General features: G+C 36.6%; 6 protein-coding genes and 1 pseudogene across 9 annotated transcripts; 3 read left to right on the top strand and 4 right to left on the bottom strand.

The window, feature by feature from the left end:
• Positions 1 to 5,236: 5,236 nt before the first annotated feature.
• On the bottom strand, positions 5,237 to 6,470 carry LOC137715732 (E3 ubiquitin-protein ligase RDUF1-like). Its single transcript, XM_068455075.1, has one exon. The coding sequence runs from the start codon at positions 6,396 to 6,398 to the stop codon at positions 5,298 to 5,300; it is 1,101 nt and encodes a 366-aa protein (XP_068311176.1). The 5' UTR covers positions 6,399 to 6,470; the 3' UTR covers positions 5,237 to 5,297.
• A 15,898-nt stretch (positions 6,471 to 22,368) lies between these two features.
• Positions 22,369 to 30,140, top strand: LOC137714850 (pumilio homolog 1-like). The gene is made up of 9 exons (XM_068453978.1): positions 22,369 to 23,609; positions 24,387 to 25,921; positions 26,012 to 26,153; positions 26,241 to 26,348; positions 26,644 to 26,856; positions 26,959 to 27,069; positions 28,120 to 28,314; positions 28,920 to 29,094; positions 29,603 to 30,140. The coding sequence occupies exons 1-9, from the start codon at positions 22,950 to 22,952 to the stop codon at positions 29,638 to 29,640; spliced, it is 3,177 nt and encodes a 1,058-aa protein (XP_068310079.1). The 5' UTR covers positions 22,369 to 22,949; the 3' UTR covers positions 29,641 to 30,140.
• A 246-nt stretch (positions 30,141 to 30,386) lies between these two features.
• On the bottom strand, positions 30,387 to 31,568 carry LOC137714852 (uncharacterized). The gene is made up of 2 exons (XM_068453979.1): positions 31,188 to 31,568; positions 30,387 to 30,701 (listed from the first exon to the last, which is right to left on the bottom strand). Exons 1-2 carry the CDS (start codon positions 31,545 to 31,547, stop codon positions 30,531 to 30,533), a joined length of 531 nt encoding a protein of 176 aa, XP_068310080.1. The 5' UTR covers positions 31,548 to 31,568; the 3' UTR covers positions 30,387 to 30,530.
• A 1,544-nt stretch (positions 31,569 to 33,112) lies between these two features.
• LOC137716269 (transcription factor PCL1-like) lies at positions 33,113 to 36,414 on the top strand. Of its 3 annotated transcripts, none has more exons than XM_068455695.1 (2): positions 33,113 to 34,413; positions 35,934 to 36,414. In XM_068455695.1, the coding sequence occupies exon 1, from the start codon at positions 33,402 to 33,404 to the stop codon at positions 34,386 to 34,388; it is 987 nt and encodes a 328-aa protein (XP_068311796.1). In that variant the 5' UTR covers positions 33,113 to 33,401; the 3' UTR covers positions 34,389 to 34,413; positions 35,934 to 36,414. The 3 variants fall into 3 exon arrangements, with proteins under 3 accessions (XP_068311796.1, XP_068311795.1, XP_068311797.1); XM_068455694.1 differs by lacking the exon at positions 35,934 to 36,414 and adding an exon at positions 35,229 to 35,597; XM_068455696.1 differs by lacking the exon at positions 35,934 to 36,414 and adding an exon at positions 34,556 to 35,217.
• On the bottom strand, positions 36,410 to 37,930 carry LOC137716268 (pentatricopeptide repeat-containing protein At5g59600-like; annotated as a pseudogene).
• Positions 37,931 to 38,766: 836 nt separating this feature from the next.
• Positions 38,767 to 41,832, top strand: LOC137716194 (uncharacterized). 2 transcript variants are annotated; one of them, XM_068455605.1, is made up of 5 exons: positions 38,767 to 39,242; positions 40,313 to 40,481; positions 40,769 to 40,801; positions 40,944 to 41,038; positions 41,196 to 41,832. In XM_068455605.1, the coding sequence occupies exons 1-5, from the start codon at positions 38,946 to 38,948 to the stop codon at positions 41,418 to 41,420; spliced, it is 819 nt and encodes a 272-aa protein (XP_068311706.1). In that variant the 5' UTR covers positions 38,767 to 38,945; the 3' UTR covers positions 41,421 to 41,832. The 2 variants fall into 2 exon arrangements, with proteins under 2 accessions (XP_068311706.1, XP_068311708.1); XM_068455607.1 differs by lacking the exon at positions 40,769 to 40,801 and having other exon boundaries at positions 38,782 to 39,242.
• A 478-nt stretch (positions 41,833 to 42,310) lies between these two features.
• LOC137715196 (protein TOC75-3, chloroplastic-like) lies at positions 42,311 to 45,856 on the bottom strand. Its single transcript, XM_068454437.1, has 7 exons — positions 44,598 to 45,856; positions 44,190 to 44,411; positions 43,979 to 44,086; positions 43,677 to 43,868; positions 43,305 to 43,553; positions 42,861 to 43,115; positions 42,311 to 42,734 (listed from the first exon to the last, which is right to left on the bottom strand). Exons 1-7 carry the CDS (start codon positions 45,765 to 45,767, stop codon positions 42,495 to 42,497), a joined length of 2,436 nt encoding a protein of 811 aa, XP_068310538.1. The 5' UTR covers positions 45,768 to 45,856; the 3' UTR covers positions 42,311 to 42,494.
• Between the last annotated feature and the right edge of the window lie 18,023 nt (positions 45,857 to 63,879).

Raw genomic sequence — 63,879 nt, 5'->3', positions numbered from 1 at the left:
ATGCGCCACACAAGCAGTCCAGTTGGGATCTCATTGTCATTCAAACAAGGTTTTACATAGCCATCACCATCTAAGTTAGCGCCAAACTCCATGTTCTACCTTCAACTTGGAGAAAATGGAGCCATCATCCATTTCCTTGGCAGCTAAAAAGGCCTGAGTATTAAAAAATGGAATGTGCTAATAAACTTCTCATACGAATTCAAGGTTCGTAGTTCCTTTCCCAAGTCTCTTTGGAGATAGAATGCAGCTCGCAAATATATAATTACAATGTAATACCTGCAAGTGAGAAACTAGCTGTTTAAATCAAGAAAAAGTAACAATCACCGGCCAATATCTGCTCTAGTCTCTCAGAAAACAAAACTCATGGTTGCCAAACTTCAACGAATTCCCCTAGGCCCTAGTCAAGAAATTACTCAAATTAGTATAAAGATAAGTATAGGGAAGCACTCAGGTATTCAACTGTCACAGTTTGTATATCTTTCAAACTTGCAACGTCTGCCAAAGTTCCATAGTAAATCGGTTACTACACAAACAAAATGCAATATGTAAATATACAAACGTTCCCCGTTTGGTATGCCTGGCTTGAAAGTATCGAACCAGACTTTGAGTGATGGGTGAGGCAGGCTATGGTGTGGGACGGAGCTTGTTCGACCCATGTATGAGCTTGGATCAAAAGTCTCCTATTTTTCGGATTTATGTCCAAGATTTGAGTCTTGGGTGGAAATTCAATTAGAGACATCAAACACAGTTAAGACTCTTTTTCGATATAACTGATCACGTAATTAACATATAAAATATGATATTATGAACAAGCAATTATATACAATCGAACAAGAATTTTTCTAATTGTGGGGTGACAAAAGTTTGATTAGAAGAAGAAATAATGCAAGAGCTCCCACAGCTCAGCGGGGGCACGTTGTTAGTGCCAATCAGCCAGCTATGCCACGAAAAATGTGAAGAAAAATGAATGAAACGTTATTTTTGCTACAAATGATGACACAACTCACAAGATACGGCACTGTAGATAGCTCAATTATTTGAGCCAGCACATATTTATTACAAGTGGCATATTTCTTACATAAAATAAAGATATTTGCAGACTGCACACGGATCAGGATCCTCTCTTGAGTTAAGAGTGAGGATCCTCCTGAGCAAGCTCATCGGACCGTTGAAATTTTATTCAACGGTTACAAACAGGAAGTCTTTCTAAAAGTTATAATAATTGTAGCCGTTGGATAAAATTTCAACGGCTCGATGGGTTTGCTTAAGAGGATCCTCACCCTTAGCTCAGGAGAGGATCCTGATCCGACTGCACACCACCAACAATTCCATAATTTGGTGCTTTCCAGCCACAAATTCCAAATTTTGGATCACCCCTTTCACTTCGCACTAGGAATCTAGGAACATATAGGTCTAGATGAAAATGTAGAACCAATCATTATACGTTGTAGTTAACTGCACTTACAAAGAATATGAATGATTTATTAATAAGTGCAAGTTCGTAGTATCAACAATATTAACAATTCAAATACTTATTGGTCACATATCAAACAACGTGTATATTTACAAAACTACAATTAACTGCAACATAAAAACACTTAATGTTATGGCATATAAACATTACATCAGAGAAACACATGAAATATGAACACTGTCTGAACTATTTTTTTGTGAAGAGAAAACATAGCTTTCATTAGACTATTGAAACACAGATTACAGGACAAAAGAGCTGCAAACAGAGGCAGCAACCTTAATTAGAACAATCTTCAATTAATAGATCAGAGATGAGCTCCCAGGGATCCTCCAACAACAAAAGCAACCACTGTGGAGGGCATATTGCCTTGGAAATGGTATTAGTTTGGCGCACACATAGGAAGAATGGACTCCAGTGATCATAGCCATCGTTGATTTAGTATCTTCCACAATAGGCCCAAAGTGGACAAATTAATGGAGGACTCCTTCAAAGCAGCAATAATCTGGAGAAAAATCGCTTTCGAGAGTCAAATTTTGTAAACGCATCCTCGCGGCCAAAGCCAAACCCTCTATGGGCGCAATAACCTCCATAAACAAAGGGGAAAAAGCATTTCCACCCCAACAACAGAAGCAGCCACAAAATCTCCGTTCTCGCGTCTTGATATACAATTCCAATGCCTCCAAACTTTGTGGCCTCATCCCGGTTCTTTTAAGAGATTGAGAAGAAGGAAGGGACAGGCGGATGGACTCCTGCCACCAACTCAAAACACGAGAAACGGTGTTATCAAGAGTGTCCGCCTTCCCCTTCCATAATTGATTATTTCTTGAAGTCTAAACAACCTACCAAATCATCCAACAAAAATCCAAGTTAGTGCCACTTAGGTTGTTAGCTAGATATAAACCACACTCTTTGATGTTCATTCGATGACGGTGTCCTTTTGGAGCATGACCAAGAGGAGAAGCCATCCAAACACAACATGATAAGCACTCCTTACAGTAAACAATTCTTTCTTTCTCAAAATATCAAAACAATCTATCTTTCAGTTTCCTAAAGCTCAAAGGAATGAACCTCATCAAATCAACTTAAAAATCAGAAAACAATTAGTACATTAGGGGCCTTTTCCACCTCGAGCTACTTGCCATCTAGACCCTTTTTCAATAATAATTCTGGCAGCACATATACTTTTCCAACAATAGGAAACTTTATTTTTCACAGGGGCTTCAAGAAACACTGGGGTAGGGAAATACTTAGCCTTCAAAACACTCGCCACAATAGAGGAACGATCTCATAGTAATCTCCATTCCTGCTTCTCCAAAAGAGTGAGATTAAAAACATACATGTGTATATTTGCAGGTTTTGATGAAGGGTACTTAGATCCGGTGATTACTTCTTTGTTCGGTGTTTTAGGTGACTAAATCTGGCCCTAGTGTGCTTCTGGTTGTGAGTTTGTAATTTTTGTGCTACGATGTCTTGTTCGAATTGACCACTCAATCGTTTTCTTTAGTTTTGCTGCCTTGGTGGCTATTGGCGAGACGTTCGTGGCGGCAATAACAGGAGATGCTCCAATCTAGAGATTGGGATTAGGGTTTTATTTTTTGTTTGTTTATATATTGGGCTGGGCTTTTGATTTTCAACTTTCCCCAAAGTGTTTTGGGTTATTCTGCCTTCCCTTGGGTTGGTATGGAACCTTCATTTTTTATTTAATGAATGTTACTTTTTCGACAAAAAAAGAAAAGCATACATCCATATATAAAGAGAACACAAAAGGTGAATTGTGTTTTTGATGTCACCAAGTTTCAACAAAAATATTTGTACAAAAATACCTCCAAGACGAAAAACTTCAAAGGCATCCCAAAATAATGCATCAAATAAGATAGGTGTATTTTAGTCATTTTAACAATATTTTTTTAATAGTTAATTTTTGTGTGCTGTTTTATTTTTATTTTTTAATTAGTACCTCATAATAGGCTAGCAATAATGTGATTCAATTTCTCTATTTTTAAACACGTTCAAAACATCTAAAGAGGCGTGTAATGCCGGTTATAAAAAGTCTTTCGCATGCTGATAATAATGTGATTAAATTAGTTGTCAAAGGATTGTTTTTTTTTTTTAACGAACAATGTTATCTACACTAAGGGGGAGAGGATGGGTTTAGCCTCACAATAGGCTAGCAATAATATGATTCAATCAGTTGTTCATTCAATATTATTTTCTCTATTTTTAAACATGTACAAAACATCTTAAGCGGCGTGTAATGTCGGTTATAAAAAAAGGTCTTTCATACGCGGATAATAATGTGATTAAATTAGTTGTCAAATGATTTTTTTTTTAACAAGCGATATTATCTATACTAAAAGGGAGGGGTGGGCTTAGCCTCACAATGAGCTAGTAATAACGCAATTCAATCAATTTTTCATTAAATATTATTTTTTCTATTCTTATTGTAAATTCTATAGAGACCAATTTTATTATGTGAATTCAGCTGCTTTAATTGGTTTACGAGGGGTTTTTTCTAGCATGATCTATTATTCATTTACTTCAAATATTTGACTTTCTTTTTGTCAATTTACGCATATAAATACATTTAAAATGTGTAAGTTGCGCGTAGCACGTCGTGATTCAAAAAATGGCATGAAGGCTAGTGTGTTTAAAACCAAGTCTTTTTTCTATGGTCAAAGGGTAAATATATTACCAATAAATAGCAATTACAAACATTAAGGTCCAAATACAAAGTTAGCACAAAAGAAAAAAAGGACCATTAAACACAAAAGGGCCCCAAGTAAGCTGCTTTGAAACGCGCATGAGCGCATGCATGAAGACTAGTGTGTTTAAAACCAAGTCCTTTTATTTTATTTCTTTTTCAAAGGGTAAATATATGGGAACTTTAACTAAAAACTCAATGTACTGTTTACTTTAACGAAAAAACACATTTTTACACTAAAAAGTCAATTCTAGTACTATTCATTTTACTCTTTATTTTGTCCTTATCTTTAAAATTCAAAGTTTTCATCCCCTTTTCATTAGTTTCCTTAAATATATTACCAATAAGCAGCAATTACAGACATTAAGGTCCAGATACAAAGTTAGCACGAGAGAAAAAAGGACCATTAAACACAAAAGGGCCCCAAGTCAACTGCTTTGAAGCGCAACACACAGAAAACACTAAACAGTGAATCCCTAGAGAAGCTCCAGTCTCTGTAGCTACTGCCTCCGCCGCATTGCTAAGGCTCTACGCCACGATCAACACACTCCGTCACTGCCTTGACTGCCTACGATTCCACCAGCACAAACCCTATTGTTGAGTAAAAGATTGTTGAGTAAAAGAAAGGTCGCAGCATCCTCCTAGGACCACCATAACAATGATTGTCGCCACAAGACATAGAAGTCCACAAGAAGAAAGATCCCATGGGCAACATCACCAACGGGAATGACCAACAAGGGCCAACAATGACCAACAAGGGCCAACAAGGCTTGTGGTGTGAACACACAAGCCGAAGCTCTACACATTCTCCCTAAATTTCGCAACAAATCGCGTAGAACACAAACTGTAATCGATCGAACTTGTAAATGAATGCAAAATTACACAGTTAATTAAGAATTAAATTTCAAATTCTATAATCTTCATAACACGCAGAACCAAAGATGCTTTGCTACAAATTGAGCCAATTTTATACTACTTTTTTATGAACACAGAACCCCAAACCGGCAAACCTGAAAGTTCTTCGAAACTCAGCTATAATAATAAAAGTATTTACACTGATGTATATTTTAATAAATTAATAAACCAAAAAAAATAAAAAATGAAGCCAAAACTGTGGTCTTTCTAATCATCCAACACCCACGCCCTCCGACGACGGTGTACGAACCGCCCAAACACCGAACTTGACTGACTTCTAGTCAAACCCGGCCCGGATTCAGATTCCGACCCGGACCTCGAAGATGATGAATCGGAACGTAAACGCCCCCAGAACGAAGCTATATTACGAAAAGCACTCCGAAACCCGCGACTTTCGCTCCCTCTACTCCTCGATGCCCATAATACCCTTCTTGGAGCCCCGTTTCCATTGAAACCGCCGTCCATTTCCGTATACACAACCGGTAATTCCCTCTCGCCGGGTCTTCTGCCGCCGGAGAATCTCCCCACGGCAAATCCTCCGCCGGGTAATCTCCAGATAGTCAAACCCATCGTCTCTTCCTCGAGACCCGGATCCGAATTACGGTTGTTTTGGTCAGCGGGCAGCTCGTGTCGACAAACCGGGCACGAGTTACGCATTGAGAGCCAGGGGAGGATACAATCCGGGTGGTATATGTGCTTGCACGGCATTTCTCGGGCCTCCGACCCGAGTTCGAACGCTTCTTTGCAAACGGCGCAGTGCGAGTCCGACCCGACGTGGGAATCGGCGATTTGAATAACGGGCATAGATTCCACGGCGGATTTAGACGCAGGCGGGTTTTCAGGTCGGCCCAAACCGTTGATTTCAATCTGGGAGAGCTGTTCAAGTAAGCGGTCGAAGCCCGAACCCATTAAAAGCTCGGACATGGTGGGCGGAAGTGGTCGTAGCCCCGACCCCGCGGCGTCATTATAGTAGAGTTCGAATGTGTTGGACTCGGTATCGGCCTCGGTGCCACGTAAGACGATGACCGGGTTGAATAGAGAAGACCGGTCGCCGGAGGCCCGTCGTACCCGGCGGGAGGTCGGAATCGGGTTTTGGCCCCGTTCTTCCTCGTGGCGGTAGGAGGACGGGAATCTACGGCGGAGATGGTTCGGCTGCGGTAGCGGCTGTGGCATCGTCTCGATCTCCTCGAGGAAGCCGGTTTCGCAGTGGGGGCACAAGAGGGCGGAGTCCAGAGCAAACACGCGGACGAAGCGAGTGCATCTGTAACACCAATACGACGTCGTCGGTGGCGGTGAAGGCATGGCCATGGAGGTTTAGAGATCTGATGGGGAAGAGAGAGAAAGAGTTCTAGTGAGAGAGGGAGAATGAGAAATGAAAGGTGGAAGGGAAGAAGAAGAGCATTTTATTGAGGTACGCGTGGGATGGTGGAAAAGGACGAAATAGGGTTCGTTGCGTGGCGCGTGGAGTCACGGCACTGATTAAGTGAATAAACCACATAATTTGGGTTTTTAGTCCATTAGGAAGGTATTAAGACAATAATTAAGAGTAAATATCATTAAACACAACTGCTCCACTATTATAATTTTTATGATTTTTCCAAGTTGGAAAGAATATGAATTACCTTAAATTTTTAAATAGTTATTTAGCCGTATTTGTTTTATTCTTATTCTCAAATTTTCTATAAGTTGTTATTGAAAATAAATGACAAAAAACAAAAACACGTGCACCGATTACCTTTGAGTGAAATAGCAGCTATACAAGCGTTACTGAGGATTAGGAAAATGAATTTGAGACCTTGAGTGCATGAGTTCTATTCGCTTAACCAACTACGCCTCAAACTACAACTCTTTTATTAATTTTAGTTTAGTTATTAAGACTTTGTTTTTCAACACTATTTTTTCCTATCTCTCTTCATTAGAAAAAAAAAATTATCACGAGATGAGATAATAAAAACACTATAGAAACTTTCAATAGGTTAAAATCTTGATTTTGTCAAACAAATAAAAAGGTTAGACCTTCTACATATATAATTTTTTTTTTTGAAAGAACTATTATCATTAAATTTGACTGGAAACATTTACATCATAAACCAAAGCATTAAACAACCACTCTGACTCAAAACAATTCCACGTATGGAAGTCACCCTCTCGCGAGACAAAAGAAGCTACTAGATGTGCAGCCCTATTACAAACACAAGGAGTAAAACTAAATTCTAATGACCTTCTATATATATTAATTGAGCTTGGATTTGAAAATCAAAAACAAACATGAAGAATTTTGAGGAGAACAACCAGGAAGAATTAATAGTATGTTCTCCTTTTCTTTGTTGGAAAAAATAATTTTCTCTTTTAGTTAAATAAGAGTACCTTAAACAAAAATACTAAAAAATAATTAAATAATTTTTTAGTACTTTTATTTTTATTTTATATGGATTAAGAAATTTCTTGTAAGCTACCATAAAAGTGTCAAGAGTCCAAGTGGGTAAATTCAAAAGAGAAATAGACATGTGATTAAATTTATAAAGTTGAAATATGAACATAACGAGAAATTAAGGGGGGTTGGCTGGCGCGTAGGTGCGAGACGTTGACTTAACACGTGGGACGCCGAGTTTGAAATTTAAATTGGTGTGGCCAGTTTTCGGCAGGAAGATTCCGAAACCAAGGCAAAGGCGCGTCGGGGGTTGCCTTCACTCGTCTACGAAGACCACATCAAATCTGTGGACTCCATGAGATTGGGTCCCACTCCTTCTGTCCAATTATACTATTTTTAAATTTTATTTTATTTTTTAAATTAGGTGTTGAGTAGAAATTCAATATTTTATTCACTAGAGTATTAAATCATATACAAATAGATAATGTTTAACGATATTTCTCTTTGCTTGTAAATTTTAAGTTTTAAGTTTGGCTGCGACAAGTGGCGAATTCGATATTATTATGGATGGCGACTTTCTTAGGTGCTTCATTGTATTTGTTATTCTATGTGTTTTAACAGCTAATTTTTTTGTTAAAAAATACAAAAATCAAAAGCTGGTTTATTGAGTGACTTATGGATTGTTTGAGAAGTGCTTTAAAAAAAAGGGTTTTTAAAAGTCAATCTTCAGTAAAAAACAATTTAATCTTGGAAAAACATTTCAAGTGTTTTGAAATCCAAAAATATTTCATATAAAAGCTTTTATTAAGGAAAAATAATGAAAATGACTTGAAAAGTTTTAGTTTTAATAAAAAAATCATGTTATAAGTTTTGTTTAATGATTAGTACAAGACTCGTATTAAAGTAGTCCAACCAAAAATTGTCCAACTATAATAAATTACGATTTGTCGATTTTACCCCTAACTTTTTAGGTTGAGTTCCAAATTTTTGTCGTTAATTGAATTCATCGTTGTTTTGCAGACCTTCTTCTTTTTCTTTAAAACAAAAATAGAGATCCTCATGTTATTTAATTTATATTTTGTATTATTTTGTTAAAATGTAATCGTCGTTATTATTCATAGTGTATTCGAGGTACTATTTTTCAATTTTGCTTCGTCAATGGAGTCCATCGTCTGTTTCTCCAGAAAATAAATTTGAGATCTGCATGTTATTCAATAATAACGACGGGTCACTATTTCTAGACTATAAAAATAAATTGTTTCTGGATTTTAAGTAACAATGTTTCTGGAATCTAAGTTATTGTTTCTGGAATCTAAATCACTGTTTATGGATCCAAATGAAATAAACACATTGTTTCTTAAATGTAAGCAAGAAAAGAAATAGTGAAATTCACTGTATTTGGATTCAAAGCAAAATAAACATCATGTTTCTTAAATATAATCAACTGATGCATGAAAGAAAAGAAACAATCAAAGGTTAAAACATAGATTGTTTCTGAAATCTAAGTCACTGTTTCTGGATTTTGGTTCTTTTATTTCCAAATACAGTGTTTGTTTGTGCACAGATAAAGCAAACACTATATCTGATTTTTTTTTTCCAGAAATAGTGATATGTTTTGGGTTCTCCATAAACAGTTTTATGTTTTGGTTCTTTTTTTTTTCAGACACTTTTTTGTCAGTTTTTGTCATTAAACTTTTTTAAACTTGTTTCGGTGACTTTGTTCCGATGAATGCTTCCTTTTTCAACTTTGATTTGGTTGATTTTGAAATGGGGGAATTCAATTTGATAGGAAGACATGGAGTTATTATGGCGGTTTCGTGCTGGGTTGAGGTTGGTGAAGAGTCATGTCAATATCGAATCATTTAGGGGTATTTACGGAAGTGTAGATTTGTAGCGGGTTGGGCTTGTATGTTTGACCCGTGGACAATAGTTTTGGATGGTTTTTTTTATTAAACTTTGAGCCACTTTGGTTAAATAACATTTTAGGATGGTTTTTGGTTAAATATTTGTTGGCACAAGCCATTTTCATTAAAACTCCTTTTTTATTATTTGACAGCATTTCCCAAACGAGCCATTAGTTTCATTGGTGACCTTCCTTAGAAATTTAGAATATAACCTTTTTTTTTCAAACAAACGATATAATCTACACTAAGGGGATAAGGGAATGGGCTACATCTCACACTGGGCTAGCCATAATATAAATTTCGATTTTGGCAAGAATTGAACCTAACACCTCTTACTTACATGTAAAGAGGAATACTGCTAGACTGTAATACTAAGTGGTAAAATATAACCCTTTTTTCATCTTTTGCATGTGGTCTAATATCCTAGTGGATATGATGTTGAGTTTCTATCAATGCGTTCTGAGTTCGAAACTCTCCCTCCTAAATTATTGTAAGAGTTATGAACTCTCCCCCTTCCCCTTAATAATAATAGTTTTTTTTAAAATACAGAGTAAGAAAGAACAGGAGAGAGACAAGAAAGAAAGTGAAGGAGAAATTAAGGTGTCTTTTCCTTTTCATTACATCAAAAAAGTCTGTCTAATTACATATTGACCCAGAAGTGAACAACTACATAATAAATAATGGGGTGTGATATCCACACACCCCATTTTACTTCTTACAAATCCTTCTAATTTTTTACCGTTAGATCGGATGGATTGAAGAAAATCAACGGACAGAAATGAACAAAGGGTGTGTGGATAGCACACCCCTAAATAATATTTACAACTAGGGGTGCAACTTGGGCGGGTTGGAATGTCAACTCAATCCTAGCCCTTTACAATTCGGGCTAGGGTTCGAGTTGGGTTTCATTCGAGTTCATTTGGGCTCGGGTTTAATTGGGTTAATGCTTACTTGAGTTGGGTTCGGGTTGCCCGACTTTTTCAAATTTAATCTTGTAACAACTTAGTTTCTAATAATTCCTAAAAAAATTAAGCCAAGTAGCATCAAAACTAGCTAACTTTAATTTCATAAATCAATCTAGTATAAACATGCTGACTAATCAAAGCCTCTTATTCACTAAAGGCTTAAGTAATTATAAAGGGTAATTTATTAAAAATATATATTAGAAAGGGCGTTGGTTTTTGGACTTGACTCACTTGGGTGTAGTATGAGCATTAATTGATATGAGTTACAATCTGGTTAGATTGAGTTTGATTAGTGGGGTTGGGTTAGGTTGAGGATGGACGTGCAAATGATCAACCCAATCAATGAACGTGTTGAAATTGGGTTGGGTTCGGACGGGTTATAACTAAAAAAACCCACTTATTTGGGTTAAAGTCGAGTTCAAATTGGCCCAACCCAAGTTACATCCCTATTTACAACGATGCATTTTTATTAACTAACTTTTAATCTAATGATATTCTCTTTTAAATATATAAAACATCCTAATTTAAAATTTCCTCCTCATTTTAACAAAAAGATAAATATGTATATTCTTATATTGTTATTAATCAAGATATGTACGTGATACCCAAGTTTGTCGGTATTGCGATAGTCTATAGTCTTACGTTCCATAACGTGGACCTAGCGGCATTACAATACAAGTTTAGATACCAACAATGATGATAGGGATATAATTGTTAATTTGGACGATGACATTCCAACTTAATGTGAAAGATAAAGTATCCTTATTAGTTTTTTTATTCATTTTAATCTAGAGTAATTCATTAAACAAAGTTCAAACGGACATGTAACAACTTATACCGAGCTCTAAAAAGGACTAGCATACAAAAAGAACACCACTGATGCAAATAAAACATGAATTTCTTTTTGCATCGAGCACAAAAATGGTAAATAATAGATATGAATAACGAGTTTGAACTCAAAAGTAATTACATTCCTAATTGCCCCAACCAATAGTGGCCCGAAAGTAGCTAGTAGAGAAAAACCTAGAAACCTATATGAGGGATGGTCAGCCACAACAGCTCGGAACTCAGGGGTGAAGAGCCACCATGTGACATCCCACATCGCCCAGGGGAATCCTTAAGTGTATATTCTCATCCCTACCTAGCACGAGGCCTTTTGGGAGCTCACTGGCTTCGGGTTCCGTAGGAATTCCAAAGTTAAGCGAGAAGGGGGCTAGAGCAATCCCATGATGGGTGACCCACTGGGAAGTTGCTCGTGAGTTCCCAAAAACAAAACCGTGAGGGAATGGTAAGCCCAAAGCGGACAATATCGTGCTACGATGGTGGAGCGAGCCCGGGAAGTGATCCGCCCCGGGGCGGGATGTGACACACCACACTGCCAATATTGCACCACAAAATAAATAAAGGTATATGTAAGTTTTTGTTCAGATATTCTTGTTTGAGTAATGCTAGGTAAATTAAATTTGCAAATTAAATGATGTGTCACCAATAAAAAAAAAAGGAAAAATTAGGTTCTCATCCCTATTTTTCCTACTCTATTGATTAAAACCTTATTCATTTTCGGTTTTAATTTGCAACCATTTTTTTTAATTTGTGCTAATTTTCTTTTGAGTTTTAATTTGTACCGATATATTAATAGGAAAACTAATGAACAATAGCTTGAAAACTTTGGGCTTTAACGATAATGACAAAATAAAGGGTAAAGTGAATAATACCATGATTGACTTTTTAGTGTAAAAATATAATTTTTCGTTAAAGTGAACAGTACCATAAACTTTTCGTTAAAGTTCCCATTATTAATTCCTTTTTGTGCCCATATTTTTTAATTTATTTGTACCCATTTTTATTTTTGCTAAATGTACCCATGCTAATTATATGTATTTATTTTATTTTTTAAAATATATTAATAGTTTTTTTTTTAAATATGTTAATAATTATGTGGGTAAATTATTTTTTTGCTATAATTTTTGTGAAGAAAAATATTAGTCTAAAATTGATTTTTAAGTGCTTATTATAATTAAAAATATTATTTGAATTTGTTTAAATTTCATAATTTGTGGGACATTAAATGCATAAATGCATTAATTAAATCTCTTAAATGAGGCTAAGGGTCTCGATCAAAATATTTAAACAAATAAGGTTTCAATCTAACAATTAGGTTGATTAGGTTGATTAGAGACCGGAGCCAAAATGACCCATAAAAAAATAAGCACGTTAATCAACACTTAAGTAATAATTTAATCATTAACTTCCATGTCATTTAGTTTACAAAATTTGATCTACAAATTTAGTCTCCTTTGCATTACCCTTCTTGTGTTATTAGCATGAGATGTCACTTGATGGTGTACTCATGTCATGTAAGTTATTTTATAAGTTCAAGAATTCTTTTATGTGTACTCGAAACACAAGATGATGTACCACATGTTATAACATAAGTGAATGACATGATTAATATGCCCTAATTTTAGGCTATATTTCTTAATGTCTCTCTACTTATATATCACATTGTATACCACATTTTATTTTATTCCAACTCCAAGTGTATTGAAAATCGCTCATTTGTGAGATACTGCGTTGATACAACAAGTATATGATCATAGGTGTGACAATACATAAGTTAAAATATAAGCTTAATGTAGGCAAGAAAACTAGGAAAAGTAGAATAATATGGTTGGTTGGATTAGAGTAATTATATGGTAATTTAATCATGGATGTACATTTTTGTGGGGTGACCATATTGGCTCTTGGAAAGTGATTATGAATGCATGTTCTCCAGTACGCTCCCCTTCTTTAAGGGGTAAAGCAGAAGAAAAAATAGGGATGAATTTAGAAATATAAATATTAACATCATATTTACTAAAACTGAGTTTTCCTCCGGCACTGTTCATCACCAGTGTTCGGACGGATTTGCCCTCGGTTTGTTCTGGGTTTCCACTGTTCTTTTTGTTTTTGTACAGTGAAAAGTCTGGGTTGCCCATGTTGGGCGCTTGTTAACACTATATTGTCCTTTAGTCACCACAAAAAATTAGTTAGAGCAAGTAGTGGCAGAGTTAGAATTTTAGCTTAGAACAACTCAAAAGTCTGATTCTGAAACACTCTTCTAATCTTATAAAAATTACTTTGTCATATGGTGAGTAGTCGGCCATCGTCATCCTAATAATCCTCTTCCTTAAATCTAAACTCCAAGCATCTCTGACTTTCTTCTTTTCTCTCCCTCCTCCTCAAAGCTCACAATTAATGGATTGCTTAAAATCCATAGGATGTCGGATTGAGCGCTAAGCCTACGGAAAAACCTCGAAAATTATAAGCATAACACTAAAATTTTATGCGTGGACAAAATATCAGGGTAGACCTTAAATTATCGTGATCCCTTCATGGCTCCGCCTCTAAAAGCAAGTGTTGGATTGAAACTCAATCCATTCGGCAGTCAAACTCTTCCTCCTTTTTAATAGAATGAGAATAATACTATCACTTGTAATAAAAAAAAAACATCAACAAAAATATATATATAATTTGAGAGTTGATAAAAGAAGGGGAAGAGTTTGACTCCCTAAAGGTTGGTAACACATCAGCCAAGATTTTTTTTTTTTTTTTTTTTTTTGGGTTAACTACAAGAAACATTATTAGGTACGATTGATTTGTCTCTTTTCTTGGCTTCCATCCATAAAAATCATGGTGAATAATTTTCAATTTGTTCAGTTGCATGCGTGAAAAGTGAAAATCGCCTGTATGTATACTTCATGCTAATTTGTAGTTAAAAGAAGAAAAATTTTAGTATATCGGAAACACGGCTTGATATACCAAGTATTATAATACAAGTGTTTAAATTTTTTTTTCCTTAAGCATCTGACCACTTGTATTGTTACACATAGTATACTGACCGTGTTCCCGACATATTGAAAAATTCTCATAGTCAAGCATCATGGTGCTTTACATGATAAAGATAAAAAGAACCATGAGTGCATTACTATTTTAAGATCCCCGTCCAAAACATTGCATATTCAACTTAAAATTTATGAATAATGATCATTATAGTAGAGAATACACAAGACAAAATATAGATAAAGTATAGTAAAAGATGAAAGAAATGTAGAAGACATGTATATGAACGGATACATATTAAGAGCCGAGCACGTCCAAGCCCACTTAAGTTAGCAACTGTGAAAGTCGAGGCTTCGGATTTGGTGGAACTCGAAGTAGCTAGGTTGAAGGCTCTCTTTCTCTCTTTGAGTAGATTGTGCAAAATGAAAGGGATGGTCACGTAACACCATTTGAGGGGTTGAGTTTTGATCATTTAGAGCATGATACTTGACATTTTTGGTTTGTTTGGGAAGCTGATGTCGGGGTTAAGTCTTCAGTTTGGTTATCTCCCCATTGATTACAAATAAAGTCAAGGTGTAGATAGTTCAAATGTTGGATTTAATCAATATAAATCAACTACCAAACAGTTTGGGTATTTTACGATTTGAAATATATGGCATAAAGTACTAACATGCCTTAAATGATATTATTCACGATATTTATAAATTTCATGTCGTAATACTTGCGCATAATCTCACATTCACGACATTACTTTTGTGCAAGTAGTTAAATAAAAGTATTTAGGCTTAAGTGTTGTGTGTCATATTTGATAATTTATACGACGCATTTTCCTTATCTTTTAAGGCTTCGAGTTATGTTGTAAAGTGAATGTCCATATATTTGGGTCCCTAACTTAAATGGTCTACAATGTAGTAGCAATGAAATAATAGAGATTAATGCTAAGATTGTGATTTGATCCCTTTATGTCAGCCTTATGAATGTGTGTCTTGAAATCCAAATAAGGTTGATTGAATTCTTGATAAACATATAATTATGATACCTAACTTGGAGACTAAGAAAGCTACTGAACGGAACTCTTTACATCAGCCGTATGAAAGAAACATGTAATTATGATTGAATCCTTTACATCAGCCTTATGGACAGAACCCTAGTCTTTTAGCCAGTATAAATGTTGCGGTAAATCAAACAATTCCCATTGACCCAATGGTTGATATTTCTGTAGTTGTTTTCGTGTTCCGATCGACCCAATGGTTGCTGTTGGAACTACTTTCAGGCCAGTCATCTTTCTTTCATTGTTGTGTTTTAATCGTATAACCATATCAGTCTAACATCAAGTACATGTCTCTTTATTTGTTATAGTTATATTGTTAATCTGAACACTTATAAGTTTTACGATTTTTATCCCAAATGTCATTCGTATTTGATAGAAGAGAGCGTTTTGTTAGATGACTACTCAAATTAAAAGCACAAAACGCTTAAAAAGCACAAAAGAGCCTAAAAAAGCGAAAGTAAATATGATTTCTCAAACCTTTCCGATTGCCATTTCGTCTTTGAGTCATCGATAATGGAATTATGCTACTTTCCTATTGTTTTGGCCAAGAATAATGCTACATTGAGTTGAGGCTTTCTCTAACTCTCATCACTTTTCCAACAAAAAAAAGAAAAAAAGAGGCAAAGTTGTTTGTTGGAAGAAAATACAGTGCTTTTTCATCCTAGTATTGGGCAAAAGCCAAAAAGCAAATATTCTCGTGACAAAAAGAAACACATTTTGATATAAAGTCTTTTTTTATTTTTTTTTATAGCCAAGTACCATCAAATTTGTTTTTATTGTTGAGTAAATAAATTTACGAGGAGATTGGTTACTTTCACCACCAGCGTTAGGTATATCCACAAATTCAAGGCAGAAGTATTTTACACATGGCACCTAATTGCCAGCTGTTATCGGTCTAGATTTTACGTAGGAATTTCACAGATCACGCACCAACAAGAACTGTTGGCACCAGAAATTAACCTCAAATTGGGGACTAACCAGTAACCACAAGCACGCTCTTACCAATTTAACCAACTCTCATCGGCTGGTACCATCAAATTGGTTGGTTTGGGGTCTAAGTTGTTTGAAAACTCTAAAATAGTGTAAGATCATGGGTAACCCACATTTAGGGTTAACTTTGGGTATTGTCCAAATTTGGTATTGGGTAGGGCTGAGTTGTTTTGCAGTGTCACATTAAACCACAAAGCCCAAGGAAGTTAATCCAAGGCCCAACTAAAACCGTAGAGAATCTCACACACATTCTCCTCCGAAAACGGCCGTTCTAAAATTTTCAGAAGAAAATAAAACGGAGGTGCATTCTTGGATCGTAATTTAATTTGGGTGTTTAAAGAATGTGGATAATATAAAGTGGGTGTCCGGAGAAATAAGAGCGCTCATAAACAATAATTTTGACAAGATAATTTAACTTCCTTTAATGTATAAGAAAGGAGATTCGACTTGAGTGCAACAAAACAGACACACTGCCATAACTAAACGATCACACGTCGTCGGAAAAACAAGAATCAAGTATAAAGTGAGTTTGTCGGTCACAAGGGCGATGAAAATGATCAAGGCCCAACTTAAACCCAAGGAGACTAGGGTTTGAATATGCCTTCTCCTCATTTCTAGATGCAATCACAACCCTACAGTTGGCGAGCTATCAATGCAGATAACATAACTGAAGAAAGTGGGCAGAAGAGAACAGAACAGATCAGAGCAGATAATGTAATCAAAGTGTTCCACGTGACTTGGCCATTCACTTCAAACTAGCACATGACCTTTCCTTTTCTAAAAATAGCAGTAAAATACGGATTTGGATCCTCTCCTGAGCTCAAGGAGATGATTCTCTTGATTAAGCAGTGTAGATTGTTGAATTTTTATCCAATGGTTACAATAGGAGGATTTTTTAAAAGTTATATTAATTATAATCATTAACTACAAATCCAACAGTCCACATTACTTGGTCGGAAGAATCTCTTTTTAAGCTCAGGAAAGGATCCAAATCCGTAAAATACCTAATTGCCATAATTTGCTGACACATAGAATGAATGATGTAAGACCCTTCCCTTCCCAAAGGGTTAGGGTTAGGGTTAGGGTTAGGGATTTCCTCAACTTGGCAGTTTGCATCCAATACCAAAACTGGCATACTTCAGGACTTGTCACGCCTCTTATTATACCCTTTATTCCTTTATGTACCGAGGATTTATTAGGAGAGTAGATTATTTCCTCTTCTATTTCCATCTCATTCCCTTCCCTCCTTTTACATATTATTTTTTGTCTTATTATCTTTATAAAAAAAATCAATATAAGATGTTAACATAACTAAATTGTAACTGTTCAAATAGGAGGGGAGATAATCCTCCTCCATTATTAGGGGCTTTATGTTGGAACAATGTTCAATTTGGAGTAATATTAACCCTGAAACCATTTATATTAGGGAACTTTAACGAAAAACTCCCGGTATTGTTCATTTTAACGAAAAACCACATTTTTACTCAAAGTTTTCAAGCATTTTTCATTAATTTTCCTTTTATATTATGGAGTGCTTACTTATAGGGAATTTACTTTTCTTTTATAAAAAAGAGAAAACTAATAGTAATTCACAGTTATTCACCATTTTCGTGGCTTGGAAAGGCTCACTAGCTTTGAGCCTCTAACCCAGGACTTTCCTGTTTTTTGAGTAATATGTCGGAACAATGTTATCCAGTTTTTTACATTATTTATGGTGTATTTACTTACAAGAAATTGATTTGCAAGAACTGAGTAGCATTGTTATTCATACGTCTACTAATAACCAAATGAATAATAGGTGAGTCTGAATAAATTTGAGTATGATATATCTGAAAAATAAAGATACGAGGTAATTAAGGAGGATCGTTTATCCTATAAACATTAATTTTCATCTACATTCCTTTTCATTCTAATACTAAGTAAATACATCTTTAAGAATTTGACGCACGATTGGATGTTCAGTTATAGAATTGCTAGAAATGGAACTTTTGAACAAAATTAATTGGTGATAGAACTATACAAGTAAATCACATTGGTAAAATTATTAAACTGAAACCACATTACCTAAAATGACAATTATAATGAAGGAACTTTAACGCAATGACCATTAGTGACTTTTGATCTTATTATCCTGCTGAATCAGGGATGTAGGAATTTTTATTTTTTTTTAAAAGAAACTAGCTGGTGGCTTCACTACGGTGGTCTATTCTTTTGGCAAGTTGAAAAGACTCACAGAGATCATTCAGCATCCATTTTGACAAAATTCGTATGATTCACACAACGTCAGAAATGAAATCCAAAACATGCCGTATGGAATAAGGACATATAATTTATCTCCAACTACAGCTCCACCCCGTGGTGGTTTAGGAATGTAGGATATAGTATTGTATAAGCAAAATTGTGACAAAATTACATGGTGAATCACCGATAACACCAACCGGATTTCAGTTCGACTTTCTATTGCGACCAAGGCCCTTTCACTTCATATGCTACTCAACAGTTATCGAAAATAAAATTAATTGCCCGGCACAAAAAGGACAAATAAATGGACCTTGTATTCATTTTTACCTTTTGATAATGACTTAACGAGGGAATATCTACAAAAGCATTAGGTTAAAGGTAGGATGGAGAAATTTTTTATTGTGACGGGAATACGGGTGGTACATGACGTGTTTTTACGTAAGTGGTGAAAAATTTTACTTTTTAAGTTATTAACTTTTTAACACACATATCTCACCATGAGTATAGTGACACGTGATGTACCACCTCGAGTGCCGGTCACACTGAAAAATCTCTCGGATAAAGAAATTTTTTAAATCATTTCGAGTCTTTTGATTATCTACCTTATAATTCTTTATCTTGCAAATAAAGATATTGGTCTTCCTTGAATTGAAACAATGATTCTTTATGTATTTGTGACTTCTGCACAAATAGAGATGTGCATAAAGATAAAAATTGGGTACATAAATTGTTCCCAAAATCAAAAGGAGTTCGCACTTCATCCAGTATGGGAAATAAGGTGTTTTTGGGTCATAAGAACAACGAGAAAAAGTATAATTTCATCTGTATAATTGTAATCGAACAACGTTAGTCGTGTACATTTCGAGTAGCATCTCCAATTGAGAAGTCAAAAGATAAATGTTACTTGTTAATTTGATTGTTGATGTGGTAATGTCAGATTTTATCTTTTTCAAACACAATGTTTTTTTTGTTTTTTTTTATTTTTTATTTTTATATAAATGATATTTGTAAAACCTATTTTTAAAAAGAAATCAGTTAAATTTTTTTTCAAGATTTATAATTGGTCTATTAATAAGACCCACATAATAAAATAATAGAAAAGTTAATTGAGTGCACATTTCTCATATGTTAAATTTGACAGCAAAAGACTCATAAATCAATCTATGTAGAATTAATATATCGGTTAAAACTTCTTTCTACTGTCAAAATTGATTGCGTGACATTTCAGTTAGAATTTGACATGTCCGTTGGAGATAAGTTTATCCTTATCGATTTCAAGTCGTGTAATGTGTTGCAAGTTGAATTATCTCTCTGAATACCTTAAATCTGGCTAAAATAAACGATGTCAACAAAACAAGATCTTTTGCCAAAAAGGTTGGTCTATTTTGTTTAAAGATATCGTTAATTGTGGACGATAATTTGTTGGATAATAAAAGAGAAACAGGTGAGATGCCCATTGCCCACCTAATCTCATAATTCATGAGCAAAGCTTGAAGAAATTGTTTTTTGGTCAACAATGTCATGCAACAGCAGAGGAAAGAGCCAAGTTATCGGCCAAAGCTGCATCTTTGGACCCAGCTGAGCAAAAGCCATGCAAAGCTACAAGCAAAATTAGCAAAGCATAACTTAATGACAAATTGGTTCAATTTGGTGACACCTTTTTGGATAAGATAATTAAATATAAAAAAACAAAAACTATAACCTTCTAAAAAACCAAAGAACAAAACTTAAATTTTTTGTAATGGTAGCCTTACCCCATAAATACAAAATAAGTACACATATTTATCAATAGGGTTTTTAGTTATGAGGATTATTTTTCAGTACATCAACGTAGATATACATTATCGTTTTAGAGAGATCTAATTGAAAACGTTTTTGGTAAAAATATTTTTGGAATTAATTCTTAATAAAGATGCAAGTACATTTTATAAAAGTAATAAAAGTGATTCCTACAAAAAGTACATAATTCTGCTTCCTGTAGAAAGCAATTCAAGTAATTTTGAAACTTGAATTTTTTTTTTTAAATGCTTTCATTCATTATAAAAGTACTTCCAAATGAGTTATTAACTGTGTATGCAACACATCGTTGTACTCTGGAAATTACAAATAAAACACTCATTGACAACTTATTTGAGATATGAAATTTATATTTACATTTTATTTACTTTTGCTTTGATATTTTCAACTTAATATGTGTGGCGTAAATTTGTGATTTTTTATTTATTTATTTCTCTTTTAACTTACGACCAAGAGTTTTTATAAATAGAGTAAAAATGGAAAAGAAAATCTAATGGAACATCCAACTTATTTACCCATAAAGCCAGGGAGAATGATTTTAATATTTAACCTGGTAACTTTAGCTGGGCGGCGAACTGAACTTTTCCCTTTTTAACTACGTGCATATTTTGGCATCATGGAAGAAGCAGCGAATCTAAAAAGCTGACGTGGCAGTCATAGATTCTTCGAAGACGAAACAATTTTTGTTCATCAAATAGAAGGGGAGAGGAAAAAAGTGATAGAGAATGTGAGAGTGAGAAATTTTTTTCTTTTTTAATTTTTTTTAATTAGAGATATGTTAGGATTACGTATAGGTGAAGCTTTGAAAAAAAAACAAAATTTGATTGTGTGAAATTACATTTCTACCCTATATTTCTTATTCATGTTCTGTTTTAATTAGATGTTTAAACTGGTAATTTCATATGATTTTAGTTGATAACGAGTGTTTTATTAATTAGTAGAGAAGAGATTATTTTATTTAATATTAGAAAATTGTCATCCGAACTTCAAACTTCTTATTTAAAACTCTAAACTTTCTATATCGTTAAAGAATAATACACTTATAAGGAATGTAAAATAAATTTTTAAGAGTGCCAATGGAAGTCTACTGATATTATTTAATATTTTTTTTGTGAATTTCTTTTACAATTAAAAAATTAATCAGTTATCACTTGGTCAATTAACTCTATTTTTAGGCACATTAATTAATTATTTTCAAATATTAAAAAAAAAAAACTTGAATTCCGTCTCCTCCCATTTATCTCTCTTCCTCTATTCGTGTTTCTTCATTAATTTACACGGTTAAAAATACGTTAAACATCCCTTCCTTTTCTCACCACTCTTCACACCACTACTTACCCTCCTCTCCTATATACCAGCATTGGTTGGCCATCTTCTGTCTCCCGTCAGTGTCGAAAATGTTCAAGCATTTGATGGAAAAAGCTGATGTTCATTGTTTGTTGATTCAATTGGGTTCTTTCGTTAAATATGTGCCACAACATCAAATCATTAGTTGTTTTAATGGCTCGTTTATTTATTCGTAATCATGATGAGAGGAATTGAATTGAGAATAATTTGGAATGAGGTAGAATTAGAATTAGATTTCTATTGAAATTGTTTACTAAAGTTTTCAAGAATTGGGGTAAGAACAATACTAAGCCATGTAAACTGTTTACTAATTTAAATGAATCAGAATGAAGATCGATGTGATTACTAAAATGCACTCATTATAATATTCTATTTTATATGATAATTCTTTTTATTTTTATTAACTTTTTGACTCAGAGAACAAAATATGGTGTTGACTTAATTTGAATGCCAATTTTAAAATTTTAGATATAAGTGATATAATGGGAAAGGAAAATTCATTTCGATTTTTCCAATAACCTGATATTCAATTCACATCAAATTGTAGAGAATTTTAATCCATCACTTTTTATTCTGATTGATCTTACGAATAACCTGATATTCAATTCACACCAAATTGTAGAGAATTTTATCCCTTCGCTTTTTATTCCGATTGTTTATACGCAAACGTGCTATAAATGTCTAAAATTAAAAAGAATGAATCAAAGGGGAGAGAAATAGGAGACATAATCAGTTCCCAATAAAAAACATCAAAAAAAGGAAGGAAAAATATATTTTTATAACACTATTTTTTTACTTTCCATTTTTATTACTTTCTTTCGTGCTTTCTTTCTCTAACTCTCACTGTATTTAATCCGCTCCTTGAACTGCAACAAAACCCTAACAAGGGTTCTTGAAAAAATCAATCGCCGCCATGTTGATCTAGCCCGTCAGTTTCCCTCCATCTCTGTCTGTAAATCTCTTCTGATCTCGGACACCATTTCCTGAGCTTTCTCACTGTTTTTTTTTGCTTCTGTTCCTGTTGTTGATGCTGTTTCATGGGAAACGTGCTGAAAAATAAGCGGGTTCAATAAATTTTGAGATTGAAAGTCAGGGAAAGACAAGAACTTTATGAGCTCCGATTGTTGTTATAGGTCGATCGTTTCTGGGTTTGTGGGTTTAAGTTGAGTTATGAAGTGGGTGTTGGAAATTTTGGGTCTTGATCAGTTTGTTAGCAACTTTTGAGGTTGTAAATATGGAGGTTCTAGGTTGGAAGTTTTGATTTTGGGATTGTTTTAGGGTTTAGGGTTAGGTTTCTGGTAGTTGATGGTGATCAATTTGAGGTTTTGAGAAGGTGTTAGTAATCATAGGTGTTTTTTTGTGTTTTTGATAATGTTGTCGGAATTAGGAAGGAGGCCAATGCTCGGAGGAAACGAGGGTTCCTTTGGTGATGAATTCGAGAAGGAGATAGGGATGCTGCTGAGGGAGCAGCGTAGGCAAGACGCTGATGATCGCGAAAGTGAGCTGAATATATATAGAAGTGGATCAGCACCTCCCACTGTGGAGGGTTCTTTGAATGCGGTCGGTGGGTTGTTTGCTGGCGGCGGTGGCGGCGGGGGCAGCGGTGGCGGCAGTGCTGGTGCCGCCTTTTCGGAGTTTCCTGGAGCTAGGAATGGAAATGGGTTCGAGTCCGAAGAGGAGCTTAGGTCTGATCCTGCTTATATTCAATACTATTACTCGAATGTGAACCTGAATCCGCGGCTTCCACCTCCTTTGCTGTCGAAGGAGGATTGGAGGTTTGCACAAAGGATGAAAGGAGGAGGGAGTTCAGTGTTGGGTGGGATAGGAGACAGGAGGAAAGTGAATAGGGTTGATGAGGCTAGCGGAAGATCGCTGTTTTCGATGCCGCCAGGTTTCAACTCAAGGAAACAAGAGAGTGAGACCGAGTCGGACAAAGTGCGTGGCTCAGCAGAGTGGGGTGTTGATGGACTGATTGGTCTGCCAGGTGTAGGACTTGGTAACAAACAAAAGAGCCTTGCCGAAATCTTTCAGGTGATTTGCTTCTATAGTTGTGTTCAATCTACGATTTAGTACACGTGTAACGGAAGTTTGTGCTTTCCTAATGATCGCTTCTATTTGTTGATAACACTTTTAGTATCTCTTTGTATTTGTTCCTTGAATTGTCTTTTCTGACATTGATTGTTTCCATTGATATTTGAGATTGATATAATGTAGTGTTGGAGAATCTGGATTCTTGGAATTGATAAGTTTCGTGTTAAGCATTAATATTTGTGCTTTGCCGCTTTTAGCCAGGATCGAAATGTTCTTATACTGAATGCCACTTTGTAACTTTATGTTAGTGACTTGATTGTGTACCTACTGTTAGTCCACTCTTTTGAGATGTTGGATATCGCGGAGGCTTACTGATGAATGAAAATTCTCCAACTAAGAAATTTAGTTTATTTATGTAATTATGGCAATTAGTCAGTCTTAATCGCACTCTCTATATGAACTGAGCTTTATGAATTATGTTGATGTCTACTTAGCAGTCCTCTTCATGATTGCACTGCTCATTTGTTAAGTTTGTGTAGTCGTTAGTCATGCAGCCATATGTTAAATCATCTTTTCCCATATCTTTCTTTGCCTTCCTATCAATATTACTGTTAAGGTTTCACCATATAGTTCGTCTGGAACCTCTGTTGTTGCATAGTGATCTTACTTACAGTTCCTCATTTTTTGTTTTGGACTATTGTGCCGGTGCACAATTTTTTCTGTTTTGAATTGTGTTCTCTACTTCATTTTCTGACAAGTTAATGTTTGGTTGTCCAGGATGACTTGGGTCGTGCAGCTCCTGTTTCTGGGCATCCTTCTCGTCCAGCAAGCCGTAATGCATTTGATGACAATGCAGAATCTGTTGGTTCGGCTGAATCTGATCTAGCTCATTTGTGCCGTGACTTGATGACTTCTGATGCTCTACGATCTAGTGCAAATGGCCAGGGCTCATCTGCAGCACAAAGTATGGGCCCGCCTTCATCATATTCGTATGCTGCAGCTCTAGGTGCTTCCTTATCAAGAAGCACCACTCCTGATCCTCAAGTTGTCGCTAGGGCTCCTAGTCCTTGCCTCACACCTATTGGAGGAGGAAGGGTTGGTGCTTCAGAAAAGAGAGGCATTAGTAGTCCAAGTTCCTTCAATGGTGTCTCATCTGGCAGGAATGAGTCTGGGGATCTGGTGGGCGCATTTTCCAGCATGAACTTGTCTGCAAATGGTGTAAAAGATGATGAGAGCCATTTGCCATCACAGATTAAGCAAGATGTAGATGATCACCAGAATTATCTCTTTGGTCTTCAAGGTGGCGAGAATCATGCCAGGCAGCTTGCATACCTCAAGAAGTCTGAATCTGCGCATATGCACATGCCTTCTGCTCCACACTCTGCAAAAGGTTCGTACACAGATTTGGGTAAGAGCAATGGCGGTGGGTCAGATTCCTCTGATAGGCAAGTTGAACTGCAAAAGTCTGCTGTTTCTTCGGGTAACTTGTACTCAAAAGGATCTCCCGCATCCAATCTTAATGGTGGGGGTGGCTTGCATCATCAGTATCAGCAAGTGGATCATGCAAACTCACCATTTCCTAACTATGGTTTAAGTGGGTACTCTATGAATCCAGCGTTGGCGTCCATGGTGGCTAGCCAACTTGGCGCTGGTAATCTTCCACCCTTGTTTGAATCAGCTATGGGATCCCCTGGAATGGATTCAAGAGTGCTTGGAGGCCGTATGTCCTCTGGACCAAACCTAGCAGCTGCTGCAAATGAATCACTTAATCTTGGTGGCTTGGGGAGTCCGATTGCAGGGAGCGGTCTTCAGGCTCCCTTTGTTGATCCTATGTATCTTCAGTACTTGAGGACATCTGAGTATGCTGCAGCACAGCTTGGTGCTCTTAATGATCCTTCTGTGGATAGGAACTACTTGGGTAATTCGTACATGAATTTACTTGAACTTCAAAAGGCGTATCTTGGAGCCTTGCTGTCACCACAGAAGTCACAGTATGGTGTTCCTATGGTTGGCAAGTCTGGTGGTTCTAATCATCAGGGGTATTATGGAAATCCTGCATTTGGTCTAGGCATGTCTTATCCTGGAAGTCCTCCTGTTATTCCTAACTCTCCAGTTGGACCAGCTACTCCTATGAGGCACAATGAACTCAATATGTGTTATCCCTCTGGGATGAGGAATTTAGCTCCCTGGCACCTGGATGGTGGATGTAACATAGATGAAAGTTTTGCTTCTTCACTCTTAGAAGAATTTAAGAGCAACAAAGCCAAGTCTTTTGAACTTTCAGAGATCGGCGGACATGTTGTGGAGTTCAGGTATCAACTGCTAATAAATTTTCTTGTCATCTCTCTCTTTATGATTTCATCATATAGTTGGTTATGATAATTTTGTATTTTTATGAGCAGTGCGGATCAGTATGGGAGTCGTTTTATTCAACAAAAACTTGAAACTGCGACTACAGAAGAGAAAAACATGGTTTATCAAGAAATCATGCCTCAAGCTCTTGCTCTAATGACTGATGTGTTTGGTAATTATGTGATTCAAAAGGTAAATAATGATCCTTGCACACATGCTTTAGTTTTCTTTGTACTTGTTAGTGTATGATTCATGGTAATAATTGGTGTTTTTATTCAGTTTTTTGAGCATGGACTTCCACCTCAGAGAAGGGAATTGGCCAACAAGCTTTTCAGTCATGTACTGACACTTAGCCTTCAAATGTATGGTTGTCGGGTGATCCAGAAGGTAACAATAATTTATGACTAGATCTCTAATCAGCTTTTGACATATTGATGATTGATTGTTCAACCATTTGTTCTGGTAGTACCGGTAGAAACAACTACTGTATCTGTATGCTGTATCCTCTATATTTAACCATTAATTCCATTATTATGCTTTTGTTCAGCAAGGGAGGCTTGATAATAACTACATACCAACGCACATGATCTGATTGATGTTAATGCTAGTAACTAAGATTCATGTGTTTATCCAAGGCTTGCTATGGTACGTTCTAGCAGTAATGTACTGTTATCATGTTCAGGCAATAGAAGTTGTTGATCTGGACCAAAAGATCAAAATGGTTGAAGAACTTGACGGTCATGTCATGCGCTGCGTACGTGATCAGAATGGGAACCATGTCATCCAGAAGTGTATTGAATGTGTCCCTGAAGAGGCCATTCGTTTTATTGTGTCAACATTTTTTGATCAAGTCGTGACCCTTTCAACCCATCCATATGGGTGTCGTGTGATACAGGTAGAGATACTTCATACTTTCTTTTCTTTTTGTTCTTTGATCTGGTAATTCTTTTCAACAAAGAACTAATGTGTAATATTCAATAATATTTTCATTTGGCAGAGAGTTCTTGAGCACTGCAAAGATGAGAATACAGAGAGTAAAGTTATGGATGAGATTCTAGGAGCTGTTAGCATGTTGGCACAAGATCAGTATGGCAATTATGTCGTTCAGGTTCATACTCTTTCTTATTGATGTACTGTTATTTGTGAACTTCATATTGGTAATGTTTGTCTTCTTTTTCCCTTTGGATATGAGCTTTTGTGCTACTTCTTCAATTATTGCTTTCAGCTTAATTTTTAAATATTGGTCTAAACATTTCTGTGCTACACATGCGGTTAAATCCTGACGTATCTATCTCTACTCCCTCTCAGCCTTTTATTCTATTACCATGTCATTGTGAGCTTCTTAACAAGATTTCTGTTCTTCTGGCACACCTCTGCCATCACCCTTTCCTTTTATTGCTTTTTACGCATCAGGTGATACTCCTCTGTTTCTTGCATTATAGTTTCATAGAACATATAGCTGCAAAGCCATCAATGTATTTTGATTCTTTTTTTCTTCATCAACATGTATTGATTTTGTTTCGTAATTTTTTGAGTTTGAATGACAACTACAGTGGCTTGTTTTACCATGTACCTATGATTGGCACTAAGGCACTACTGTCAAGCAGTCCACAGCTTTACAAAAACCTTTTGGGGTTTATCAGTTTTTCTTTTAGATGTTCTTTTGTCCAGCTAAGCCATGAGCATGAAGAGCAACTATTCTCTTGCAGTTAAATTGAGATGTTGAGATTGAACTGAGACGATCTTTGCCTAGCTTGAACTTTCCTTTAACAAGCTCAAGTTTTCATTAGAGTTTAAAGAGATAATCTTTTCTTGAATATGAGCTGGGCTTGAATTTTATTCGTGCTCAAAAGATATTTTTTGCTTATTAGGGACGATTATTCAACTTGTTTGAATGGGAAAACTTTAGCAAAGTGAACTAAGTCAAGTTTTGAGCTGCATGCAGACCACTTGTCTTATTTTTTGTTTTTTATTTTTTTAACATGACTACTTGAGCTCTTTCTACAATCCGGTTTTTTGATATTTTATTCTTATACACAAGAAATTTTATTTTAGTGCCATGTTAATACTTCTGACCCATGTTTTTCAGTGTCTATATGTACATGTAAATAGTCTTCAATGCTTTTGTCGTAAATTGCTTGATTTCTTTTATAAACAGCATGTACTGGAGCATGGAAAACCGCATGAGCGCTCTGCTATCATAAAAGAATTAGCTGGGAAAATAGTCCAAATGAGTCAGCAGAAGTTTGCCTCCAATGTAGTAGAGAAGTGTTTAACTTTTGGCGGTCCTGCTGAGCGTGAATTGCTAGTGAATGAGATGCTTGGCACTACTGATGAAAATGAGCCTCTTCAGGTTTGCTACATATCTATGTGCATATTACGTACTTTAATCTGTTGAAAATAAGGTCGTGGACTCATTGTTTCTCTCTCAAGTGTAATTGTAAGAAGTGTATACATTATCATCACAGCCATTGGTTCCATCTATCAAATTTTGGAAGCAATTTGACAATATGTTCCTGCCATTTGGGATTTAGTTCTTGAACCTTTTTGGGTTTCTTACCAATATACCGCAAGTACTTTGTGATTAGCTGTGTGCATAGTTGTGCTTGTTAGTAGCGGTCGGAACAATACAACTGGTTGAGATTTATTTGGAAAAAAGTAGTTTCATTAGCCTGTGGATCTCCATTGGGATTGAATATATCAGCCGTTGTACACAGGTGACGTAATATGGGACCCAAGTTAAGAACTTGCATTTTGTCTGTCACATGACTACAAAAGTGATCATATCTTGGGGTTTATGCGTACCTATTGTTTCCATGGCGGTTTTAAATGTTTTGAATTCCTTTTGCATGACTAATTCTGATATTATTCTCCTTCCCCTATATTTTAGATATGTATTCTCCCGTCCTCGGCATGTTGTCCCTTTTTTTAAATAATTTAACCTGATTATATATGCAGGCAATGATGAAGGATCAATTTGCAAACTATGTTGTACAAAAAGTGTTGGAGACTTGTGATGACCAACAACGTGAACTGATTCTTTCCCGAATTAAAGTTCATTTGAATGCATTAAAGAAATACACTTACGGAAAACATATTGTTGCTCGTGTAGAAAAACTTGTTGCTGCTGGGGGTAATCCTTCTTCTCTTTGCCTTTTTATATTTTTATCTGTACACTGCAAATATTTTTATGACATGCACATACATGCACATACATTCGCATAATATATATTGAATGCTAAAAGAGTTGATGTATGGCTGCGTGTAAATATTTGTCGGTGCCATATTTTTTTTTATACCTGCTACCTCGTAAGAGATCATGGAAGGAGAGTTGAATTTGCCACCAATGTGCGTGCTGACGTATGTCTCTTACCATGGATTGGGGTGTCATTCTTGGCTTCCTTTTCTCTCGTTTCTTCACTATACCATATTGATTACTATATTTATCTTCGTACTGGAATTTTCCCGATAGGCGATGGCTCATATATCTTTAGCAAAGACACGTCTCCCTCCTATAATATATGATATCGTTGCGTTCGTGCATTCATTTATTCAATGCCGACATGACATCTTCACTATTGTCTTAACTGTGGTATGATTAATTCTTTGAAACTTTCTTACGGTAACCTTAATGCTTGCAGAAAGGAGAGTTGCTCAGTCTGCTCAGCACCCTGCTTAGGCGGTGTAGGAAAATAAAGTTGCTTGTACAGCTAACTGAGGCTAGTGTGTGTTTTCCCTCCCTTCGTTGTCGTCTCTCTCCCTCGTATCTAGAGCTACGACCAACTCTGCCCATCTTTCCGAAGACAGGTACGAGGCGGTTTGAAAATAAAGTTGTTGCTATGTACTGGAAAACTGTACATTGTGTAGTTTTAAAGCTTATACGTAGAGTCGAAGCTGGCCGTGCGTTCAGGTGATGAACACATCTGATGCCCCCTGCAGAGGAGATAAATGACTACAAGTTTTTTAAGGGTGTAAAAAATGATTAATGGTGAGGTAGTTTATATGTCGACGTGACTGTACAAATGTTGCCATGTGGAGAGCTGTTCATGATTAGGCGAGGCCACAGTTTTTTCTTATGAAGTGTATCGTAATCACTCTTTTTTTCCTTAATCACATAAAGTACAGTTTTCTATGGAAGTATAATGTTTCATTGCTATATATCTCATGTATTTGCTCTTTCATCGTTTTTTCGCATTGTCATTGTTCAAATGTGTTAGAATGCTTTGTTACAAGTTCATTTTGAATTGGTTTTTCCTGAATCTTCATCGGAAAACCAAGCCGAGCGTAGTGACGTTTTAGGATTCATACAGTCGACCTCACTTAGTGAGAAAAGGTTGAGGTTCACAATAACTACGTCCTTAGCATTCATATGCATTATGTTAAGAGACATGCGTCACTTTAGGGACTTTTGACTAGGGATGTCACTTTGGCGGTATGTTAAATTACTCGAAATGACAAGTTTGTACCACAACTGAGGTTTTCATCAAAACGAATTGTCAACTTCTTAACTCTACTATTTAAAATCTACAGCGAATGTATCAAAGGAATCTTACAAGGAGCAATAGCATTTCAGTCATCATCTTCTTCATCGATAGTAATCTTTTGGCCGAATCCTTTAGGGCCAGCTCTTGCTCTCACCCTCTTCTTCTTCCCACTCTTCTTCTTGTTAGTTTCCTCATCTTTCTCAAGCTTGTCTCTCTCTCTCTTCTGCAGATAATCTGTCACACCTAGGTATATCACCTGCATTCAAAACCCACCCAAAATTTTAGCAAAAAGCAAGTTTCCTAATCCATTATTTTCTTTTTGACAAACGACAGATAATCTTGAGCTAAATTCATCTAAATTACTCTGACAGAGATTCGAACTTGAGTGCAGATAGAGGAGCAAACTGCTATAGCCAACTTGGCTAAGTCCAGGTGTGTCAAAACGACGAGTTTAGTAACTTAAAAGAAATTTGAACTACACATATGAACATGGTTTCTTGAATTTACCACAACGGTGACCCTAGACAACCCAAATTAATCAAAACCCATATTCCAAAACCATAAATTTAGTCACTTAAGCTAAATGGGATCACAAAAGGAACATGCTTTTTTTGAAATTACCACTATGGTGATCCAAAGCAACCAAAGTCCAGCAAACCAAGTTGCCGAAACTATACATTTAGCCACATAAACAAATTACAATTAAAAAAAGAGGACATGGTTTTTTGAGTTTAGATATTACCCCAATGGTGAGGATGGAGAGACCAACAAAGGCGATGAAAAGAAGAACAGAAATGGCGACAGATACTCCTTCGTCACTAGAGGCCACTATCTCCTGCGCAGTCTCAAGTGGCACGGAGGCTTCTGCAGGCACGGATTCAGCAGAGGCGGTGGCGCTGATTTGCCAAGTTGGGGTGCTTCTCTGGGTGAGATTATCATTTGGGGTGATGAAAGTTAAGGTCCGTTTGGTTGTAGTTATTGGGGAGGATAAATGGAAGCATGGTTTCAGGGTTGTTCTGAGGAATTGGGAATGGCTTGGCTTGAGAAGATGGGAGAAGGTTGGTGATGGTGGGGATAGAGATACGGATGTGGTAGTAGCCATGGATATTTGCTACCACGTCTCTCTCTCCGCAAATGTGTGGGAATTTGGCCTTGTTCATGGAGGGCCTAAAGCCCAAGCCAAGAAAATGGACTAGCCGATGCCAAGTCCTAGCACAATAATCCCCCAATTCCAAAGAACAAACGAACTTTGATAAGTTATTTTGAAATATAGTGATTTCTGCACGCAATTTTTTTTTTTTTTACCTACTCTGTTGATTTTTAGATTTTGAATTGAAAAAAAAAATCAAGGGACTGAAATAAACATGGGTTTGTGGAAGGAGAAAAGGAATGTGTGGAAATCATTTCCGTTTCCTAGTTGAGGTTTACAACTTAAGCTTGATAAACTTGGTAAACAGTGACTTAGGAGTTTAATATAATCGGGGTTGGGAATGCTACACCGCGTACTCATGAATGAATGTAAGACGTTGATGCATAAACAACTCACAATCATCCACATGCAAGAACAACTAAGCCAGGCATGCATATTTTTGAACCAAGATTAAGGCTTAACATGCCAAAATTCAGCCCTAACTTGGATTATGAATGAACGGGTTTTGTATAAGTTAACAAATTATCCATATAACCATCCAAAATTAGGGTTTCAATTTGTCAAATTTTGCTCAAATCCACTCCATTTCTCAAGCCAGAACTAAAACTTGTATTCCCGACTCAAATTTAAATCAAGAACACTACTTGTAATAACTAATGGGGAACATTTTTGCTCACCACCTTCAAGTTATAGTGATGTTAATCACTTTATTTATCATCGTTAAATGAATTTAAATTTCAAAATTTGTATAGTAGATAAACATGAATTTCAAAATTTGAACTCATCAAATAGTAATAAGTCAGGTGGTGGGCATTACCACCATTTAAAGGTGGTGAGCGAAAATGCTGTCTAACTAATACAAAACATGTAAACGGTCTTAATTGTATTTAGGATATATAGTGCTATTCACACTCTTAATTTTACCTCCGACATATTTTGTTAATTTTTTGCCATTAATTTTCTTCAATTCATTCAATCCAATGACTAAAAATGAAAAAAAAATATGTAAAAAACAAAAATAAATATGTGAATAGCACGATTTAACTAAGTGCTTGTTTTGCCGCCGTACAATTAGGTATTCATCACCGTCAAGCTCAATACCTACCAAAAAGTACAGCTGTTCACCAACATCTCTCATTTCTCATTGGTCCATCCACTTTTGAAATAAATTTTTCAAGAAAACATAATATTTACCATTTATTACCAAAAATACCCACCAAAAGCGCGAGCACTTTGCTTACTTGGCCCTACCCACCACACGACACAGCTCTCATTTCTTCCAATCGCCAAGGGCATTCCAGTCATTTCAAATTCGGGTCAACCACACCGGAAATCGAACACGAGTGCCGAACGTGAAACGTGTCAACAGATAAGAGCGAGTAGGATTGATGCAATGTGGGGTAGCGAGTGGAGAAGTAAAAGAAAAGGATGAGATATTTGGAAGATCAAAAATATCTGGCTAAGTCGTCCACGTCGGCGCAAGAGCGAATCAGATATAGCACTTTTTCTACCACAAAGCGGAGAAGAAAAATAAAATAATAAAAAGAGGAAAAAAGGAAAAAAAAAATCTATAATTTTCCCACCCGTTTTCTCAGTTGCCAAACAGTCCTCCGAATCTCCCGAATTCTCCAATCTGCTTGTTCCTCTTCTTCTTCTCTCAATTGGTCTTCGTTTTTCTCCTGATTTTTCTCCCAACCCGATCCGATCCCGACACGAACAATTCTATGACAAAAATCTAAAAAAGCAACAAAAAAATTGAAAAAAAAAAAAAAGGAGAGAGAGAGAGAGAGATTGAGCTGTTTGCAAATGGGTGAGGAGGTGAGGATGAGTGAATACGAAGGCGCTGGCAGCGGCGGCGACGACGAGGCGCGGGTTTCAGAGTGGGAGGCGGGGCTGCCGAGCGCTGATGATTTGACTCCGTTATCCCAGCCGTTGATTCCGATCGAATTAGCCTCGGCCTTCAGCATCTCGCCGGTGCCCTGCCGCACGGCCGTCGACGTCAACCGCGCGTCGCATAAGATGGTCTCCACGCTCCGCGGCGGCGCCCACTCCCAGGGGTTCTCGTCATCGAACTACAAGTCGTTCGACGAGAACCGCAGCGACGACGTGGTGGAGCCGATGGTCGTGGAGGTGGACGAGAGCGGCGAAAGGTACGGATCCGATTCGAGAAAGTCGCGGAAGGTCGATTGCAGTGCGGAGGAGGCGGATTCGGCGCTGAGGACCGAGAATTTCTCGCCGGACGACACGTCAGCGCGGACGCTGAAGCGGCCGCGGCTGGTGTGGACCCCGCAGCTGCACAAGCGGTTCGTGGAGGTGGTGGCCCACCTGGGGATCAAGAACGCGGTGCCCAAGACGATTATGCAGCTGATGAACGTCGAGGGATTGACACGCGAAAACGTCGCCAGCCACTTGCAGAAGTACCGCCTCTACTTGAAGAGGATGCAGGGCTTATCCGGCGACGTGGGGTCCTCCTCGTCGGACAAGCTTTTTGCCACCACGCCGGTACCGCAAAGCTTACGCCACGAGTCTGGCGGCGGCGGAGGCGGCGCTGGGGGCTCGGGTCAGGCGGGTCCTGGTCAGAGCCACGGAAATGGGCAGTTTTCGTTTCCGATGCCGTACCCGCCTGCCGGGATGATGCAGATGCCGGTTCTCGGGATGAGCCACGGGCACGGGCACATGGGCATGCCCGGCGGTGCGGGCAGTCACGGCGGTGGGTACCATGGGTTCGAGTCGCACTACTACAACATGGGTTCGATGGTTTCGTACCAACATGCTGGTTCGAATGACAAATGATAAATCTTTACACATAAAAGTTGAGGTGAGCGACTCTCTTGAGCTTGTGCACTGAATTTTTAACTTTGCAGTTTTATTTGATTGGATTAGAGTGCTCGGAAATCAGGATTTGATTCTATCATTTGCTTATCTTATTTGACTGGTTCATGCTTGCCTTATTATGTTAGGCCTCATTAATTGAACCTACGGGGTTCGCTTTCTCGAAAGGAAAATGATTTCCGCACTCCCCTTTTCTCTCTCCTGGCTCGATTGAAGAATGAAGGTGAATCAACGGACAAAAACACAGGGAGAAGTGTAGAACGAGAAACGGGAGGGCGGAAATCATTCCATTCTTAAAAATGTGCAGTGTATTTGCTGATATAAACCCAAAATAATGATATCGAGAACTAGGCAGTTGAATAATCTTCAGAGTGTTTCCCGACCTGTGTATTATTTGACATCATAAGTTTCGAATGATGATAGAGTTTGCTTCTTGAATTTCCAAATCCATTTCCGCATCATCGTGGACGTAGAATCTCGTCTCACTGCATTTAAGTTTATGCCTCATAGAACAAAAGAATTGAAGTAATGCCCTTCACTTTTTATGGGATTGAAATGGTGTTTTCCATGTGATATCATTTGGCGTGCGCAGGTCTCCTCCATTTTGTTTGTCACTTGTTCGAGAAATAAGTGTTTATCCAATTTGTAGGAATCACAGCTCATAAGCTTGTGTATCTTTAGCAAGGATTTATAGCAGTTTCTGGGCTTTGTTGCTGTTGCAGCTAGTTTGTGTATAAAATGCAGTTTTGTATTGATGAGTGCTGTTGAAATTCCGATTATTAAATGTATGTTTTTGTGTAGATTCAGAAGTTTCAGCATGTTGGTTAAAGCTAACTCTTCGAACTCAACCTGTAAGCTTGCTTGATTGGTAATCCCGAACCTGACAGGCACGGGAAGGGTTCTTAGGAATTATGTGGAGAAACTTTAGAGGCATATGGGTTTTGAATGAATAGCCAATGTAGCAAAACTCCCCTCATTAAATGTATACTCCTGTTCCAAGTTACGTAACAGTGGGAGGTTCGTTCCTAGTCTACATTGTTGACACCGAGGGCGTCGAGCACATCCCTGACCTGTTCTTAGTTTATATATTCTTTGTATCAATAAGGTATTAAGCCTTTTCTTTCCAGATTCAATGGAAAGAAGTCAATAAAGATATAGCAATTGTCTGTTGCCTGTCCTTCAATCCTGGGTTGAACGCTTTTATCACCTTTTCACCTCCCTTGTCATGTATGGCGATGTGTTATGTTCCGACATTACGTAAATATATTTGCAATTGCATCAGTTAACCTTTTACAGTCTGCCTTTGTATGATGATCTTCAGAATAGCGAGTATCTTAGCCAATTCTCCCTGTTTCTCTCGGTTAAAGCTCGGGTTTCTGTCGCATAATAGTACTGGTAGTTCATTCGGGGTACATGGATCCTTTGTAAGTGTAGGTTATGGTTTTTTTTTCCCTTCTTGGACTTGAAATTGATGTTTATTGTACAATTTATGCGCATCATTTGCAGATTGTTCGAAGATAACTACAGAGAGACTTCATCTGATAAAGCGGTAGCTTTTACAACGGCAGTAAAATGGCGGATACCTACCCACAGTGGCAGAGAGCGTTCGTAACTAATTCATTGTTTAAGTTATGTTGTCAACTGAAATAATTCATACTGTACCTCTCTACAGATTGTAGTTGAGATCTTTTGTATTTCTTCATCTACACTGGCTTTGTTCTTAAAATCCTGTCGGGCTGAAACCTACTTGTATGCGGTGAACAAACATCGGTGAGAAGATGTATTTGTTTTGATGATCAATAGTATTTAAATTCATGTTATCATTCTCACTGTTATCCAGCTTCTCTTCCCTTTGCAGGCATAGAAAAGATCAACGGTAGCTCCGGCGAAGAAAGTGTGATGAAAAGACTCCGGAATTAATTCTGACGATCGCTTGCCTCAGAATTTGTTCAAAATCTTCCTTCGAGGTCCTTTTTCGTATATCAGGCAGCTTCCATCCAACTGCATCCCGGAAGTTTCCCTAACTTGTTTCTCTTCATCATTTTCTTCAACCTTGCAACATTCCCCCAATTGCCGGAACCAGCATATAGACTAGACACTAGCAAACTGTTTCCTGCACTTTCCGGTTCTAAATCCGACAAATGCTTTGCCGCTACTTCAGCAAGATCAATACTCCCATGATTCCGACATGCTCCTAATAAGGCTCCCCATACGAACAAATCTGGCTCCATCGGCATTGCCTTAATCAGATCATAAGCCTTGGTGAGTTTCCCTGCTCATCCTAGAAGATCAACCATGCACGCATAATGTTCTAGTCTTGGCACAATCTCATACTTTTCTTGCATCAAACTGAACAAGCTTTCTCCAAGTTCAATCATTCCAGCGTGACAACATGCCGTGAGAACTGCTATGAAAGTCAGGTAATCGAGTTTCTTGTCATCCTCCAACTTCATCTGGTTGAAAAGCTCAATTGATTCGTTGCAATACCCATGATTCGCGTATCCAAAAATCATCGAATTCCATGTTACCGTTCTCCTTTCGGACATCTTGCAAAACAATGCTTTTGCTTCGTATATGAATCCGCATTTTGCATACATGTCAACAAGAGCACTCCGAACATACACATCTTGTTCAACTCCTATCACCAAACGCGTAAGCATGAACCTCCCTTCCGGACTTCACATTCGTCACACCCGTGCAAGCAGGCAGGAGGCTACTAATTGTATTCGAAGTTGGACACAATCCATGACCCAACATTTGCTTAAATGTTCGAAAAGCCTTATCGTTCTGAAAATTCTGCACAAACCCGGATATAACTGAAGTCCAGGATACCACATCAGTCCATTAGAGCGCATCAACTTCAAAAGCTTAGACGCCATTGCTTCATCGCCCTTCTGCGAAAACCCAGCAACCGAACTGTTCCAAGTTATCAAATTAGGCTTTATTCCCTCGAGCTGCATTTTCTCCACCAAACACAAGCATCGAATTCAAACGAGAACCGGAGCCCCACAGCGTGAAGTTTCTCGCTGGTTTTAACATCCGAGAGGTGCCCACAGGCTTTCAAAACACTGGGAATAACAATCTTGTTCGGCCTCAAACCCTCTCTCTGCATCTCACAGAACGAGCACATTGCCTGCTGATAAAATCCACAACGAGCACAGGCTCCGATGAGAGCAAACCAGCGGCGGATGTTCGTCTGGGGAATTTTGTCGAACAGTTTGCGGGCATGGACTATTTGGCCGCAAGAAACATACAAAGCTATGAGCTTGGAGGCAAAACGGGTCAAACCGGCCAACCCATTGGTGATTAAATGGGCGTGGAGTGCTCTTCCCGAGTGCAACTGTCGATCACGAGCGTAGGTTTCGATCAGATTTGTGTAGAAATCGGGTGATGATTGAAATGGACGGTGGATGATGCGGTTGCTCTGCTGAGCCGATGGGAGTGCTCGGACTTTGGAACTACACATTAACATTGGAACAGCAACTGTAAAGCGCGGGGAATAACCAAACTACCGTTATATCATAAGATTGAAGTGAAAAGTACAGGTTACAATTACAATTTGCTTCAAAAGTTAAAGAGAAAATTGGAATTTCTGTCCCGAATTATGATTGAATTGTAGTTTTCGTCTATGAGTTAAAATTCACTAAAATTATCGCATAATTTAGAGTAGTGGTCATCCATGATAAATTCGTGAAATGTGAAACTCATACGGGTCTATTTTAAAGAGCATATTAAAATTACATAATTACCTCTTTTGACGGAATTATCACAGAATTGACGTCAATGACCAATGCTCCACAATTTGTGAAATTTAGATAACAATCTATGCATGTTACAAGGAAGAATTATTGTGAAATGCTGGAACATTGTCGTACAGTATAACTAATCTACTCACATAAAGTTACAAATTGCCTATTAATAAATTATCCTAAGGCCTAAAGCATAAACCGTCCATTTATATTGTGACACGTGAGTTAGTTGTACTATTTAACTGTATTCTAGCACTATAACACAAATAAGAATATAATATAATTTAAGGATGATTTGTCATAACATTCTCCTATACTCTTGTGTATTATATGCACACAAAAATTGAATGTTTCAACGTGCTATTAAATATCCAATAAACATGTTGTGACGGTCGAGATCTCGATGTATACTATACACAAGTACATAAAAAACGTCAAGGACTAACTCACTCATTAAGCTACTACAAATGTTATTCATTTCAATTTTTCACCGTAATGCTTTATTAGTTTATAATACTGTCACTGCGTCACAACAACTCTATCCCCCAAAATAGAAAGTGGGTCCACATTTCCAAACAAATGATCCAAAATCGTGGCCGTCGATTTACTCTCCATCCATCTCTCTCCAGAACGTTGGAAGCTCAAAACAGAGCCACCAATGGAAGCAGCAAAACCCAACTTCCAAAGCTTCACATTTTCTTAACCACAATCTTCCAAGGGACATGAAAGTAACTATCAAATTTCTCACAAATTCTTCCCCCGACGAACAATGCATGGATTGGCTCTCCTGCCTCTAACTCCGCACACCCTCTGTTTCTTCAACCTCCCTCCTTCTTCTTCTTCAAGATCTCTGCTTTTTCTGCAAACCCGACCCGAATTTTCGAAACCCGTAACCAGCTTCTCGAATTTGAACCAGAAACGGCGGCGTTTTGCTACCGTTTTGAGAGCGAGTCGCAGAGAGTCTCCTTACCAGGTTCTGGGCGTGTCTCCTTCTGCAACTGATGTCGAGATCAAAAGGGCTTATCGCAAACTTGCTCTTAAGTATCACCCCGATGTTAACAAAGAGGTAATTAACAGTTTACGGATTCAAACCCATAACTTATATTTTTGTGGTGTTGTGGAATTGCTAGTGCTTTACCTGCAAATTGAAGGTTTTTAATTTCTGGGTAGTTTTTATTTTTCCCCCTAATTATTTGTGTGATGATATAATTTTAGGTGTTTAATTTGATTTCATGTTCATTAAATCTTTGCTTACCAAGTTTAAAGGATGCCAATTCATTGGAGGAGGCAGTTTCAATTTAATTTTTTTGGAGTTGGGTTATAAACTTGTTGAGCCAACGGAGGACTTGGCGCAAAACTGAGCGCAGTGTTGTTCTTGGTTTCAAACAGCCGACCCCATTTAGTGGGATGAGGCTCTGTTGTTGTTGGTTATAAACTATGTTATTTGTTGGTTACTCATTTGCAGAAGCTTATGTTATATTTTAGTTACCTAATTGCAGAAAAGAGTTAGGTATGTTACCCAATTGGGGAAGTTAAGGATCTTTCATTACTGAGTATTATGATGTTTCTGGATTAGAGAAAATGAACGCAGAATGATACATTCTGTGTGGTATCACCCTTGTTGCCTTGTCGGGGGATAAAACCGTAGGCTTATTGCGAGAGGTACATTCTCTCTCTGGGAGGGATTGTGTAGAATTATGACTCCTTGAACCCCTAGGACCGATTTTAGCTTCTACTATGTAACTCCTTGATTTGATTCATGACCGATTATAACTATCTCTTTTGTCGAAAGAATCCTATGGTGTTAAGGATTCTGTTCTTACAGATTGTGTAGACAACAATCTTGAAATGATTTCACCAAACTCCAAACAAATGATCCTAGGATATGCTGCTACCCGAATCGTATTTTGTGATTTGTGGCACCAAGCCAACTGTCGAGGCACATTACGTTGTGTGCTAAACTGTGACATGCGATTCATGCCCTTCCAAATTTCCAGTTGCCCCCTTTTGTAGTTTGTATTGCCAGGTGGTGTAGTGGATATGAATTGCTGTTTTGAATCTGTTTGTTAGCTCATCCCTTCTATCAAGAGTGCTTAGCAAGGGTTTCACTAGTCCTAACTTTTTTTGTTTGTACAGGCAAATGCGCAGGAGAAATTTATGCGGATTAAGCATGCCTACAATACATTGCTGAGTTCTAAATCTCGGGGAAAATACGACTCTAATTTCGGATCTGACTATTCCTATTCCTCTACTCAAAGAAACCAGAGCAAGAAGTCTCAAGATGAAGAGGAGTTTTACGGATTTGGTAAGAACTTAGTAAACTTGCGCATGAACTCTGCTGTCTTCTAGAACTTTTTTCATTATGGATCAATATGGTCCAATACTATATATGTTTCACTCGAAACATGTCTGATAATCCGTCAGACAAAGATGTCATGCTTCCTGTGACATTGCAGTTTCAAACATGCAGTTAATCGGACCTTCACTCGAAGGATCTTTTGGTCCAAATGACCGTTTAAATCTCAACTGATTATCCGTATAATTGTTAGGACACTGATGTTTAGTGTCTTATATAAGCCCTTCATTGTGCAGGTAATTTTTTGAGGGATGTTCAAATTACAATAGGTAGATTTGTCCTCTCTGTGAGACATCATACAGGCCGTAATGTTTGCATTGCATTGTCCTCAAATCTCAACGAGCCATTTGGTTATCCTCTTTAATGCAATTAAAATTATAGTGGCGTCATGAGTCTTTTTCGGTACTGCAGAGGACTTCTTTAAAGACATCCAAGAAGAATTCCAGAACTGGGAAGCGAGTGCTTCGTCACAAGGAAAGCCAAAGAGTCTATGGGAGGAACTGGGGGTGAGAGATTATTAAGTTCCCACTATACCTGTCTTAAAACGCAATTAAACTAAACCATCTTTGCGGCCATTTGAAGTTATGACTTGCAAATGCCAGTGTTTCAACGTGAACGTTTACCAACGAAACCTCTCTTATAGTTTGGATTTACACTTTGCAGGAGATTGGAGAAGAACTTGTGGAGTTTCTTGAGAAAGAACTCAACATAACGGATCCAGAAGATGGAGCAAATAAAAATGATGAAGGCAATCCTTTCAGAAGCTCCGGGGAACAGAGAACAGGAAATGTTGGTCAAAACGAAGCTGGTAAGGAGAGCAGCATAGAGGATAATATTGATGAGATAGAAGCTACTCTTGCTCGGTTAAAAAAGGAATTGGGATTGTAGCATAGAAACACGGCATCGCCAAGTCAATGCTCTGTTGGAAGCATCGAAGGTGAAGCCTTAAAATCATGTTACCGCACTTTAGCGGAAAGCAAAGGTTGAGAGAAGGAGAAGGAGAGATCGATCGATGGGGGGTTTGTTGTATGGTAGAGGGAGACTGGAAGTATGAAGGCGGAAAAGAAGATGCGCTTGCTGAAGTACTTAATTATTTTTTCGAAGTCAAGTTATTTCATCAAAGGGTATAGTTCATATAGTTTACATAGAGTACGAGTCGATGTTTATAGTCTCTTGGGCTTCTGTTTGGAGCTTGTGCTGAGAACATATCTTGTAAAACAATCAACAAAGATGAATGAAATCAAGTGGAGTACAAGTTTCTTGTGCTACAAGCCTGCTCGAGGGGTATGTATTCAACGCAGCTGCTCGTGCAATTCGCAATTATACTGGTTGATCCATCTCCTAGCTGCAGAAAATTGGAATTCAGATAATTTTGCATGCAAATCAAGTTTTGAGTTCTTTCTGCTCATGGCTTGCAACAGATGAATCAATCAAGCCGTTAAAGGGAAGTGGTAGGGAAAACGAAGCCAATAACGGGAGCGGCATTGAAACGTGACTTCACTCCAAACCTTTGAACGTGACTTCACTCCAATCCTTTGTTGAAGGCATCAAAGATGAAGCCTCGTTCCTATTGCCGCACTTAGGCTCGTTTACTAATCCATAATCAGAATAGGAGGAATTGAATTAAGTAGAAAGCAAGCGTCGAGAGAATCTAAAAGGGAGAGATTCTGGAAAGGAAGAACGGAAGTTTAAGGGCGAAAAATTAAGAGGGTAAGAGAGACTAGAGTAATGAAAATCAAGTGGTTGTATGTCAGTCAGATTTAGAGTAACGAAAATAATAATCTTAAGTCTCCTATGCCTCTTATTAGTTGCAACTGCGTCAGATACAAGCATAAACAATTCTCACTCAAGTTGAATTTATGTTTATCAAACCATTCGAAACGAATTGCGACACAAATAAAAAATCGTTGTTTCGAAAAACTAAAGGCCAAATTAGCAAAACTGAAAAATACTAGCCGCATCTCAAAACCTCTCGCCGAAACGGAAGAATACCGCACCTGTGCCAGAGTTATGATCGACGGCATACTCAGCTCTTACTAAACCTAACTTGACGCCAACGCCATATGCTGACCCATGACCCAATCGCCTGTATACCTCTGTAGGGTTACCTTTGACATCCTTGGAGGTTCCTAGATCATTTCCGTGCTCTGCAAATGCATATACATGTGTACCTTTCACAGGTATCCGTAGTTCAGCAGCAAGCTGCGGATAACAATGGGAAAAGAAATCAGCTAATCATATATCGTAATTTTTGTGTATGGGGAAAGTCTTTCACTGCCTATGACATCATATCGAGGACCGAGTTAAATGTTCAAAAGTAGTTCCTACCTCAAGGATGTTTCTAGCTGCGCCTATCTCGCCCATGTTGTAACCCCTGACAGAATATGGACCGCCAAGGGTAAATGCATCATAACTTGGAAGGTCTCCTATACAGCCACCATAGTGTCCGTGAAGTACAAGCACGGGTGGTGGTGGTTTACCCGCACCTTCCTCGACTTCCTTCAGCTGGAAAAATCTTGTTAATGTTAGCTGGTGACGGTTGAAGAAGGGAAAGTTGCTGCCAACACCAATGCCTTGGTCAACCTGCAATTTTATACGAAAAAGTATGCAAGTTAACAGGGTCTCTAGAACATGTTACACAGACAGGTAAATAGAAAAACAACAATTCTAGATAAATCTAAAACAAAATTCATGAGAACGGCTTTCCCTTTAAAACATTTTTTTCTTTCCCCACTTGTTCTAAAAGCTATACAGTACAAGATATGAGGTTACCTGAAACACATTCCTCTGACCAACTATAGCTCCATTCACAAACTTGGTGTTATCACGGGTGATATTTGATTGTAAAAATGCCAGGCGGTCAATGCCTGTACCGCTGAGAGTTGTTGGAGGTCCATCTTCACTGACTCCTCCACTTGGCAATACTCTTTGGCCATTAGAACAGACATGACTGCGTTCATCACGTGTAGTTATCTCTTCCATTACAAGTCCATAGGTGAATTTGCTCTGACGGGTGAAATTCTGGTAGGCATAGGCTATCAAGTTAGGTAATCATAACAACGGAAAAAATAAAAATGACAAGTACCTCTGTTGAATAAATCATAACGGACTACATCAAACATTAAGAAAAACGATGAAAATCACCTCTGTTATATTAGCCTTAACTCCAGCTCGATCAACCCAAATAGGGGGAACTTCATCAGCCCCTGGCCCACCAGTAAAGACTGGACTTAGTTTTCGGCTGTTGAAGCAGCTTACACGGAGAGTACGATTGCGGGGATTGTACACGCCATCCAGATATGGATGCACATACTCAAGCTTAAAAGAAAGATCATCCTGAGAGATAAACCACAGAAAAAACATGATACCAGAATTTATGCAAAGGTATTAAACCATCAGTTAACTTAGATGCAGGAATGGGTATACTCTTGGTAAGGCAAGATTACCTGAGGATTCAAGAAGTTGCTGGTGGTTATCGATCCCAGAATAGACCTATTCAGGCCACCGAGATTCCGATGCTCAAATGTAACAGTTCCACCAGGCTCTAGTGAAGCCTATACATACAACATACAATACAATACAATCAGAATTACAAAATTGAAACCTCCAGAATCTTCATGATTGATTAGCAGAGCAAAGAGATCACTTTACACATACCAGAGTCGGATAACCTCCACGTCCAGGAACAATGTTCCATTCCGTGTTAAGTTCAGCTGTCTTCTGTTCTAGTTCTTTTAGCTTTATTTCAACAATTATCCCTCCTTCGTTCTTCTCATCAGGCCGTGGGTTCACTTCAATGTTTGAAAACAAAGCTAGGGAATTTATGTTCCTCAGAGCTTGTTTCCCTGCTTCTATGTTAAAAACATAACCCGGTCGAAGCTAACATTCACCAAAGAGTTGAACGAGTCAATAAATCACCCCATTGCAAATTGGAAAAATACATATGACTAAAGAAACAGGCTAATCTGATAGCTAATCATGTAAACGAATATGCAATTCAACAAACAACCAAAAACCGATTAAATATATAAGTAATACATTTCGTTTAAGGGATAGTATAAGTACCTGCCTGGGCAATTCCCTCTTCACCACGGGGATCTGAGTGTTCCCTTCCACGATATTCCCGAGCTTATCCTGGAACTGAATAAGCAGCTGGGTGATATCCCCTTCCACAACCTCACAAACCACCTCCTTGGTATTTAAATTCCCAAAATTCACAACTTGTGCACAAGCATACCCTTCATCCTGATACCACTTCTGAACCCGGTCTCGAATCTTCTGCAACAGCCTCGCACTCACCTTCCCTTGTTCTCTCAACATCAGCAGCACCTCCCTCTGCACAGGCGCCGGCAACAAACAAGGCCTCGCCCTATCAATCCTTCTCTTGTAATCCTTCTCCTGGTTCCGAAAATACTCGAGCTTTTCCTTATCGGTCATGTCCGGGTCCATTTCGATGGGCTTCGACTGCGCCATCAGACCCACATTGATGCACCGGAACTTGTCCGCTGACTGCCATGTGCTCTCTGTGAACGATATTGTAACGCCTAGAGTCCCATCTGGGTTGGTCTTCCCTTCCAAATCGACCTTCTCGAACATCCCGCAGTTGGCTAAGGTTTCCAGCTCCTTCTGCAACTGGGCTTTGGTGTAAACGCCGCCGGGTCTCAGGGATACCATTTCGAAGAACGAGTCTTCGGTGCCGACGGTGCTCCACCGCCGCCGATCGAAGAACAAAATCTCGGAGACCTTGTATTTCTTGAACCCACTGAGCTTGTTGAGCTGGACAACAATGTTGGCCGGTAACCCATGCGAGTCCCACTCTTGGGACTGAGGCTCATCCGCAATGGCCGTCTGTGACCCAAACAGCAGCCTCTTCAAAAGCCCACCAAACCCATCTTCGCCGCCGCCGAACCCATCTCCCCCTCCACCTCCGCCTCCAAACCCACCTCCGCCACCGCCGGAACTTCCGTTCCCGGCAAAAGATCGCAAATTTAAGATGAGGGTGACGGTGGAGGCGGCTGCGAGAGCTTTGGAGAGGGTTTTGAGGGGGGTGGAGGAAGGTTTAGGGTTTTGGGAGAGGGGCGAGGGGGTACTGGAGGACAGGTGACATTTAGTGACTGGTCGACGGCTGTTAGAAGCGGCGGCGGATGTGATGGGCGGGGAAAGGGTGCGGGCGGAGGAGGGGAGGGCCGTAGGCTTGGGGTTGAGGTAGGCGGAGGAGGGCGCCGCTGCGAACATTGTGTTGGGGGTGCAGCAGCGGAAGAATGTCGAGAAGAGATAAGGCCCCTTTCTAATGAGAAGAGGGGTTTATTGGGTTTGGACTTTTGGGTGCGTTTGGTGTGTCTTCAGACTAAAATAAGTGGGACTCCCTCGAGACCCTCCAAGGTTCCCTAAAGCAGGCTAATCTAATCCCAAGCTTTTGCTTGGTATTAAGGGGGACTAGAAAGCCGGCATCCAATCCCCAAGTTTTGCTCACTGACATCCAGTCCTCGCTTCTTCTGCAGCGCCGTTAACAGGGCGTCGCGGTGTTTGCACGAGCTGGGTGATACCCGAGGGTGACGAAACCATTTTAAACATGCATACAAATAAAATATATGCAATTAGAATGATTATACCAAAGCAGGAACGTGTTCAGAGCATGCTACTACTAAGAATAATATGGAAGGATTACTAGGAAAAGATATGAACAAGGAAATGATACCTACACTGAGAAGACTCGAGGATATCAACGTTGAAGTGCCCTGACGCCGGGATCATGTACATCGATTCTAACTCCTGAAAGGGCGCAAAAACAGAAAGGTGAGTGGACCAAAGTTGTTACACCCCACCCCCTAATTATATGTATAATTTCGTAATTTTCCCAAAAGTTTAATGGAATTATCAATTTAGTCCCTAGTTCTTTACTCAATCAGAATCTAAAAGTGGGATTTTTCTTCGCCATCAAGCTGCCACGTGGCAGCACCCTAACTATCCCCACTTCTCTATTTCTTTCCCCTACCCCGAGACCTCATTTTCAACTCTCTCTCTCTGCACTCTCTCTCATTCTCTCAAAACCCTCTCATTTTCTCACCCCTCAATCCATACACACTCGAGCATCCACACCCTCCCTGATGTTAACGACATCATCATCACCCCGTCATGTCTCTCTCTCGTCACTCTGAGGCACTGTGAAACCCAGGAAACACTCCGACGAGATTCTTCGTCTTTCGAGTTAGGTAAGCCTCGGGATTCCCTATCTCTATTTTAGGTTGATGTTTGAGTTTGATTGTTGAGAGATATACTCATTGTTGGCAAGGTTTAACATGAGATCGGCTTGGGGAAGCAAAGCCCAGCTCCGGCGAGCCCGTGGGTGTCGAAAGGAATCACGGCCATTCTTGGCCGTTTCACGGCAAAACTCAGGTAACTCTTTCTTCCCCTCGAACTTACCAATGTTTCAATACCTAGATTGGAGTCTAGGGATGTGTGTAACAATAGGTCGGAGTTGGGGAAGCTCCGGCGTTGCTCCTCCTTCGAACTCAGGGCCTTTGGGCATTCACCCAAGCCCAAACCCTTTCGCCAGGCTTTTCAAGACCCTCGGGCCTTAAGCCCGTTATAAACCCAGCCCAAAACCCTTATCCTTTTTGTTTTTATTTATTTATCCTAAAAACCTAAAGGCCCTTTGGGATATTTCTTCTAAAAACCCAAGCCTTTAAAGGTTTAAGGCCCTCGTGCCGTTTCACCTTAGGCCATTGGCTTTTGGGGCCAGGCCCTAAGCCCACTTCCCTAAACCCATTTCCCTAAACCCAAGGCCCAAACCGTATGGCCCAAACCGAACCCTAATCCTAACCCTAAACCAGCCCGACCCAGTTTGACCAAACCGGTTGACCTGTTGACTTTGACCTGGACTTGTTGACTTTTCGGTCAATGCTGACCTTTGACCGTTGACTTTTTGGGTTTTCGTTCGGGACCACTCCTAGGCTAATTTCGATGTCCTGAACCCATTTCCGATGTCCATTTCCCTAAATTAATTCGTTTGAGCAGAGTTTGACTAAATATACCCTTTATATGCATAGATGTAATTCATAGCGGCGATTCCGTTATTCATTTTTGGTACGGCTTTGCACCAACGGTGTATGGTGAGTGGACCCTTTCTAAAATGCATGTTTTAATAATAGAAATGCATGCATGAAAAACATGATTTAATGATTATGTTTTATGAGATAACATGCTTATTGAGGCTAGTTTGAATTATTACTATTTTTCCTATAACCTGTGTTCTTTATAGAATATCTGATGGATGACAATATAATATTTAGAACACGTTTAAAACACCTCTTTATAGTATAGATGATGGTTGACTTTATACTATGAAGTTGCCTTTCAACTAAATGTATGTTCAATGGTTTTGTACTTACCTAGTGGTCCCTATTCCCCTACGGGGCGAGGGATAGATTCTGTCCTGGGTGACGATTACGGTGTTGGCATAGGGCTTGAAGGGTTTTTCTTTGGCAATTGGCACAGAGACGGGGAACTGGCATGAGTCTTGGAAGGATATTGGACATTCACTAGTGATTATGATATATATGAGTTATGATTTGAAACATTGCACGACATGCTAGGTTTCAGAAGACCTTTTTCATAAAACCTGGGGGTTAGTATGTTGATAACTGTTTTATTATATATATATATATATATATATATATATCAACTTGGTCCACTCATGTCATGCATTATCTTAATATTCAATTGCTAGGTTTTAAAGATATTCTCATATTTTCAACTTTAAAAATCAATAAAAAATAGTTTTAGGAAAAAAAATTCAATGGAAAAAGAAAAAGAAAAAAGGAGGGGTAAAAATGTTACGATCGGTACTTTTCGTCCTATTGTCTTTGAAGGGAGTTCTAGTAGTCTCGCGATCATATAGAATTACGATCGCTAGCTAACTTCAAACTATCATATTCATGTTCATGTTCTCTTACCATAACTTCAAACTATCATATTCATGTTCTTCAAAATATATTTTCCCATGCTAAATCTATTATAATTAATATTTAAGCAATTGAAATTAAGGATTTAAAACCTAAATTTAAAGATATTTTCATATTTTCAACTTTAAAAATCAATAAAAAAATAGTTTTAGGAAAAAAAATTCAATGGAAAAGAAATTCAATGGAAAAAGAAAAAGAAAAAAAGGAGGGGTAAAAATGTTACGATCGGTACTTTTCTTCCTATTGTCCTTGAAGGGAGTTGCTAGTAAGCTTGCGATCATATACAAGTACGATCGCTAGCTAACTAGCAATTTAACTCACATAATGTCGCTAATTTCATACCGATACCCCTCTTTTCAATTTTTTTATTTTTTTTATTTCTCTTACAATAACTACAAACTATCATATTCATGTTCTTCAAAATATATTTTCCCATGCTAAATCTACTATAATTAATATTTAAACAATTGAAATTAACGATTTAAAATCTAAATTTGAAGATATTCTCATATTTTCAACTTTAAAAATCAATAAAAATATAGTTTTAGGAAAAAAAATTCAATGGAAAAGAAATTCAATGGAAAAAGAAAAAGGAAAAAAGGAGGGGTAAAAATGTTACGATCGGTACTTTCCTTCCTAGTGGCCTTCAAGGGCGTTGCTAGTACTCCAGCAATCATATAATACGACGATCGCTAGCCGACTCGCAATTTTTCTCACATAACGTCGCTACTTTCATACCGATCCCGCTCTTTTCAATTTTTTTATTTCTCTTATTGATTCAATGGAAAAGAAATTCAATGGAAAAAGAAAAAGGAAAAAAGGAGGGCTAAAAATGTTACGATCGGTACTTTCCTTCCTATTGGCCTTCAAGGGCGTTGCTAGCAATCTAGCGACCATGTACACATACGATCGCTAGCTAACTAGCAATTTGACTCACGTAATGTCGGTAACTTCATACCGATCCTCCTCTTTTCAATTTCTTTTTCTCTTACCATAACTTCAAACTATCATATTCATGTTCTTCAAAATATATTTTCCCATGCTAAATCTATTATAATTAATATTTAAACATTTGAAATTAACGATTTAAAACCTAAATTTAAAGATATTCTCATATTTTCAACTTTAAAAATCAATAAAAAAATAGTTTTAGGAAAAAAAATTCAATGGAAAAAGAAAAAGGAAAAAAGGAGGGGTAAAAATGTTACGATCGGTACTTTCCTTCCTATTGGCCTTCAAGGGCGTTGCTAGTAGTCCAGCGATCATATACCAGTACGATCACTAGCTAACTAGCAATTTGTCTCACATAACGTCACTACTTTCATACGGATCCCCCTCTTTTCAATTTTTTTATTTCTCTTATTGATTCAATGGAAAAGAAATTCAATGGAAAAAGAAAAAGGAAAAAAGGAGGGCTAAAAATGTTACGATCGGTACTTTCCTTCCTATTGGCCTTCAAGGGCGTTGCTAGTAATCTAGCGATCATATATAAATACGATCGCTAGCTAACTAGCAATTTGACTCACGTAATGTCGCTAACTTCATACCGATCCCTCTCTTTTCAATTTTTTTTTCTCTTACCATAACTTCAAACTATCATATTCATGTTCTTCAAAATATATTTTCCCATGCTAAATCTATTATAATTAATATTGAAACATTTGAAATTAACGATTTAAAACCTAAATTTAAAGATATTCTCCTATTTTCAACTTTAAAAATCAATAAAAAAATAGTTTTAGGAAAAAAATTTCAATGGAAAAGAAATTCAATGGAAAAAGAAAAAGGAAAAAAGGAGGGGTAAAAATGTTACGATCGGTACTTTCCTTCCTAGTGGCCTTCAAGGGCGTTGCTAGTACTCCAGCAATCATATAATACGACGATCGCTAGCCGACTAGCAATTTTTCTCACATAACGACGCTACTTTCATACCGATCCCGCTCTTTTCAATTTTTTTATTTCTCTTATTGATTCAATGGAAAAGAAATTCAATGGAAAAAGAAAAAGGAAAAAAGGAGGGCTAAAAATGTTACGATCGGTACTTTCCTTCCTATTGGCCTTCAAGGGCGTTGCTAGTAATCTAGCAATCATATATGAATACGATCGCTAGCTAACTAGCAATTTGACTCACGTAATGTCGCTAACTTCATACCGATCCCCCTCTTTTCAATTTTTTTTTCTCTTACCATAACTTCAAACTATCATATTCATGTTCTTCAAAATATATTTTCCCATGCTAAATCTATTATAATTAATATTTATACATTTGAAATTAATGATTTAAAACCTAAATTTAAAGATATTCTCATATTTTCAACTTTAAAAATCAATAAAAAAATAGTTTTAGGAAAAAAAATTCAATGGAAAAGAAATTCAATGGAAAAAGAAAAAGGAAAAAAGGAGGGGTAAAAATGTTACGATCGGTACTTTCCTTCCTATTGGCCTTCAAGTGCGTTGCTAGTAGTCCAGCGATCATACACCAGTACGATCGCTAGCTAACTAGCAATTTGTCTCACATAACGTCGCTACTTTCATACCGATCACCCTCTTTTCAATTTTTTATTTCTCTTATTGATTCAATGGAAATGAAATTCAATGGAAAAAGAAAAAGGAAAAAAGGAGGGCTAAAAATGTTACGATCGGTACTTTCCTTCCTATTGGCCTTCAAGGGCGTTGCTAGTAATCTAGCGATCATATATAAATACGATCGCTAGCGAACTAGCAATTTGACTCCCATAATGTCGCTAACTTCATACCGATCCCCCTCTTTTCAATTTTTTTTTCTCTTACCATAACTTCAAACTATCATATTCATGTTCTTCAAAATATATTTTCCCATGCTAAATCTATTATAATTAATAATTAAACATTTGAAATTAAGGATTTAAAACCTAAATTTGAAGATATTCTCATATTTTCAACTTTAAAAATCAATAAAAATATAGTTTTAGGAAAAAAAATTCAATGGAAAAGAAATTCAATGGAAAAAGAAAAAGGAAAAAAGGAGGGGTAAAAATGTTACGATCGGTACTTTCCTTCCTAGTGGCCTTCAAGGGCGTTGCTAGTACTCCAGCAATCATATAATACGACGATCGCTAGCCGACTCGCAATTTTTCTCACATAACGTCGCTACTTTCATACCGATCCCGCTCTTTTCAATTTTTTTATTTCTCTTATTGATTCAATGGAAAAGAAATTCAATGGAAAAAGAAAAAGGAAAAAAGGAGGGCTAAAAATGTTACGATCGGTACTTTCCTTCCTATTTGCCTTCAAGGGCGTTGCTAGCAATCTAGCGACCATGTACACATACGATCGCTAGCTAACTAGCAATTTGACTCACGTAATGTCGGTAACTTCATACCGATCCTCCTCTTTTCAATTTCTTTTTCTCTTACCATAACTTCAAACTATCATATTCATGTTCTTCAAAATATATTTTCCCATGCTAAATCTATTATAATTAATATTTAAACATTTGAAATTAACGATTTAAAACTTAAATTTAAAGATATTCTCATATTTTCAACTTTAAAAATCAATAAAAAAATAGTTTTAGGAAAAAAAATTCAATGGAAAAAGAAAAAGGAAAAAAGGAGGGGTAAAAATGTTACGATCGGTACTTTCCTTCCTATTGGCCTTCAAGGGCGTTGCTAGTAGTCCAGCGATCATATACCAGTACGATCACTAGCTAACTAGCAATTTGTCTCACATAACGTCACTACTTTCATACGGATCCCCCTCTTTTCAATTTTTTTATTTCTCTTATTGATTCAATGGAAAAGAAATTCAATGGAAAAAGAAAAAGGAAAAAAGGAGGGCTAAAAATGTTACGATCGGTACTTTCCTTCCTATTGGCCTTCAAGGGCGTTGCTAGTAATCTAGCGATCATATATAAATACGATCGCTAGCTAACTAGCAATTTGACTCACGTAATGTCGCTAACTTCATACCGATCCCTCTCTTTTCAATTTTTTTTTCTCTTACCATAACTTCAAACTATCATATTCATGTTCTTCAAAATATATTTTCCCATGCTAAATCTATTATAATTAATATTGAAACATTTGAAATTAACGATTTAAAACCTAAATTTAAAGATATTCTCCTATTTTCAACTTTAAAAATCAATAAAAAAATAGTTTTAGGAAAAAAATTTCAATGGAAAAGAAATTCAATGGAAAAAGAAAAAGGAAAAAAGGAGGGGTAAAAATGTTACGATCGGTACTTTCCTTCCTAGTGGCCTTCAAGGGCGTTGCTAGTACTCCAGCAATCATATAATACGACGATCGCTAGCCGACTAGCAATTTTTCTCACATAACGACGCTACTTTCATACCGATCCCGCTCTTTTCAATTTTTTTATTTCTCTTATTGATTCAATGGAAAAGAAATTCAATGGAAAAAGAAAAAGGAAAAAAGGAGGGCTAAAAATGTTACGATCGGTACTTTCCTTCCTATTGGCCTTCAAGGGCGTTGCTAGTAATCTAGCAATCATATATGAATACGATCGCTAGCTAACTAGCAATTTGACTCACGTAATGTCGCTAACTTCATACCGATCCCCCTCTTTTCAATTTTTTTTTCTCTTACCATAACTTCAAACTATCATATTCATGTTCTTCAAAATATATTTTCCCATGCTAAATCTATTATAATTAATATTTATACATTTGAAATTAATGATTTAAAACCTAAATTTAAAGATATTCTCATATTTTCAACTTTAAAAATCAATAAAAAAATAGTTTTAGGAAAAAAAATTCAATGGAAAAGAAATTCAATGGAAAAAGAAAAAGGAAAAAAGGAGGGGTAAAAATGTTACGATCGGTACTTTCCTTCCTATTGGCCTTCAAGGGCGTTGCTAGTAGTCCAGCGATCATATACCAGTACGATCGCTAGCTAACTAGCAATTTGTCTCACATAACGTCGCTACTTTCATACCGATCACCCTCTTTTCAATTTTTTATTTCTCTTATTGATTCAATGGAAATGAAATTCAATGGAAAAAGAAAAAGGAAAAAAGGAGGGCTAAAAATGTTACGATCGGTACTTTCCTTCCTATTGGCCTTCAAGGGCGTTGCTAGTAATCTAGCGATCATATATAAATACGATCGCTAGCGAACTAGCAATTTGACTCCCATAATGTCGCTAACTTCATACCGATCCCCCTCTTTTCAATTTTTTTTTCTCTTACCATAACTTCAAACTATCATATTCATGTTCTTCAAAATATATTTTCCCATGCTAAATCTATTATAATTAATAATTAAACATTTGAAATTAAGGATTTAAAACCTAAATTTGAAGATATTCTCATATTTTCAACTTTAAAAATCAATAAAAAAATAGTTTTAGGAAAAAAAATTCAATGGAAAAGAAATTCAATGGAAAAAGAAAAAGGAAAAAAGGAGGGGTAAAAATGTTACGATCGGTACTTTCCTTCCTAGTGGCCTTCAAGGGCGTTGCTAGTACTCCAGCAATCATATAATACGACGATCGCTAGCCGACTCCCAATTTTTCTCACATAACGTCGCTACTTTCATACCGATCCCGCTCTTTTCAATTTTTTTATTTCTCTTATTGATTCAATGGAAAAGAAATTCAATGGAAAAAGAAAAAGGAAAAAAGGAGGGCTAAAAATGTTACGATCGGTACTTTCCTTCCTATTGGCCTTCAAGGGCGTTGCTATCAATCTAGCGACCATGTACACATACGATCGCTAGCTAACTAGCAATTTGACTCACGTAATGTCGGTAACTTCATACCGATCCTCCTCTTTTCAATTTCTTTTTCTCTTACCATAACTTCAAACTATCATATTCATGTTCTTCAAAATATATTTTCCCATGCTAAATCTATTATAATTAATATTTAAACATTTGAAATTAACGATTTAAAACCTAAATTTAAAGATATTCTCATATTTTCAACTTTAAAAATCAATAAAAAAATAGTTTTAGGAAAAAAAATTCAATGGAAAAACAAAAAGGAAAAAAGGAGGGTTAAAAATGTTACGATCGGTACTTTCCTTCCTATTGGCCTTCAAGGGCGTTGCTAGTTATCTAGCGATCATATATAAATACGATCGCTAGCTAACTAGCAATTTGACTCACATGATGTCGCTAACTTCATACCGATCCCTCTCTTTTCAATTTTTTTTTCTCTTACCATAACTTCAAACTATCATATTCATGTTCTTCAAAATATATTTTCCCATGCTAAATCTATTATAATTAATAATTAAACATTTGAAATTAAGGATTTAAAACCTAAATTTGAAGATATTCTCATATTTTCAACTTTAAAAATCAATAAAAATATAGTTTTAGGAAAAAAAATTCAATGGAAAAGAAATTCAATGGAAAAAGAAAAAGGAAAAAAGGAGGGGTAAAAATGTTACGATCGGTACTTTCCTTCCTAGTGGCCTTCAAGGGCGTTGCTAGTACTCCAGCAATCATATAATACGACGATCGCTAGCCGACTCGCAATTTTTCTCACATAACGTCGCTACTTTCATACCGATCCCGCTCTTTTCAATTTTTTTATTTCTCTTATTGATTCAATGGAAAAGAAATTCAATGGAAAAAGAAAAAGGAAAAAAGGAGGGCTAAAAATGTTACGATCGGTACTTTCCTTCCTATTGGCCTTCAAGGGCGTTGCTAGCAATCTAGCGACCATGTACACATACGATCGCTAGCTAACTAGCAATTTGACTCACGTAATGTCGGTAACTTCATACCGATCCTCCTCTTTTCAATTTCTTTTTCTCTTACCATAACTTCAAACTATCATATTCATGTTCTTCAAAATATATTTTCCCATGCTAAATCTATTATAATTAATATTTAAACATTTGAAATTAACGATTTAAAACCTAAATTTAAAGATATTCTCATATTTTCAACTTTAAAAATCAATAAAAAAATAGTTTTAGGAAAAAAAATTCAATGGAAAAAGAAAAAGGAAAAAAGGAGGGGTAAAAATGTTACGATCGGTACTTTCCTTCCTATTGGCCTTCAAGGGCGTTGCTAGTAGTCCAGCGATCATATACCAGTACGATCGCTAGCTAACTAGCAATTTGTCTCACATAACGTCACTACTTTCATACGGATCCCCCTCTTTTCAATTTTTTTATTTCTCTTATTGATTCAATGGAAAAGAAATTCAATGGAAAAAGAAAAAGGAAAAAAGGAGGGCTAAAAATGTTACGATCGGTACTTTCCTTCCTATTGGCCTTCAAGGGCGTTGCTAGTAATCTAGCGATCATATATAAATACGATCGCTAGCTAACTAGCAATTTGACTCACGTAATGTCGCTAACTTCATACCGATCCCTCTCTTTTCAATTTTTTTTTCTCTTACCATAACTTCAAACTATCATATTCATGTTCTTCAAAATATATTTTCCCATGCTAAATCTATTATAATTAATATTGAAACATTTGAAATTAACGATTTAAAACCTAAATTTAAAGATATTCTCTTATTTTCAACTTTAAAAATCAATAAAAAAATAGTTTTAGGAAAAAAATTTCAATGGAAAAGAAATTCAATGGAAAAAGAAAAAGGAAAAAAGGAGGGGTAAAAATGTTACGATCGGTACTTTCCTTCCTAGTGGCCTTCAAGGGCGTTGCTAGTACTCCAGCAATCATATAATACGACGATCGCTAGCCGACTAGCAATTTTTCTCACATAACGTCGCTACTTTCATACCGATCCCGCTCTTTTCAATTTTTTTATTTCTCTTATTGATTCAATGGAAAAGAAATTCAATGGAAAAAGAAAAAGGAAAAAAGGAGGGCTAAAAATGTTACGATCGGTACTTTCCTTCCTATTGGCCTTCAAGGGCGTTGCTAGTAATCTAGCAATCATATATGAATACGATCGCTAGCTAACTAGCAATTTGACTCACGTAATGTCGCTAACTTCATACCGATCCCCCTCTTTTCAATTTTTTTTTCTCTTACCATAACTTCAAACTATCATATTCATGTTCTTCAAAATATATTTTCCCATGCTAAATCTATTATAATTAATATTTATACATTTGAAATTAATGATTTAAAACCTAAATTTAAAGATATTCTCATATTTTCAACTTTAAAAATCAATAAAAAAATAGTTTTAGGAAAAAAAATTCAATGGAAAAGAAATTCAATGGAAAAAGAAAAAGGAAAAAAGGAGGGGTAAAAATGTTACGATCGGTACTTTCCTTCCTAGTGGCCTTCAAGGGCGTTGCTAGTACTCCAGCAATCATATAATACGACGATCGCTAGCCGACTAGCAATTTGTCTCACATAACGTCCCTACTTTCATACCGATCACCCTCTTTTCAATTTTTTATTTCTCTTATTGATTCAATGGAAATGAAATTCAATGGAACAAGAAAAAGGAAAAAAGGAGGGCTAAAAATGTTACGATCGGTACTTTCCTTCCTATTGGCCTTCAAGGGCGTTGCTAGTAATCTAGCGATCATATATAAATACGATCGCTAGCGAACTAGCAATTTGACTCCCATAATGTCGCTAACTTCATACCGATCCCCCTCTTTTCAATTTTTTTTTCTCTTACCATAACTTCAAACTATCATATTCATGTTCTTCAAAATATATTTTCCCATGCTAAATCTATTATAATTAATAATTAAACATTTGAAATTAAGGATTTAAAACGTAAATTTGAAGATATTCTCATATTTTCAACTTTAAAAATCAATAAAAAAATAGTTTTAGGAAAAAAAATTCAATGGAAAAGAAATTCAATGGAAAAAGAAAAAGGAAAAAAGGAGGGGTAAAAATGTTACGATCGGTACTTTCCTTCCTAGTGGCCTTCAAGGGCGTTGCTAGTACTCCAGCAATCATATAATACGACGATCGCTAGCCGACTCGCAATTTTTCTCACATAACGTCGCTACTTTCATACCGATCCCGCTCTTTTCAATTTTTTTATTTCTCTTATTGATTCAATGGAAAAGAAATTCAATGGAAAAAGAAAAAGGAAAAAAGGAGGGCTAAAAATGTTACGATCGGTACTTTCCTTCCTATTGGCCTTCAATGGCGTTGCTAGCAATCTAGCGACCATGTACACATACGATCGCTAGCTAACTAGCAATTTGACTCACGTAATGTCGCTAACTTCATACCGATCCCCCTCTTTTCAATTTGTTTTTCTCTTACCATAACTTCAAACTATCATATTCATGTTCTTCAAAATATATTTTCCCATGCTAAATCTATTATAATTAATATTTAAACATTTGAAATTAACGATTTAAAACCTAAATTTAAAGATATTCTCATATTTTCAACTTTAAAAATCAATAAAAAAATAGTTTTAGGAAAAGAAATTCAATGGAAAAAGAAAAAGGAAAAAAGGAGGGGTAAAAATGTTACGATCGGTACTTTCCTTCCTATTGGCCTTCAAGGGCGTTGCTAGTAATCTAGCGATCATATATAAATACGATCGCTAGCTAACTAGCAATTTGACTCACATGATGTCGCTAACTTCATACCGATCCCTCTCTTTTCAATTTTTTTTTCTCTTACCATAACTTCAAACTATCATATTCATGTTCTTCAAAATATATTTTCCCATGCTAAATCTATTATAATTAATATTTAAACATTTGAAATTAACGATTTAAAACCTAAATTTAAAGATATTCTCATATTTTCAACTTTAAAAATCAATAAAAAAATAGTTTTAGGATAAGAAATTCAATGGAAAAAGAAAAAGGAAAAAAGGAGGGGTAAAAATGTTACGATCGGTACTTTCCTTCCTATTGGCCTTCAAGGGCGTTGCTAGTACTCCAGCGATCATAAAATACGACGATCGCTAGCCGACTAGCAATTTGTCTCACATAACGTCGCTACTTTCATACCGATCCCGCTCTTTTCAATTTTTTTATTTCTCTTATTGATTCAATGGAAAAGAAATTCAATGGAAAAAGAAAAAGGAAAAAAGGAGGGCTAAAAATGTTACGATCGGTACTTTCCTTCTTGTTGGCCTTCAAGGGCGTTGCTAGTAATCTAGCGATCATATAGAAATACGATCGCTAGCTAACTAGCAATTTGACTCACCTAATGTCGCTAACTTCATACCGATCCCCCTCTTTTCAATTTTTTTCTTTCTCTTACCATAACTTCAAACTATCATATTCATGTTCTTCAAAATATATTTTCCCATGCTAAATCTATTATAATTAATATTTAAACAATTGAAATTAACGATTTAAAACCTAAATTTAAAGATATTCTCATATTTTCAACTTTAAAAATCAATAAAAAAATAGTTTTAGGAAAAAAAATTCAATGGAAAAAGAAAAAGGAAAAAAGGAGGGGTAAAAATGTTACGATCCGTACTTTCCTTTCTATTGTCCTTCAAGGGCGTTGGTAGTACTCTAGCGATGATATAATAGGACGATCGCTAGCCTACTAGCAATTTGTCTCACATAACGTCGGTACTTTCATACCGATCCCGCTCTTTTCAATTTTTTTATTTCTCTTATTGATTCAATGGAAAAGAAATTCAATGGAAAAAGAAAAAGGAAAAAAGGAGGGCTAAAAATGTTACGATCGGTACTTTCCTTCCTATTGGCCTTCAAGGGCGTTGCTAGTAATCTAGCGATCATATATAAATACGATCGCTAGCTAACTAGCAATTTGACTCACATAATGTCGCTAACTTCATACCGATCCCCCTCTTTTCAATTTTTTTTTTCTTACCATAACTTCAAACTATCATATTCATGTTCTTCAAAATATATTTTCCCATGCTAAATCTATTATAATTAATATTTAAACATTTGAAATTAACGATTTAAAACCTAAATTTAAAGATATTCTCATATTTTCAACTTTAAAAATCAATAAAAAAATAGTGTTAGGAAAAAAAATTCAATGGAAAAGAAATTCAATGGAAAAAGAAAAAGGAAAAAAGGAGGGGTAAAAATGTTACGATCGGTACTTTCCTTTCTATTGTCCTTCAAGGGCGTTGGTAATACTCTAGGGATCATATAATAGGACGATCGCTAGCCCACTAGCAATTTGTCTCACATAAAGTCGCTACTTTCATACCGATCCCGCTCTTTTCAAATTTTTTATTTCTCTTATTGATTCAATGGAAAAGAAATTCAATGGAAAAAGAAAAAGGAAAAAAGGAGGGCTAAAAATGTTACGATCGGTACTTTCCTTCCTATTGGCCTTCAAGGGCGTTGCTAGTAGTCTAGCGATCATATACAAATACGATCGCTAGCTAACTAGCAATTTGACTCACCTAATGTCGCTAACTTCATACCGATCCCCCTCTTTTCAATTTTTTTTTCTCTTACCATAACTTCAAACTATCATATTCATGTTCTTCAAAATATATTTTCCCATGCTAAATCTATTATAATTAATATTTAAACATTTGAAATTAACGATTTAAAACCTAAATTTAAAGATATTCTCATATTTTCAACTTTAAAAATCAATAAAAAATAGTTTTAGGAAAAGAAATTCAATGGAAAAAGAAAAAGGAAAAAAGGAGGGGTAAAAATGTTACGATCGGTACTTTCCTTCCTATTGGCCTTCAAGGGCGTTGCTAGTACTCCAGCGATCATAAAATACGACGATCGCTAGCCGACTAGCAATTTGTCTCACATAACGTCGCTACTTTCATACCGATCCCGCTCTTTTCAATTTTTTTATTTCTCTTATTGATTCAATGGAAAAGAAATTCAATGGAAAAAGAAAAAGGAAAAAAGGAGGGCTAAAAATGTTATGATCGGTACTTTCCTTCTTGTTGGCCTTCAAGGGCGTTGCTAGTAATCTAGCGATCATATATAAATACGATCGCTAGCTAACTAGCAATTTGACTCACATAATGTCGCTAACTTCATACCGATCCCCCTCTTTTCAATTTTTTTTCTTTCTCTTACCATAACTTCAAACTATCATATTCATGTTCTTCAAAATATATTTTCCCATGCTAAATCTATTATAATTAATATTTAAACAATTGAAATTAACGATTTAAAACCTAAATTTAAAGATATTCTCATATTTTCAACTTTAATAATCAATAAAAAAATAGTTTTAGGAAAAAAAATTCAATGGAAAAAGAAAAAGGAAAAAAGGAGGGGTAAAAATGTTACGATCCGTACTTTCCTTTCTATTGTCCTTCAAGGGCGTTGGTAGTACTCTAGCGATGATATAATAGGACGATCGCTAGCCTACTAGCAATTTGTCTCACATAACGTCGGTACTTTCATACCGATCCCGCTCTTTTCAATTTTTTTATTTCTCTTATTGATTCAATGGAAAAGAAATTCAATGGAAAAAGAAAAAAGAAAAAAGGAGGGCTAAAAATGTTACGATCGGTACTTTCCTTCCTGTTGGCCTTCAAGGGCGTTGCTAGTAATCTAGCGATCATATATAAATACGATCGCTAGCTAACTAGCAATTTGACTCACATAATGTCGCTAACTTCATACCGATCCCCCTCTTTTCAATTTTTTTTTTCTTACCATAACTTCAAACTATCATATTCATGTTCTTCAAAATATATTTTCCCATGCTAAATCTATTATAATTAATATTTAAACATTTGAAATTAACGATTTAAAACCTAAATTTAAAGATATTCTCATATTTTCAACTTTAAAAATCAATAAAAAAATAGTGTTAGGAAAAAAAATTCAATGGAAAAGAAATTCAATGGAAAAAGAAAAAGGAAAAAAGGAGGGGTAAAAATGTTACGATCGGTACTTTCCTTTCTATTGTCCTTCAAGGGCGTTGGTAATACTCTAGGGATCATATAATAGGACGATCGCTAGCCCACTAGCAATTTGTCTCACATAAAGTCGCTACTTTCATACCGATCCCGCTCTTTTCAATTTTTTTATTTCTCTTATTGATTCAATGGAAAAGAAATTCAATGGAAAAAGAAAAAGGAAAAAAGGAGGGCTAAAAATGTTACGATCGGTACTTTCCTTCCTATTAGCCTTCAAGGGCGTTGTTAGTAATCTAGCGATCATATATAAATACGATCGCTAGCTAACTAGCAATTTGACTCACGTAATGTCGCTAACTTCATACCGATCCCCCTCTTTTCAATTTTTTTTTCTCTTACCATAACTTCAAACTATCATATTCATGTTCTTCAAAATATATTTTCCCATGCTAAATCTTTTATAATTAATATTTAAACATTTGAAATTAACGATTTAAAACCTAAATTTAAAGATATTCTCATATTTTCAACTTTAAAAATCAATAAAAAAATAGTTTTAGGAAAAGAAATTCAATGGAAAAAGAAAAAGGAAAAAAAGAGGGGTAAAAATGTTACGATCGGTACTTTCCTTCCTATTGGCCTTCAAGGGCGTTGCTAGTACTCCAGCGATCATAAAATACGACGATCGCTAGCCGACTAACAATTTGTCTCACATAACGTCGCTACTTTCATACCGATCCCACTCTTTTCAATTTTTTTATTTCTCTTATTGATTCAATGGAAAAGAAATTCAATGGAAAAAGAAAAAGGAAAAAAGGAGGGCTAAAAATGTTACGATCGGTACTTTCCTTCTTGTTGGCCTTCAAGGGCGTTGCTAGTAATCTAGCGATCATATAGAAATACGATCGCTAGCTAACTAGCAATTTGACTCACATAATGTCGCTAACTTCATACCGATCCCCCTCTTTTCAATTTTTTTTTTCTCTTACCATAACTTCAAACTATCATATTCATGTTCTTCAAAATATATTTTCCCATGCTAAATCTATTATAATTAATATTTAAAAGAATTGAAATTAACGATTTAAAACCTAAATTTAAAGATATTCTCATATTTTCAACTTTAAAAATCAATAAAAAAATAGTTTTAGGAAAAAAAATTCAATGGAAAAGAAATTCAATGGAAAAAGAAAAAGGAAAAAAAGAGGGGTAAAAATGTTACGATCGGTACTTTCCTTTCTATTGTCCTTCAAGGGCGTTGGTAGTACTCTAGCGATGATATAATAGGACGATTGCTATCCGACTAGCAATTTGTCTCACATAACGTCGCTACTTTCATACCGATCCCGCTCTTTTCAATTTTTTTATTTCTCTTTTTGATTCAATGGAAAAGAAATTCAATGGAAAAAGAAAAAGGAAAAAAGGAGGGCTAAAAATGTTACGATCGGTACTTTCCTTCCTATTGGCCTTCAAGGGCGTTGCTAGTAATCTAGCGATCATATACAAATACGATCGCTAGCTAACTAGCAATTTGACTCACATAATGTCGCTAACTTCATACCGATCCCTCTCTTTTCAATTTTTTTTTTCTCTTACCATAACTACAAACTATCATATTCATGTTCTTCAAAATATATTTTCCCATGCTAAATCTATTATAATTAATATTTAAACAATTGAAATTAACGATTTAAAACCTAAATTTAAAGATATTCTCATATTTTCAACTTTAAAAATCAATAAAAAAATAGTTTTAGGAAAAAATCAATGGAAAAGAAATTCAATGGAAAAAGAAAAAGGAAAAAAGGAGGGGTAAAAATGTTACGATCGGTACTTTCCTTCCTATTGGGCTTCAAGGGCGTTGCTAGTACTCTAGCGATCATATAATAGGACGATTGCTACCTGAATAGCAATTTGGCTCACATAACGTCGGTACGTTCATACCGATCCCCCTTCTTTTCAATTTTTTTTATTTCTCTTATTGATTCAATGGAAAAGAAATTCAATGGAAAAAGAAAAAGGAAAAAAGGAGGGCTAAAAATGTTACGATCGGTACTTTCCTTCCTATTGGCCTTCAAGGGCGTTGCTAGTAATCTAGCGATCATATATAAATACGATCGCTATCTAACTAGCAATTTGACTCACATAATGTCGCTAACTTCATACCGATCCCCCTCTTTTCAATTTTTTTTTCTCTTACCATAACTTCAAACTATCATATTCATGTTCTTCAAAATATATTTTCCCATGCTAAATCTATTATAATTAATATTTAAACAATTGAAATTAAGGATTTAAAACCTAAATTTAAAGATATTCTCATATTTTCAACTTTAAAAATCAATAAAAAAATAGTTTTAGGAATTAAAATTCAATGGAAAAAGAAAAAGGAAAAAAGGAGGGGTAAAAATGTTACGATCGGTACTTTGCTTCCTATTGGCCTTCAAGGGCGTTGCTAGTACTCTAGCGATCATATAGTTGTACTATCGCTATGTAACTAGCAATTTAACACTCGTAATGTCGCTAAATTCATACCGATCCCCCTCTTTTCAATTTTTTTATTTTTTTTTATTTCTCTTACAATAACTACAAACTATCATATTCATGTTCTTCAAAATATATTTTCCCATGCTAAATCTATTATAATTAATATTTAAACAATTGAAATGA

The sequence above is a fragment of the Pyrus communis genome, chromosome 14 (assembly GCF_963583255.1).
Source record: "Pyrus communis chromosome 14, drPyrComm1.1, whole genome shotgun sequence".
Lineage (NCBI taxonomy): Eukaryota > Viridiplantae > Streptophyta > Magnoliopsida > Rosales > Rosaceae > Pyrus > Pyrus communis.
This window is presented reverse-complemented; position numbering and strand designations above follow the sequence as displayed.

Excerpts from the sequence above, each read along its gene's own strand:
- LOC137714852 (XM_068453979.1), bottom strand. The coding sequence starts at position 31,547 with ATGGCTACTACCACATCCGTATCTCTATCCCCACCATCACCAACCTTC. Across the intron at positions 30,702-31,187 it reads TCTCCATCCTCACCATTGGG|GTGATATACCTAGGTGTGAC; the intron begins GTAATATCTAAA and ends TTTTGAATGCAG.
- LOC137714850 (XM_068453978.1), top strand. The coding sequence starts at position 22,950 with ATGTTGTCGGAATTAGGAAGGAGGCCAATGCTCGGAGGAAACGAGGGT. Across the intron at positions 23,610-24,386 it reads GCCTTGCCGAAATCTTTCAG|GATGACTTGGGTCGTGCAGC; the intron begins GTGATTTGCTTC and ends TTGGTTGTCCAG. Across the intron at positions 26,857-26,958 it reads ATGGGTGTCGTGTGATACAG|AGAGTTCTTGAGCACTGCAA; the intron begins GTAGAGATACTT and ends TTCATTTGGCAG.
- LOC137715732 (XM_068455075.1), bottom strand. The coding sequence starts at position 6,398 with ATGGCCATGCCTTCACCGCCACCGACGACGTCGTATTGGTGTTACAGA.
- LOC137716194 (XM_068455605.1), top strand. The coding sequence starts at position 38,946 with ATGCATGGATTGGCTCTCCTGCCTCTAACTCCGCACACCCTCTGTTTC. Across the intron at positions 40,482-40,768 it reads AGAGGAGTTTTACGGATTTG|GTAATTTTTTGAGGGATGTT; the intron begins GTAAGAACTTAG and ends TTCATTGTGCAG. Across the intron at positions 40,802-40,943 it reads GGATGTTCAAATTACAATAG|AGGACTTCTTTAAAGACATC; the intron begins GTAGATTTGTCC and ends TCGGTACTGCAG.
- LOC137716269 (XM_068455695.1), top strand. The coding sequence starts at position 33,402 with ATGGGTGAGGAGGTGAGGATGAGTGAATACGAAGGCGCTGGCAGCGGC.
- LOC137715196 (XM_068454437.1), bottom strand. The coding sequence starts at position 45,767 with ATGTTCGCAGCGGCGCCCTCCTCCGCCTACCTCAACCCCAAGCCTACG. Across the intron at positions 44,412-44,597 it reads AGAGGGAATTGCCCAGGCAG|CTTCGACCGGGTTATGTTTT; the intron begins GTACTTATACTA and ends GGTGAATGTTAG. Across the intron at positions 43,116-43,304 it reads GTCAGAGGAATGTGTTTCAG|GTTGACCAAGGCATTGGTGT; the intron begins GTAACCTCATAT and ends ATAAAATTGCAG.